Source organism: Aquarana catesbeiana, linkage group LG03 (genome assembly GCF_042186555.1).
Source record: "Aquarana catesbeiana isolate 2022-GZ linkage group LG03, ASM4218655v1, whole genome shotgun sequence".
Taxonomy (NCBI): domain Eukaryota; kingdom Metazoa; phylum Chordata; class Amphibia; order Anura; family Ranidae; genus Aquarana; species Aquarana catesbeiana.
Genome location: NC_133326.1, coordinates 107,996,697 through 108,057,246, shown reverse-complemented (window position 1 = coordinate 108,057,246; position 60,550 = coordinate 107,996,697). Strand labels below are relative to the sequence as shown.

Genomic DNA, 60,550 nt, shown 5'->3' with positions numbered 1-60,550 from the left:
AAGCCTGAGGGCTTTCACACTGGGGCGGAGCGCTTGCAGGACGTTAGAAAAAGTCCTGCAAGCAGCATTTTTGGGGTGGCTTGCGAGCGGTGTATACACTGCTCCTCCACCACCCCTGCCCATTGGAATGCAGTTTGCAGGTGCTTTGGCAGCGGCACTACACGGGTGCATTTAACCCCTTCTAGGGGGTTAAAAGCGCCCGCTGCTGCCTGAATAGCAACGGTAAAGAGCGGCTAAAACTAGCAGCGCTTTACCGCTACCGCCCCACCCGCCCCAGTGTGAAAGGGCTCTTAAAGCGGAGGTCCACCCTAAAAAAAAAAAAAAAAAAATACACAAAAAGGCTCCTAAAAATGTGAAGAAAAAAAAAAATGAAAAGAAAAAAAAATTAAAAAAAAAAAATTCTTTTACTTACCAGAAATGGCTGTTAGGCAGATCGTCCTAATCTGCCACTTCCTATTCCGTGGTAGTCTTCATTCTTCTCCTCCTCGCATTGTCTTCTGGGGAATGGGGCGCGCTGTCTTCTGGGACCTATGTGTGTCCCAGAACACAGCCGGCCATTCACAATGCGCCACACGACTCACGCATGCGCAGTAGGAGACGGGCAGTGAAGCCGCAAGGCTCCACTGCCTGTTTCCCTTAGTTCGAATGGCTGCGCCGGGACCTGATCCGATGGACGTACCTGCCTCAGGCGGCCGACATCGCAGGCACCCTGGGCAGATAAGTGTGCTTATTAAAAGTCAGCAGCTACAGTGTTTGTTGCTGCTGACTTTTAGAAAAAAAAATTTCGGCGGAAACACCGCTTTAATGAATGTTTCAACCTACATATGAAATTGAGAATGTAGTTCTCTTACTTCTATATAATTAGTAAAAAAAAAAAATAAAAAGGTACCCACATCCTAAAACAATATGTTTGTAAGCCAAAAGGCATACTGTATACAGGGAAAGGGGAGCAGAAGGATTTTTTTGGTACCATCAGCAGCAAAACATCCAGATAAAATGAAAATACTTTTATTACAATATTTTAGAAAAGACATACAAAAAGTTTTAAAACCAAAAAGGTTTAAAAATAAACCAATACAATGGCTTAGCTGTACATAGAATGTTATACTTAAGAATAATGAATATAGCAATGTATGATATTGGTGTGTACAGTTAGCCAACACTTAACATGTTTCGTGGTTAACCCGCTTCTTCAGGAGTTCAAAAATGGGAAAGGAAAAATCCTACAATAACAACAAAATAGTAGCTCAATTACTGTAGTCTGGTAAAAAATATATATACATACACACACACACACACACACACATACAATTTTTGATACATTTCTGTTTAATTGGTTGCGGTCATTCCCATAACACTCACCCCAAACGTCAAGTGGTATTTGTGGTAACACATCAGTAGGCTATGCACAATGGCAATGGATCAATACATACCACAAAATAGTGGTTATGGGCATACGCCAAGGGTCCTGTTGATTGGAGCCACCCCACACGGAACCAGGGTTTCAAATGCCACACCTCACCAACATACAAATAATCCATACAGTGTGCGATGACAGGTGTACAACACAATTGTTTCCTATGTGTCCTGTTCACACTGCAACGCAGCCTAGGGCTATGCTGCAGCGTGCTGAGATAAACTGCAGACATGCTTGAAAAGTAGTTTTGTTTTTCTAACTACAGTATCTCACAAAAGTCAGTACAGCCCTCACATTTTTGTAAATATTTTATTCTATCTTTTCATGTGACAACACTAAAGAAATGACAGTTTGCTACAATGTAAAGTAGTGAGTGTACAGCTTGTATAACAGTGTAAATTTGCTGTCCCCTCAAAATAACTCAACACACAGCCATTCATGTCTAAACAGCTGGCAACAAAAGTGAGTACACCCCTAAGTGAAAATGTCCAAATTGGGCCCAATGTCATGTGACTCGTTAGTGTTACAAGGTCTCAGGTGTGAATGGGGAGCAGGTGTGTTAAATTTGGTGTTATTGCTCTCACTCTCTCATACTGGTCACTGGAAGTTCAACATGGCACCTCATGGCAAAGAACTCTCTGAGAATCTGAAAAAAAGAATTGTTGCTCTACATAAAGATGGCTTAGGCTATAAGAAGATTGCCAAGACCCTGAACCTGAGCTGCAGCATGGTGGCAAAGACCATACAGCGGTTTAACAGGACAGGTTCCACTCAGAACAGGCCTCGCCATGGTCGACCAAAGAAGTTGAGTGCACGTGCTCAGCGTCATATCCAGAGGTTGTCTTTGGGAAAAAGGCGTATGAGTGCTGCCAGCATTGCTGCAGAAATTGAAGGGGTGAGGGGTCAGCCTGTCAGTGCTCAGACCATACGATTTGCATGGCTGTCATCTCAGAAGGAAGCATCTTCTAAAGATGATGCACAAGAAAGCCCACAAACAGTTTGCTGAAGACAAGCAGACTAAGGACATGGATTACTGGAACCATGTCCTGTGGTCTGATGAGAACACATACACTTATTTGGTTCAGAGATGTAAAGCATGTGTGGAGGCAACCGGGTGAGAAGTACAAAGACAAGTGTGTCTTGTCTACAGTCAAGCATGGTGGTGGGAGTGTCATGGTCTGGGGCTGCATGAGCGCTGCTGGCACTGGGGAGCTACAGTTCATTGAGGGAACCATGAATACCAACATGTACTGTGACATACTGAAGCAGAGCATGATCCCCTCCATTCAGAGACTGGGCTGCAGGGCAGTATTCCTACATGATAACGACCCCAAACACACCTCCAAGTTGACCACTGCTTTGCTTAAGAAGCTGAGGGTAAAGGTGATGAACTGGCCAAGCATGTCTCCCAAACTCTATTGCGCATCTGTGGGGCATCCTCAAACAGAAGGTGGAGGAGCGCAAGGTCTCTAATATCCACCAGCTCTGTGATGTCGTCATCACACAAAATATTGACACTTTGGGCCCAATTTGGACATTTTCATTTAGGGGTGTACTCACATTTGTTGCCAGAGGTTTAGACATTAATGGCTGTCTGTTGTGTTATTTTGAGGGGAAAGCAAATTTACACTGTTATACAAGCTGTACACTCACTACTTTACATTGTAGCAAAGTATAATTTCTTCATGAAAAGATATAATAAAATATTTACAAAAATGTGGAGGGGTGTACTCACTTTTGTGAGATACTGTATATCCATGGACTTTTGGATTTAGCACTTTCTTTTAGTTTGTTTTCAATGGTTGCAACATTCATAAAATACAATAGTATTTGCTCATGTTAAAGTAATATTAACCACTTCAATACTGGGTATTTTCACCCCCTTCCTGCCCAGGCCAATTTTCAGTTTTCAGCGATGTCGCACTTTGAATGACAATTGCGCCGTCATGCAACACTGTATCCAAATTTAATTTTTGTAATTTTTTTCCCCACAAATAGAGCTTTCTTTTGGTGGTATTTGATCATCTCTGTGGTTTTTATTTTTTGCGCTATAAACAAAAGAAGAGGGACAAATTTGAAAAAAAAAAAACAATATTTTTTACTTTTTGCTTTAATAAATATCCCAATTTAAAAAAAAAATTTCCTCAGTTTAGGCTGATATGTATTCTTCTACATATTTTTGGTAAAAATAAATAAATAAATAAATAAAAATCGCAATAAGTGTATATTGATTGGTTTGCGCAAAAGTTATAGTGTCTACAAAATAGCGGATAGTTTTATGGCATTTTTAGTATTATTTTTTTTTTTTTTTTTACTAGTAATGGCGGCGATCTGCGAATTTTATCGTGACTGTGACATTGCTGACGGACATATCGGACACTTTTGACACCATTTTGGAACCACTCACATTTATACAGCGATCAGTGCTATAAAAATGCATTGATTACTGTATAAATGTCACTGGCAGGGAAGGGGATAACACTAGGGGGCGATCAAGGGGTTAAGTGTGCTACCTAGGGAGTGATTCTAACTGTAGGAGGAGGGGACTCACAAGGGGAGGAGACCGATCAGTGTTCCTCTGTACTGGGAACACATGATCGGTCTCCTCTCACCTGACAGGACCTGGATCTGTGTGTTTACACACACACAGATCCACGCTCCTGCTCTGTTAACGGCAATCGCGGGTGCCCGGCGGACATCTCGGCTGCTGGGCACGCACATTGGCTCCCGAGTGACGCGGCGGGGGAGCGCACGCCCCCAAGACAGCCGGCAAGCCCAGGACGTCATATGACGCCCACCCAGGATGGAAGATACGTCCACAGAGGACGTCATATGATAATGGGTGGGATGTGAAGTGGTTAAAAGGGTAATTTTTTTTTTTTTTTTTTTAAACATGTCATACTTACCTGCTGTGTGCAGTGGTTTTGCAGAGCAGCTATGATCATCCTCTTCTAATGTCCCCTGCCTGCGCTCCTGGCTCCTCCCTGCTGAGTGCCCCATAGCAAGCGGCTTGCTGTCGGCACTCCTGCATGCTCCCTCCCAAGCAGACTCTGTGTGTCTTATGGACAAAGGGGCTCGGCCCCACCTCCTCCTGTGATTGACAGCAGCGAGAGCCAATGGCTCCTGCTGCTGTGTCTGAGCCAGAGAGGAGGAAGAGAGCCAGTAGAGCAGCTGCTCTCGTGCACATCGCTGGATCGAGATCAGGCTCAGTCAAGGTATTTGGCGGGGGGGATAGAATGTAAAAAAAAAAAAAAAAAAAAAAAAAAAAACCTTCAGCCACCAGAACCACTTTATATGCACGCTTTTTTTTTTTTTTTCAAAGACCAACAGCATATTTTTACATAAACACACTAGTACTGGGGTACAAATTGTAAAGTGGACTCTACCCCCTTTCACCAACCAAACAAATAAAATATCAGCATGCAGCTCGCAGGACTTTAAAAAAAAAAAAAAAATATGCTAAATCCCACATGGTGTAAAAATTCAGAGTGTTATTGATCTAAAAAAAATTGGTTTTCTAAAAAAATGGATAAATTTGTGTGTGTGAAATATATGTGCTGAGAATACCACCTTATTATGGGCTGCAGCTGAGACAAGGCAATCAATTGCCCTAGAATGAAATGAATATATGCACATATGGGCTTTTGTTGATATATGTTTTTGTGTATGAGAAGGCTTTGGGTAGTGAGCAGTGCTGAGTATACACTATATTACCAAAAGTATTGTGACACCTGCCTTTACACGCATATGAACTTTAGTGGCATCCCGGTCTTAGTCCGTAGGGTTCAATATTGAGTTGTCCCATCGTTTGCAAGCTATAACAGCTTCAACTCTTCTGGGAAGGCTGTCCACAAGGTTTAGGAGTGTGTCTATGGGAATGTTTGACCATTCTTCCATAAGCGCATTTGTGAGGTAAGGCACTGATGTTGGACGAGAAGGCCCGGCTCGCAGTCTCTGCTCTAATTCATCCCAAAGGTGTTCTGTCGGGTTGAGGTCAGGACTCTGTGCAGGCCAGTCAAGTTGCTCCACCCCAAACTCGCTCATCCTTGTCTTTATGGAACTTGCTTTGTGCATTGGTCCAAATCATTTGGTGGAGGGGGGGATTATGGTGTGGGGTTGTTTTTCTGGGGTTGGGCTTGGCCCCTTGGTTCCAGTGAAGGGAAGTCTTAGGGCATCAGCATACCAAGACATTTTGGACAATTTCACGCTCCCAACTTTGTGGGAACAGTTTGGGGCTGGCCCCTTCCTTTTCCAACATGACTGTGCACCAGTGCACAAAAGAAGGTCTATAAAGATATGGCTGAGCGAATTTGGGATGGAGGAACTTGACTGGCTTGCACAGAGTCCTGACCTCAACCCGATAGAACACTTTTGGGATGAATTAGAGAGGAGACTGCGAGCCAGGCCTTCTCGTCCAACATCAGTGCCAGACCTCACAAATGCGCTTCTGGAAGAATGGTTAAACATTCCCATAGACACACTCCTAAACCTTGTGGACAGCCTTCCCAGAAGAGTTGAAGCTATTATAGCTGCAAAGTGTGGGCCAACTCAGTATTGAACCCTACGGACTAAGACTGGGATGCCATTAAAGTTCGTGTGTGTAAAGCCAGGTGTCCCAATACTTTTGGTAACATATAAAAAGTATTAGCGGAGCTAATAAAAAGCAACAGTTTTTGAAGTATTAAAATAGGAAAAGATGGTAATCCCATCACCAGTTTTCATTGTGTATAGGGAAGCACACCACACCACGCGAGAATCAAATCTGCTTACAAGATATCAGCAAGTGATAGTTATTGATTAATAACGTCCCAAGGGATCACATCTGAAGTCGTCAATCACCAGTAAGTAGATGGTTAAAAAACATTGCAAAGCTTGCATCCATTCACTTGTCCCAGGCAGCAACAAAGCAGTAAACCTCTGGCAGTCAGTGGGTGTCTCACCCAATAAAGGGGATATCATCACCAAATGGAAATAAAGCAGCATATAGTGAAGCCTGTGTCACTTGTGAAAGGATTTATTGTAGTAACTTACATGTACAGTCAGAGAGAACGATCATCATAAAAATAACAGCTGCGGCATTCAGAGTGCTTGTGTGTCTCATAGCCAGCCTGACATGTTTTCATCCGAGTGGTAATATATGTACAGTGGAACCTCGGATTCCGAGCGTAATACGTTCCAGGATATGCTCGTAATCCAAAGTACTCGCAGTTTTCTAACTGAAGTCAATGGAAACGAAAATAATTTGTTCCGCATTGACTACCATGGGATGCAATACCGCATGCGGCCGGGGGGGGGGGGGGGGGGGGGGTGTGTGCCGGAGAGCCTCAGAAACGGTCGAAAAGGCCCGACGACACTTCGGCTAACCTCGGAAAGACTTCCTACCAGAGATTTGCCAAGGTCAGCCGTGCTGTCCTCGGGCCTTTCCGTGCATTTCCGAACAGCCGATCGGCGACTTTCGGCTCTGCTCGGCTCCGGCGCCCCCCCCACCTCAGGCCAAAAGCAGGACTGCACACCACTTTGGCCTGAATCATGTTAGTTTTGCGGGACAACACTCGCAAACCGAGTTACAATTTTTAAAAATACAGTGCTCGTATTGCGAAACGCTCGTTAACCGCGTTACTCGCAATTCGAGGTTCCACTGTATATTCATTCATTTGTCTTGAGAACGATGGACTGAGCTAACATTGACAATAAAAACACTGCTGTTATTGATCTTCCTCCTCTGATAATTGCCTCTAAACCAGTGTTGGATTCATTTATGTGTATATACAGTCCAATGACAGCACCAGACACCCAAGAGTCCAAAGTTTTTAATGATAAAAATTAGTTCATAGCAGAAAAAAGCCAACATGTTTTTAGGGCTCAAACAGACTCCTTTGCTGCACTTGTTATACTGTCCTAAAGTTATTGTAAAGGAAGAAGGTCTTTTATCTTCATGCATTCTATGCATGAAGATAAAAAGCCTTCTGTGTGCAGGAGCCCCCCTCGGCCCCCGACGTCCATCTAGATCCAGCAACATTGCAGGAGTGTCTTGGTTGGCCGGGACTCCCCTCCTCATTGGCTGAGACAGCAGTGCGGCGCCATTGGCTCCTGCTGCTGTTAAAGTCAGTCAGCCAATGAGAAGAGAAAGGGGGCAGGGCTGGGCCACTGCTCTATGTCTGAATGGACACAGGGAGCTGTGGTTCAGCTCGAGTGCCCCCATAGCAAGCTGCTCACTCTGGGGGCTCTTAACAGGAGGGAGGGGCCAGGAGCACCACAGAGGGACCCCAGAAGAGGAGGATCTGGGCTGCTTTGTGCAAATTCACAACACAGAGCAGGTAGTTATAACATGTTTGTTATTTTTAACTAAAAAAAAAACCCCTGAGGCTTTAGTATCACTTTAACTGCCCTTTGAAACCATTCCAAGCAGAAAACCACAAATCTATCTGGTATCTACTCGAACGTCTCTATTAAATGAACTGGTCGATAGTGTCACAAAAGCATGCAATTGCTGATCTTTTATATGTTCTTAGTGGCCAAAATCGCTATAGCCAGAGCTTGGAAAAGTTCAGTGGTAGACTTATTAGTGGCCAAACGTAAACCTGCCTGGATAATGCCTAATGAGAAAATGGTCAGTATAATGTAGGATACTCAAAAGAGCTTTGAGAAGGTTTGGACTCCCCTGGATGCATTATTTGCAAATTCCATCATAAAGTCACTGCCAGGTTGGTGGGAGAGCTGGACATAAGCGGGCAAGCTATACTTGCCTCCTCTTTTCCTTTGTCTTTCTTATACTACTTCTATTTTTTCCCGGAATTATAGGCATTGGGCGTCAATATCACATTCCTGTCTCCTTAATAAGGAAAGGCTATTGTATACTTCTAATCGTAATCTTTTTGGCTCTATACACCACAATGGATTTGAAATGAAACGAACAAGATGTGCTTTAACTGCAGACTTTCAGCTTTAATTTGAGGGTATTTACATCCAAATCAGGTGAACGGTGTAGGAATTACAACAGTTTCTATATGTGCCTCCCACTTTTAAAGGAACCAAAAGTAATGGGGCAATTGACAGCTCAGCTGTTCCATGACCAGGTGCCATGACCAGGTGTGTTATTCCCTCATTATCCCATTTACAAGGAGCAGATAAAAGGTCCAGAGTTCATTTCAAGTCTGCTATTTGCATTTGGAATCTGTTGCTGTCAACTCTAAATTTGAGATCCAAAGAGCTGTCACTATCAGTGAAGCAAGCCATAATTAGGCTGAAAAAACAAAACAAACCCATCAGAGAGATAGCAAAAACATTAGGTGTGGCCAAATCAACTGTTTGGAACATCCTTAAAAAGAAAGAATGCACTGGGGAGCTCAGCAACACCAAAAGACCCGGAAGACCACAGAAAACAACTGTGGTGGATTACCGAAGAATTCTTTCCCTGGTGAAGAAAATACCCTTTACAACGGTTGGCCAGATCAAGAACACTCTCCAGGAGGTAGGTGTATGTGTGTCAAAGTCAACAATCAAGAGAAGACTTCACTAGAGTGAATACAGAGGGTTCACCACAACATGTAAACCATTGGTGAGCTTCAAAAACAGGAAGGCCAGATTAGAGTTTGCCAAACAACATCTAAAAAAGCCTACACAGTTCTGGAACAACATTCTATGGACAGATGAGACCAAGATCAACTTGTACCAGAGTGATGGGAAGAAAGAGTATGGAGAAGGAAAGGAACTGCTCGTGATCCAAAGCATACCACCTCATCAGTGAAGCATGGTGGTGGTAGTGTCATGATGTGGGCATATATGGCTGCCAATGAAACTGGTTCTCTTGTATTTATTGATGATGTGACTGCTGACAAAAGCAGCAGGATGAATTCTGAAGTGTTTCGGGCAATATTATCTGCTCATATTCAGCAAAATGCTTCAGAACTCATTGGACGGCGCTTCACAGTGCAGATGGACAATGAACCGAAGCATACTACGAAAGCAACCAAAGAGTTTTTTAATGGAAAGAAGTGGAATGTTATGCAATGGCCAAGTCAATCATCTGACCTGAATCCGATTGAGCATGCATTTCACTTGCTGAAGACAAAACTGAAGGGAAAATGCCCCAAGAACAAGCAGGAACTGAAGATAGTTGCAGTAGAGGCCTGGCAGAGCATCACCAGGGATGAAACCCAGCGTCTGGTGATGTCTATGCGTTCAAGACTTCAGGCTGTAATTGACTGCAAAGGATTTGCAACCAAGTATTAAAAAGTGAAAGTTTGATGGATGATTGTTAATCTGTCCCATTACTTTTGGTCCCTTAAAAAGTGGGAGGCACATATACAAACTGTTGTAATTCCTACACCGTTCACCTGATTTGGATGTAAATACACTCAAATTAAAGCTGAAAGTCTGCAGTTAAAGCACACCTTGTTTGTTTTATTTCAAATCCATTGTGGTGGTGTATAGAGCCAGAAAGATTAGAATTGTGTTGATGTCCCAATATTTATGGACCTGACTGTATATTTGGCTTATCATATGTCTTGGATATCTCCCTTCCATGATTTTGGATTCTGTTTCTGCCCAGCTGGGAGGTTTGGGTGTCTCCATCCACCATTATGTGTTGCAGCACTTCCTGTTACATTCTCTAGTCTAGAAAGAAAAAAAAGAAGAAAAAAGAAAGAAGCAGGTAGAATGGGATTCCCTCATAATAGATCAAATGCACTGGCCCGGGCACTCAAGTGCAGATCTCTCATAAGTCCCCTAAAGTTATAAAACAAAATAGGTGTTTTCATTCTTCATAACTCAAAGGGTACATGCCCTTTAGAAAATAATTTGAATACTGGGCCTTTTATTCCTATTAGGGTTAAAAAAAAGGGTGGGCTGCCCTAGGTCAGTGGAGTTCAATAACCAAGCACTGCAACTGACAGCATAAGCGCTCATATGCTCTTAGTGTCCCCCTATAATGGGCTCCCACAGAGAACATGTCTCCTGCCCCACCCAGTGATGCAATTCCTGGGGCCCTAGTCCCAACAGGTGACCTGAACATTGCCAAAGGGGGGTGAAAGGAATATCTTTGTATGTGCAAAGAGTGACTTTGAGAAAGATAGTGTTTGTACATTGCTGCTGTAAACAAGGAATTAGCTGATAGCTTATGTTGTCAGGTACCAGCTGCACTACTTACAGTATATTATCACATATTCTTACAGGTTTAAAATTAAATGTTTAAATGCATCCATCAACTCATGATTTATAGATATAAATCAAGCACCCAACATTTAGGTAGCTCCTATAGTAAAAGTGTTTTATTAATTGCTGACAGTCTACCCATGCCAACAACAATCGGGGAAGCTTTGAATCACAACATAGAAAATGACCATTGTAATAAGATGAAAGTGCTGGGAATAAAATCTGATTTCTCTTACTTAGTCATACATAACACAGAAAATATAAGCTCTACAAATTCAGAAAGCTGAAGTCTCCAGCTGAACACCGATGAATCAATTTGACTTTTTTGTTAGACGTCACAACAGCGTAGAGTCAAGTTATGTTCGCCAGTCCACTGCATATATCCTGGTCCATAATGCGGCACAGTTCCAGAATGCCAATCTTCTGAAAGCATGAATAGCTTGGAGAGCTCAGTGTTTATAAAGAGCTACTTGACTTTACTGAGGATGTAATTGTCATCAGCAAAAGTCTCTTTTAATCAAAGTTCTTGTAGTCTCTTATGAAATGAAGACTTAGACAGCAGCGCTGACAAAGATCAGGAGTGTCAGTTGATGGCATTCATCATTTCGAGGGCTTGTTTTAATTCTAGAAACACAAAACAAATGCTTATTTTTAACTATGGTTAAAAAAAAAAAAAAAAAAAAAAAAAGAGAAGAGCTTTGACAGTATAATGCAAATACAAGCCATACTTGCTGACTGAATACAGATATGAAATGATGTCTCTTCAACACAAGTATATGTGAAATATTTTATTACATTCCAGAGCAATGTCTCTCAACTCCAGTCCTCAAGTACCCCCAACAGGTGATGTTTTCAGGCTCTCCATTATGTTGCACGAGTGATTTGATCAGTTTCACTACCTTAGTAATTACCACAGCCATTTCATCTGAGGGAAATTCTGAAAACATGACCCGTTAGGGGTACATGAGGACTGGAGTTGAGAAACATTGTACTAGAGAACGACTCATATCTCTCTTTTGGGAGCTCCATTAGTGTAACCATTACCATATTAGCAATAGTTGGCCTTCCATAAACAGATGCAGTTTTACAGAGCTAATGCAATGGTTATGGACACATCTAAACATTTTTTTTTTTTGTAAAATAACGATTGTCATAAACTTTAGCTTTAAAACTATACACAATGGGGTTTATTTACTAAATCTGGAGCAGCTCTGTATAGAAACCAATCAGCTTCCAGGATTTTCTTTTTTTATCAAAGCTTAATTGAACAAGCTGAAGGTTAGAAGCCTATTGGCTACCATGCACAGCTACACCAGATTGTGAGGGCTCCAGTTTTAGTAAATCTCCCCAATGAGAGATAGAGATATATATATATATATATATATATATAGTTATTTTCTTCATATAAGGCAGTGGTTCCCAACCTCAGTCAACAGGTCATGTTTCAGGATTGCTTTGCACAGGTGATTTCAATTAATGTCCATGGCTTGGTATTTAGGATGTCAATTTTATCTATGGGAAATTCCTCAAACATAGTCTTTCGGAGGTATTTGAAGAAGGGAAGTTGGAAAATAAGGAATAAAATTACAGCTATAAAGTAGTTAATCCTCAAAGATCACAACAAAGACTCTAATGTCAGGTTTCAGGAGAGCTTCAACAGTTTAGAAATTTCTGCTGTGTATTTACATTAGAGGAGTGGAAGGCTCTGCCAAGATCCTGGTGTAAGGGCTCAGTCTCACCATATAGGTGCCTCCGACCATGTGCAGTTGTTCGCACGTTCCAGCGCAGCATGTTTTCCACAACCCATTTATTTCAATGGGCTGCCCAACACACTCGAACACAAAAAAAACGGTAGGCATGACTTTAAAATCCCGCCACACCAAACCGCATGGTTCTGAGGTACCATGCATTTTGTTAGCTGCAAACGCACTAAAGTTTGCTAGGTGCTTGGGGGTGCAATTAAGAACTAATGGTACCAGCACGTCTACAGAGGGCAGCACCAGCACCGCAAGTAGTGTGAACCGGTCCCAGTACAAACCAAGAAGATTTTTTCTGTTGTGATTCAATTCTTCATATCGCCTGTAGCTCCAAAAGGAGTGTGAGAATGTAAAGTGCTTTTACTGTTTGTTCATAATATATTAGTGTGCATAGTCTGGACACATGTTAACATTAACAACTTGTACTCTTAAAACAAATTATTAATTATTGAGGTGGCTTCGTAAATTCAGAAAATAAGTATAAAGGGCTTATATACATAAGAACTGTTTATTCAGGATTTTTGCTGTCACTAAACGGAATGTTAACATTAAAGCTAAATCTGTAAAGAAGAATGTAAATACTTACCAAACCTTGACCCCCAACATATACAGGTGCATCTCAAAAAATTAGAATATCGTCAAAAAGTTAATTTCAGTAATTCAATCCTAAAAGTGAAACTCATATTTTATATAGATGCGTTACACACAGAGTGATATATTTCAAGCATTTCTTTCTTTTAATTTTGATGATTATGGCTTACAGATAGTGAAAACCCAAAATTCAGTATCTCAGAAAATTAGATTACATAAGACCAATAAAAAAAAATATAAAATAAAAAAAAGAAGGATTTTCAATAAAGAAATGTTGGCTTACTGAAAAGTATTTCCATGTACAGTATAGTAAGCACACAATACTTGGTCGGGGCTCCATTTGCATGAATTACTGCATCAATGCGGCGTGGCATGGAGGCGATCAGTCTGTGGCACTGTTAAGGTGTTAGGGAAGCCCAGGTTGCTTTGACAGTGGCCTTCAAGTGATTGTAAAGTCTCGTTTTTTTTTTCTTTAAGAATAACAAACATGTCATACAGTGGATTAGTACAGAGCAGCCCCAATCCTTCTCTTCTCTGGTCCCTCTTCTGTGCTCCTTGCCCCTCCCTCCCATTAAGTGCCCTCACAGCAAGCAGCTTGCTATGGGGGCACCTAAGCTGAGCTGCAGTTCCCTGTGCCCATTCAGACACAGAGCTGCAGTTCAGTCAATCAGGAGGGAGAGTCCTGGATGGCCGAGACACTCGTGGACATCGCTGGACAGAGATGGGGCTCAGGTAAGTATTAGGGGGGCCAAGGGAGGCTGCTGCACACAGAAGGCTTTTTATCTTAATGCACAGAATGCATTAAGAAAAAAACCTTCTGACTTTACAACCCCTTTCAGCTCATCAGCATTTTTGGGTCTGGCATCTCTCATCTTCCTCTTGACAAAACCCCACAGATTCTCTATGGGGTTTAGGTCAGGCGAGTTTGCTAGCCAATCACACACAGTGATACCATGATCAATAAAGCAGGTATTGGTATGTTTGGCAGTGTGGGCAGGTGCCAAGTCCTGCTGGAAAATGAAATCAGCATCTCCATAAAGCTGGTCAGCAGAGGGAAGCATGAAGTGCTCTAGAATTTCCTGGTAGAGGGCTGCGCTGACTTTGGACTTGATAAAATACAGTGGACCAACACCAGCAGCAGATGACATGGCTCCCCAAATCATCAGACTGTGGAAACTTCACACTGGACATCATGCAACTTGGATTCTGTGCCTCTCCACTCTTCCTCTAGACTCTGGGACCTTGATTTCCAAATGAAATGCAAAATGTATTTATTTTCATCTGAAAAAAGGACTTTGGACCACTGAGCAACAGTCCAGTCCTTTTTCTCTTTAGCCCAGGTAAGACGCGTCCGACGTTATTTCTGGTTCAGGAGTGGCATGACAAGGAATAGGACAGTTGTAGCCCTTCTCCTGGATACGTCTGTGTGGTGGCTCTTGAAGAACTGACACCAGCCATAGTCCACTCCTTGGGAATCTCCCCCAAATTCTTGAATGGCCTATGCTTCACAATCTTCTCAAGGCTGCAGTTATCCCTGTTGCTTGTGCACCATTTTCTACCACACTTTTTCCTTCCACTCAATTTTCCATTATTATGCTTGGATACAGCAGCTAGCTTCTTTAGCAACAGCCTTTTGCGACTTAAGCCTCGTACACACGATCGGATTTTCTGCAGACAAAACCTCAGACTTTTGTCCGAAGGGTGTTGGTCAGGAACTTGTCTTGCATACAAACGGCAAGTTTTGTTTGCCAACAAACACGAACTGTCGGCCAACAAGACACAAACGTAGTGGTGTACTACGTGGTTTTTCAGCTCTTTAGTTCCACCCTTTGGGCTCCTTCTGCTAATTTTGTGATAGCAGAAGTTTGGCGAGTGACGATTTGCGCTTTTCAGTTAGTTTCTGAACGAACGTTCGTCAACCAGCCATGTTGCGGAATCGGAGGAGATAACGTGTTATTTATTATTAGCTTTGTAGTTATTGCTTTGACCCAAGTCCAGTCCAGGAACGGGAGGAAGAGGATTTTCTTGGACCAAAAATTGGTTGCTTTATTAACCACTTCAGCCCCGGAAGAATTTACCCCCTTCCTGACCAAAGCACTTTTTGCGATTCGGCACTGCGTCGTTTTAACTGACAATTGCGCGGTTGTGCGATGTGGCTCCCAAACAAAACTGACGTCCTTTTTTTCCTCACAAATAGAGCTTTCTTTTGGTGGTATTTGATCACCTTTGCGGTTTTTATTTTTTGTGCTATAAACAAAAAAATAGCGACAATTTTGAAAAAAAAACGCATTATTATTTACTTTTTGCTATAATAAATATCCCCAAAAAATATATAAAAGAAAAACATTTTTTTCCTCAGCTTAGGGGGATACGTATTCTTCTACATATTTTTGGTAAAAATCGTAATAAGCGTTTATTGATTGGTTTGCGCAAAAGTTATAGCGTCTACAAAATAGGGGATAGTTTTATTGCATTTTTATTGATAATTTTTTTTTTTTTTACTAGTAATGGCAGTGATCAGTGATTTTTATCGTGACTGCGACATTATGGCAGACACAACGGACAATTCTGACACATTTTTGGGACCACTGGCATTAATACAGCGATCAATGCTATAAAATTGCATTGATTACTGTAAAAATGTCACTGGCAGTGAAGGGGTTAACCACTAGGTGGCTCTGTAGGGGTTAAGTGTGTCCTAGGGAGTGATTCTAACTGTGGAGGGGGGGCTGTGTGTGACACATCACTGATCACCGCTCCCGATTACAGGGAGCTGTGATCAGTGACAGTGTCATTAGGCAGAACAGGGAGATGCTTGTTTACATTAGCATCTCCCTGTTCTTCCTCACCGTGAAAACGATCGCGGTTATGCCCGCGATCACGGTCACGGAGCTCTCGGCGCGGGCGCGCCGCCTCTTAAAGGGCAATGTATGCCTTTGCTGCGGGAGCTCCAGGAGAATAATCCAGATGACTTTCGGAATTATCTCCGGATGACGGACCCCTGCTTTCACCAACTCTTGGAATTATTGACCCCCTATATTAAGAAGCAGGACACATGCATGAGGCTTTTAATTTTATTTTTTTGGTTGAATAAGGATTTGATTTGGTATATTTTCTATATTTTTGGATGCATAGAATGCACTTTTTGGTTAAGTTCTATTGGCAGATAGCATGTCTAATTTTATTTGTTTTCTTTTCTTAATGCACAATAAAAAAAAATTGTGGAGAATAATACTTGGCTATGTGTTTTACTTCAAATGATAGTTTGGGAGTAGGCAGTTACATTTTTAAAAAATACAATGTAAAATTGACAAGGGACACCAACATAGTTGTATCTTTGATCTTAACCACTTGCCGACTGCCTCACGCAGATATACTGCGGCAGAATGGCACGGGCAGACAAAATCAGGTACCTGGTACGTGATTGCCTTCCCGCGGGCGGGGGGTCCGATCGGAACCCCCCCGGTGCCCGAGGCGGTCGGCTTTAGTCTGGCAGCGATCAGAGATGAGGGGGAGGCCATCCATTTGTGGCCCCCTCTCGCGATCGCTCCCAGCCAATGAGAATCTTTCCCTGCCTCTGTGTAGTACACAGAGGCAGAGGAAATGATATCATCTCTCCTCGGCTCGGCAGTTTCCGTTCCGGCGCCGAGGAGAGAAGACATCTAAGTGAGTTGCACAACACAACACACACAGTAGAACATGCCAGGCACACTTTACACCCCCCTTTACCCCCCCGATCCCCCCCAAATCACCCCTCCCCCCCCCTGTCACACTGACACCAAGCAGTTTTTTTTTTTTTTCTGATTACTGCATGGTGTCAGTTTGTGACAGTTAGTGTGGTAGGGCAGTAAGTGTTAGCCCCCTTTAGGTCTAGGGTACCCCCCTAACCCCCCCTAATAAAGTTTTAACCCCTTGATCACCCCCCGTCACCAGTGTCGCTAAGCGATCATTTTTCTGATCGCTGTATTAGTGTCGCTGATGACGCTAGTTAGGGAGGTAAATATTTAGGTTCGCCGTCAGCGTTTTATAGGGACAGGGACCCCCATATACTACCTAATAAATGTTTTAACCCCTTGATTGCCCCCTAGTTAACCCTTTCACAACTGATCACCGTATAACCGTTACGGGTGACGCTGGTCAGTTCGTTTATTTTTTATAGTGTCAGGGCACCCTCCGTTTATTACCTAATAAAGGTTTAGCCCCCTGGTGAAATGCGTCGCCCCAGGCAGCGTCAGATTAGCCCCAGTACCGCTAACACCCACGCACGCAGCATACGCCTCCCTTAGTGGTATAGTATCTGAACGGATCAAAATCTGATCTGATCAGATCTATACTAGTGTCCCCAGCAGTTTAGGGTTTCCAAAAACGCAGTGTTAGCAGGATCAGCCCAGATACCTGCTAGCACCTGCGTTTTGCCCCTCCGCCCGGCCCAGCCCAGCCCACCCAAGTGCAGTATCGATCGATCACTGACACTTACAAAACACTAAACGCATAACTGCAGCGTTCGCAGAGTCAGGCCTGATCCCTGCGATCGCTAACAGTTTTTTTGGTAGCGTTTTGGTGAACTTGCAAGCACCAGCCCCAGGCAGCGTCAGGTTAGCGCCTGTACCGCTAACACCCACGCACGCACCGTACACCTCCCTTAGTGGTATAGTATCTGAACGGATCAATATCTGATCCGATCAGATCTATACTAGCGTCCCCAGCAGTTTAGGGTTCCCAAAAACGCAGTGTTAGCGGGATCAGCCCAGATACCTGCTAGCACCTGCGTTTTGCCCCTCCGCCCGGCCCAGCCCAGCCCACCCAAGTGCAGTATCGATCGATCACTGACACTTACAAAACACTAAACGCATAACTGCAGCGTTCGCAGAGTCAGGCCTGATACCTGCAATTGCTAACAGTTTTTTTGGTAGCGTTTTGGTGAACTGGCAAGCGCCAGCGGCCTAGTACACCCCGGTCGTAGTCAAACCAGCACTGCAGTAACACTTGGTGACGTGGCAAGTCCCATAAGTGCAGTTCAAGCTGGTGAGGTGGCAATCGCAAGTAGTGTCCCGCTGCCACCAAGAAGACGCACACAGGCCCGTCGTGCCCATAGTGCCCTTCCTGCTGCATTCGCCAATCCTAATTGGGAACCCACCACTTCTGCAGCACCCGTACTTCCCCCATTCACATCCCCAACCAAATGCAGTCGGCTGCATGAGAGGCATTTTCTTTATGTCCTCCCGAGTACCCCTACCCAACGAACCCCCAAAAAAGATGTCGTGTCTGCAGCAAGCGCGGATATAGGCGTGACACCCGCTATTATTGTCCCTCCTGTCCTGACAATCCTTGTCTTTGCATTGGTGAATGTTTTGAACGCTACCATGCACTAGTTATTAGCGTAGGGTACAGCATTGCACAGACTAGGCGCACTTTCACAGGGTCTCCCAAGATGCCATCGCATTTTGAGAGACCCGAACCTGGAACCGGTTACAGTTATAAAAGTTACAGTTACAAAAAAAAATATAAAATAAAAAAAAAAAATAGTTGTCGTTTTATTGTTCTCTCTCTCTCTATTGTTCTGCTCTTTTTTACTGTATTCTATTCTGCAATGTTTTATTGTTATTATGTTTTATCATGTTTGCTTTTCAGTTATGCAATTTTTTATACTTTACCGTTTACTGTGCTTTATTGTTAACCATTTTTTTGTCTTCAGGTACGCCATTCACGATTTTGAGTGGTTATACCAGAATGATGCCTGCAGGTTTAGGTATCATCTTGGCATCATTCTTTTCAGCCAGCGGTCGGCTTTCACGTAAAAGCAATCCTAGCGGCTAATTAGCCTCTAGACTGCTTTTACAAGCAGTGGGAGGGGATGCCCCCCCCCCAACCGTCTTCCATGTTTTTCTCCTGTCTCAACAGGGAACCTGAGAATGCAGCCGGTGATTCAGCCAGCTGACCATAGAGCTGATCAGAGACCAGAGTGGCTCCAAACATCTCTATGGTCTAAGAAACCGGAAGCTGCGAGCATTTTATGACTTAGATTTCGCCGGATGTAAACAGCGCCATTGGGAAATTGGGGAAGCATTTTATCACACCGATCTTGGTGTGGTCAGATGCTTTGAGGGCAGAGGAGAGATCTAGGTTCTAATAGACTCCAACTTTTTTTTTTTTTTTTTTTTTTTTTTTAATCGTTTTTATTGTTATCTCAGGGAATGTAAATATCCCCTATGATAGCAATAGTTAGTGACAGGTATTAAAAAAAAAAAAAAAAATGAAAGGAACAGTTTAAAAATAAGATAAAAAAGCAAAAAAATAATAAAGAAAAAAAAAAAAAAAAAAAAAAAAAAAACACCCCTGTCCCCCCCTGCTCTCACGCTAAGGCGAACACAAGCGTCGGTCTGGCGTCAAATGTAAACAGCAATTGCACCATGCATGTGAGGTATCACCGCGAAGGTCAGATCGAGGGCAGTAATTTTAGCAGTAGACCTCCTCTGTAAATCTAAAGTGGTAACCTATAAAAGGCTTTTAAAAATGTATTTATTTTGCTGCCACTGCACGTTTGTACGCAATTTTAAAGCATGTCCTGTTTGGTATCCATGTACTCGGCCTAAGATCATCTTTTTTTTTTATTTCATCAAACATTTGGGCAATATAGTGTGTTTTAGTGCATTCAAAATTTAAAAAAGTGTGTTTTTTCACCAAAAAATGCGTTTGAAAAATCGCTGCGCAAATACTGTGTGAAAAAAAAAAATGAAACACCCACCATTTTAATCTGTAGGGCCTTTGCTTTAAAAAAAATATATAATGTTTGGGGGTTCAAAGTAATTTTCTTGCAAAAAAAAAAAAAATTTTTCATGTAAACAAAAAGTGTCAGAAAGAGCTTTGTCTTCAAGTGGTTAGGAGAGTGGGTGATGTGTGACATAAGCTTCTAAATGTTATGCATAAAATGCCAGGACAGTTCAAAACCCCCCCCCAAATGACCCCATTTTGGAAAGTAGACACCCCAAGCTATTTGCTGAGAGGCATGTCGAGTCCATGGAATATTTTATATTGTGACACAAGTTGCGGGAAAGAGACAAATTTTTTTTTTTTTTTTTTTGCACAAAGTTGTCACTAAATGATATATTGCTCTAACATGCCATGGGAATATGTGAAATTACACCCCAAAATACATTCAGCTGCTTCTCCTGAGTACGGGGATACCACATGTGTGAGACTTTTTGGGAGCTTAGCCGCGTACGGGGCCCCGAAAACCAATCACCGCCTTCAGGCTTTCTAAGGGCGTAAATTTTTGATTTCACTCTTCACTGCCTATCACAGTTTCGGAGGCCATGGAATGCCCAGGTGGCACAAAACCCCCCCAAATGACCCCATTTTGGAAAGTAGACACCCCAAGCTATTTGATGAGAGGTATAGTGAGTATTTTGCAGACCTCAGTTTTTGTCACAAAGTTTTAAAAATTGAAAAAAGAAAAAAAATGTTTTTCTTGTCTTTCTTCATTTTCAAAAACAAATGAGAGCTGCAAAATACTATTATTATCCCATTAAAGAAGAAGAGAATTGTGCGCTGCATTTTGAGTTTTCATAATCTGCCGTGTCACGAATGTTAATTCTCCATTATGAACGCTAGTTTACAAGACCGACCACTTCTGGCTCGTCCTTGCTTCCGAGCATGCGTGTTTGTACTTTGAACTTTTGTCCGACGGACTTGTGTACACACGCTCGGAAAATGCGACAACAGACCGTTGTTCGCAGAAAATTTATAAACCTGCCATCCAACATTTGTCCATGGAAAGTTGGCCAACAATTGTCTGATGGAGCGTAAAAACGGTCTGATTTTCCGCCAACAGCCTGTCATCACACAATTCCCGTCGGAAAATCCAATCGTGTGTTCGAGGCTTAACCCTCCTTGTGGAGGGTGTCAATGACTGTCTTCTGGGCAACTGTCAAGTCAGCAGTCTTCCCCATGATTGTGTAACCTACTGAACCAGACTGAGACCATTTACAAGGCTCAGGAAACCTTTACAGTGGTTTTGAGTTAATTAGCTGATTAGAGTGTGACACCATGAGTCTATAATATTGAACTTTTTCACAATATTCTAATACACTGAATTTTGGGTTTTCACTAGCTGTAAGCCATGATCATCAAAATTAAAGAAAGAAATGCTTGAAATATATCACTCTGTGTGTAACGCATCTATATAAAATATGAGTTTCACTTTTAGGATTGAATTACTGAAATTAACTTTTTGACGATATTCTAATTTTTTGAGATGCACCTGCATATGTTGGGGGTCAAGGTTTGGTAAGTATTTACATTCTTCTTTACAGATTCAGCTTTAATGTTAACATTCCGTTTAGTGACAGCAAAAATCCTGAATAAACAGTTCTTATGTATATAAGCCCTTTATACTTATTTTCTGAATTTACGAAGCCACCTCAATAATTAATCATTTGTTTTAAGAGTACAAGTTGTTAATGTTAACATGTGTCCAGACTATATACACTAATATATTATGAACAAACAGTAAAAGCACTTTACATTCTCACACCCCTTTTGGAGCTACAGGCGATATGAAGAATTGAATCACAACAGAGGCACAAAAATCTTCTTGGCCCACAACCTCAAATCTACCCACACAGCCTCCTTCAGGTGCATGCCATTCTACTGAATGATTGCCCATACTCCACAGTCCTTGTCATACACAAGCCACTATTGCGGCTGGCTCCCCGATCTTCTTCTTTCCTAACACACAGACACAGGGAGAGGCTGGAACGCACGTTGCGCTACATCATGTCCTGGTGGTGGAACGCACGCTGACTCTGGTGTGGGTCTTGTGGTTTTCCACAGCCTCCAATGGTTATTGCGGTTTTTCTCATAGGAGGTTCATAGATTGTTTTAATCTGTTACTTGCTGTAGCCATTGAGGCTTTAATAAAACTACCTCTATGGTTTCACACTATGAGAAGTTCGTCCTCTTATTTTCTTACTCATATCACTGGTGACATACTCTTTGAAGATACGTCCTACTTTGAGGAGGAGGAGGAGATCGGAGGAATTTGGATAATAGATCCAAAGGAGGTCGGGAAGACCCCACAAGCTCTATATGATCCTTCCTGTCATAAGGCAGGGGGATCTACAACATCTGGCGAGTGTACATCTACACTTAATCTTTCATCGTATGATCCACGTAAGAGGAATCTTTTTCATTGGATTATTCTAAGGATTTTTTGGGACTTTATTCACAATTTATTCAACTTAATGCACTTGTTTGGACTTTATACAATATATATATATATATATATATATATATATATATATATATATATATATATATATTGTATAAAGTCCAAACAAGTGCATTAAGTTGAATAAAACATTAAGTGCCCAAAGAATATATATATATATATATATATATATATATATATATATATATTCTTTGGGCACTTAATGTTTTATAGCCCGGGGTCTGTTTATTTAAACAGTCCCCCTACTTTGCTTTATATTATTGTTTGTTATTGATTTGTTTGCACTAGGTACATGTAGTTCACACTTATCACTTATTTATGTGGTATTGGCAAGTGCTGTTTGCACAATTAGGTTTGTGCACGTTTGGCAATTCACTCATTAGGTTGGAACAGCAGCTGCCATCTCATTTATTTGGAATTAGTTTACTTTGGTGCGGGTGTATTGATTCACACAGGGAGAGGAGCCTTTAGCAGATTGGATTACATCTAGTGGCAAAAAAAAATTTTGAGCCATTTAATTTCAGTGGCCCACAATTAGCTACTAAATCACTTAAAGTGGAACTTCAGCCAGAAAATTAAGTCCTGCTAGACCACTTCAGGCCCATTTTGCAGGTGCATTTGTGTAAAACATTAAAATATGTGCCTATACTGTTTGAAATCCATTAATACACTGTCGCACCCTGCTCTGCACATGCTCAGTTGCTCTCTATTTTTAGGCACTGTGTTTGTAAAGGCCAATCTGCTGACAGCCTAAAAGATTTACTGCTGTTCATAGCCTCTGGGCTTCAGCAAAATGGCAGCCTCCAGCAAGCAGATACAGGAGCAATGCAGCACACAATAATTTATGGTAGCATAATTATTAATGTGGAATGTATGTTCCTAGCTATAGAAACATTATTTTTAACAAGTTGTTATTGATAAAGTTCCACTTTAAGTGACCCGTGCTCTTCATAAGTTTGAGCACCCCTGGGCTAGAGGATGAAAGCAAATGGTTAGCTGTCTTGGACAACAGATCTCATCTTTCTTTTGCCTCTGTGTTTTATATATTAGCTCTGCAATATTTTACCCATTTAAATGTAAAAATGTGCAGACTATTGGCAAAACATATAAAACTTTGGAGCCTATTTATAGATACAGGAGAAAAAAAAAATGCAGAAGTGAGAATGTGCCCACAGAGAACAATCACATCTCATATTTCAACTTTCCCAGAGAATAAAAAGGTAAACCTGTTTAGTGATGATTACTGGGTGTTGTGGAATATTGTTTAAAAGGATTACTACTATGCAGATTTTCATCACAAGGAAATGGTATTATACTGCATGCGCAATAATCTGTTTTATCTACATTACGTGTTACTAAATGCAGGTGGAAGGATAGGACAAGTAGGTGTGTAACAATATTACCTGTTAGTAACACTCTTAATTTACTGGAAGACACAGTCACAGCAACGGGACTGGAGTTTCTAGCATCTGCCACATGAAGATTGAGGTGGACCAAGGGCTCATTGACTTCCTGGAGAATACTGGAGCTAAGAGTCTGGTCTACACGCCAGCTTACTGAAGATAAGTGCGATACTGCAAAAACATAAGAACATTTAGAACTATTACTCTTTACCATTTATAGGGCTCTCTCAATTTATTAAGAAATAGTTGTTTGTACAAGAAAGAATGGCAGATACTACTGTGACTGTATCATTCATGAAAGGCTGGCAGTGGGGAGACATACCACAAGTACAGACCTTTACCAGGTACTGAAAGCAGAGAACACCACAACCGCACCTATCTGTACAGAGGGGAGTTATATTGAAGAGGGGGGGGGGGGGTTAGGAGCTCTGGGTCTTCTGACCTGTCTTTGAAGACGACAGAGGGAAAAGTTTTTTCTGTGCATTTTAAAAAAGTGTATCCTCGCATTATAAGGTTACTTTCACACTGGGGCGGGTGGGCGTCGGCGGTAAAGCGGCGCTATTTTTAGCACTGATTTACCATCGTCTTAGCGGCGTTATTCGGCCGTTAGCGGGGTGGTTTTAACCCCCGCTAGCAGCCGAAAAAGGGTTAGAAAAGGCCCGCAAAGCTCCGCTGCAGCAATGGTTTGCTGGCGCTGCCCCAATGTTTTCAATGGGCAGGAGCGCTTTAGGAGCGGTGTTTACACCGCTCCTACAGCGCTGCAAAGATGCGGCTTGCAGGACTTTTTTTTACCGTCCTGCAAGCGCACCACTCCCTTGGGCTTTCACACTGGAGAGACAAGAGAGGCTCTTTCCAGGCGCTATTTTTAGCGCCGTTGCGCCTGTAAAGCGCCTCAGTGTGAAAGTAGCCTAAGACTATTTATCGCACACTGATAAAGGACAAAGTAGACAATGACATCAACCTAATCTAGCACACAAGCACAAACCTCTAATAAATATAATGCAATGAATGTTTAATTAAACTTTTGACAATTATAACATTTTATGTGTCTTTTGTGGTATATTATTTAAAACTCATGGCCACCTTCACAAAACAGGTGGAAATAAAAAGACTGCTCTGCTTTGTTTTCTGACAAGCCACTTAAAGAAAATCTGTAGTGGGGCAGTATGGAGGGTGCCACTAAGCGCTCTTCCATAAAATAAGCTCCTCAGCTGCCATGCCCATCAAATAACTTTTGTTTTCTAAATCACTGACTGGAAAAGTGGATAAATAGTGCTGGATCCATAAGGTTATCATATTGGTATTGCTATCTCACAGTATTGCTGTTGACGCAAGCAGTCTGGTTCCCGGGCACGGTCTTCTTGGGTTGTAATGTAACGTAACAAAAAATGAAAGGAAAAAAAAAAAATTAAAAATGGCCCCCGAGAGTTTTCTGCCATAATGTACTATCGCATATCAGCACATTATGGCATACTTATCTGCCAAACAATCCCCTCCAGAACTGTGGAGTGCGCTCAGCTGTCATGGGTACTGCCATCTTCTCCCAGTCTTCCTTCTGGTCCGGTTCACTTCTACTCCACTCACATTATTTTAGATTTTTAATTCCTGATAAAGAGGGCATCTTTGGACCCCGAAACACTTTGGATTGTTTTCCTGACTTATTAGAATAAAGTCATATCTGAATTATGAAATGTGGCAATTTTGTTTAAAATATTTTTATACAGAAGATGGTCAGACACTGGGGACATGGTACAGGAGATGGTCAGAGACTGCAGACATGGTACCAAGGATGGTCAGAGACTGCAGACATGGGTACAGGGGATATCAGAGACTGCAGACATAATACAAGAGATGGTCAGAGACTGCAGTTCCTATGGACGTTAGTAGATAATGGCCAATCGACCCTCTCACCTGACCCAGCGATACCAGGACAAACCCCCCCCCCCCCCTCCATTAGTACAGACCCCCCCAGGACAAACCCCCCTCCATTAGTAAAGACCCCCCCAGGACAAACCACCCCCCTCCATTAATACAGACCCCCCTCCATTAGTACAGACCCCCCCAGGACAAACCAATCCCCCTCCATTAGTACAGACCCCCCAAGGACAAACCAATCCCCCTCCATTAGTACAGACCACCCCCCCGGCTCCCATTAGTACAGACCCCCCCCTCCATTAGTACAGACCCCCCCAGGACAAACCCCCCAATCCATTAGTACAGGACCCCCCAGGACAAACCAATCCCCCACCATTAGTACAGACCCCCCCAGGACAAACCAACCCCCCTCCATTAGTACAGACCCCCCAGGACAAACCAACCCCCCTCCATTAGTACAGACCCCCCAGGACAAACCAACCCCCCTCCATTAGTACAGACCCCCCCCCCCCCTCTATTAGTACAGACCCCCCAGGACAACCCCCCCTCCATTAGTACAGACCCCCCCATGACAAACCCCCCCTTCCGTTAGTACAGACCCCCCCAGGACAAACCAATCCCCCTCCATTAGTACAGACCCCCAGGACAACCAATCCCCCTCCATTAGTACAGACCCCCCCCAGGACAAACAACCCCCCCCCCCCCGGCTCCCTCCATTAGTACAGACTCCCCAGGACAAACCAATCCCCCTGCATTAGTACAGACCCCCCAGGACAAACCAACCCCCCTCCATTAGTACAGACCCCCCAGGACAAACCAACCCCCCTCCATTAGTACAGACCCCCCAGGACAACCCCCCCCCCCCGGCTCCCTCCATTAGTACAGACCCCTCCAGGACACCCCCCCTCCATTAGTACAGACCGCCTCCAGGACAAACCAATCCCCCTCCATTAGTACATACTCCCCAGGACAAACCACCAATCCCCCTCCATTAGTACAGAACCCCCAGGACAAACTCCCCCCTCCATTAGTACAGACCCCCCCCCAGGACAAACCAATCCCCCTCCATTAGTACAGACCCCCCCCAGGACAAACCAATCCCCCTCCATTTGTACAGACCCCCCAGGACAAACCAAACCCCCTCTATTAGTACAGACCCCCCCAGGACAAACCAATCCCCCTCCATTAATACAGACCCCCCCCAGGACAAACCCCCCTCCATTAAAACAGACCCCCCCTTCATTAGTACAGACCCCCCCAGGACAAACCAATCCCCCTCCATTAGTACAGACCACCCCCCTGGCTTCCATTAGTACAGACCCCCCCCCCTCCATTAGTACAGACCCCCCCCAGGACAAACCCCCCAATCCATTAGTACAGAACCCCCAGGACAAACCAATCCCCCACCATTAGTACAGACCCCCCCAGGACAAACCAACCCCCCTACATTAAAACAGAACCCCCAGGACAAACCAACCCCCCTCCATTAGTACAGACCCCCCCCTCCATTAGTACAGACCCCCCCAGGACAACCCCCCCTCCATTAGTACAGACCCCCCCACGACAAACCCCCCCTTCCGTTAGTACAGACCCCCCCAGGACAAACCAATCCCCCTCCATTAGTACAGACCCCCAGGACAAACCAATCCCCCTCCATTAGTACAGACCCCCCAGGACAAACAACCCCCCCCCCCCCGGCTCCCTCCATTAGTATAGACCCCCCAGGACAAACCAATCCCCCTGCATTAGTACAGACCCCCCAGACAAACCAACCCCCCTCCATCAGTACAGACCCCCCAGGACAACCCCCCCCACAGCTCCCTCCATTAGTACAGACCACTCCAGGACACCCCCCCTCCATTAGTACAGACCGCCTCCAGGACAAACCAATCCCCCTCCATTAGTACAGACTCCCCAGGACAAACCACCAATCCCCCTCCATTAGTACAGAACCCCAGGACAAACTCCCCCCTCCATTAGTACAGACCCCCCCAGGACAAACCAATACCCTCCATTAGTACAGACCCCCCCCCCCAGGACAAACCAATCCCCCTCCATTAGTACAGACCCCCCCCCCCAGGACAAACCAATCCCCCTCCATTAGTAAAGACCCGCCAGGACAAACTCCCCCCTCCATTAGTACAGACCCCCCCAGGACAAACCAATCCCCCTCCATTAGTACAGACCCCCCCAGGACAAACCAATCCCCCTCCATTTGTACAGACCCCCAGGACAAACCAAACCCCCTCTATTAGTACAGACCCCCCCAGGACAAACCCCCCCTCCATTAGTACAGGCACGGACCGCCCCCTCAGTGACATCACTGCGCGGCTAGTCTCTTTCCAGACAGAGACAGCGGCTCCGATCTCCGGCTGCTTCGCTCTCCAGCTGCTTCGCTCTCCTCCTCTGACAGGAGGAGGGAGGGGGGATGGGCTTGAGAAACACATCGGCGGCGGCGACCGGCGGGGAGAGCCGCCTCTCGACACGGACAAGGAAAGGAGGAGGATGGAGGGGAGCACTCTGGCGATTCAGCGCCCCCACCTCTGTGGCGCCCGGGTGAACTGCACCTGCCTAGGATCGGCCCTGACGACACCCCCGTAATGGGCAGCACCAGGGGCGGGGGGCCCTGCCCCATTTTCGGCCGATATGTTTCGGCGGCCGAAATTTCGGTGCATCCCTACTAACTACAACTCGTTGTGTGTAAAAGACACCTGTCCATAGAATCTCTTTCTTCCATTCAAACCTAGCCATCACGGGCAAGACCAAAGAGCTGTCAAAGGATGTCAGGGAGAAGACTGTAGACCTGCACAAGGCGGGAATGGGCTACAAGACCATCAGCAAGAAGCTTGATGACAAGGAGACAACTGTTGGAGGGATTATTCTCAATAGGAAGAAAGAAAAAATATCCGTCTATCACCCTTGGTCTGGAGCTCCATCCAAGATTTTGCCTCCTGGGGTAAGGATGATCGTGAGAAAAGTGAGGGATCAGTTCAGAACTACACGGGAGAAGCTTGTGAATGATCTCAAGGCAGTTGGGACTACAGTCACCAAACCATTGGTAACACAATACGCCAGCATGGATTGAAGTCCTGCAGCACCAGCAAGGCCCCCCTTCTCAATAAGACACATGTACAGGCCTGTTTGAACTTTACCAATGTACATCTAAATGATTCAGAGGAGGATTGGGAGAAAGTGCGGTGGTCAGATGAGACCAAAACTGAGCTCTTTGGCATTAACTCGCCTCGCTGTGTTTGGAAGAAGAAAAATGCTGACTATGACCCTAAGAACACCATGCCTACAGTCGGAGGTGAAAACATTATCCTTCGGGGCTGTTTCTCGGCTAAAGGTACAGACCAACGTTGAGGGGCCAATGGACGGGGCCATGTATTGTAAAATCTTGGATGAGAACCTTCTTTCCTCAGCCAGAACACTGAAGATGGGTCTTTCAGCATGACAGTGACCCAAAACATACAAGGCAACAAACACACCAAGGCAACAAAGAAGTGGCTCAAGAAGAAGTACATTAAGTTCATGGAGTGGCCTAGCCAGTCTCCAGACCTTAATTCTATAGAAAATTTATGAAAGAAGCTGAAACTTCGAGTTGGCAAGCGACAGCCAAGAAACTTTAAGGATTCAGAGAAGATCTGTAAAGAAGAGTGGACCAAAATCCCTCCTGAGTGTGCAAACCTGGTCACTAACTACATGAAACGTCTTACCTCTGTGCTTGCAACAAGGGTTTTTCCACCAAGTACTAAGTCATGTTTTGCACAGGATCAAATACTTTTTTTACTCACTGAACTGCAGCTCAATTTATAACATTTGTATCATGTGTTTTTTCTGGGTGTTTGGTTGATATTCTGTCTCTACAATTTAAAATAAACCTACGATAAAAATTATAGAGCCTTCATTTCTTTGTAAGTGGAAAAACTTACAAAATGTGCAGGGGATCAAATAATTATTTTCCCCACTGTAAGTGCATTCCATGGATTTGCTACATTTACTAATCATTGTGTAATCAATTAAAAAAGTGCAATCATTATTTTTAGTGTTTAGACAATATTTTGTTGGCACTGTTATTTTAAAAGAAATCAGTCAAGAAACCATCACGATTTTCTGGCTTCTAAATTACTGACCTGAACCAAAGAAGCCGCGTGTAAAAGGCAGAACACCTTATCTGCATCCTTTTTCCAAGTCAGAAACTAAAAACCATAGGGTCAGCATTCCACTGCTAAGAGGTTTGCTTTCTTTAAGGGGTCGCTCACATTGAATTAGGCGGGTAGGAAATGGAAGACTATTTTTATTTCCATTGAAAAGCTGCCAAGGTTGCTCTTTCATTCGTCCATAAAGAATCAGTAGTCATGCCTGCACACTGCAGCACAGGCACCTGGGTAAAAACAGAAGTAAAAGTAAACATTTTCCAGCTGAGCAGAGGGCTGGGCAGTAAGGAAAGTGTCTCTTGTTTCTGAAGTTAAAAGAGAGAGGGGAACCCATATATTTTTTTTTTTTCTCCCAAATATGAGATAGTATTTTAATATATCCTTAGTCTCACTGAAGAGGGAGATTTGGGAATGTACTCACAGCGAAGGCTACTCTCTCTCAATGTCTCTTGTAAAGCGGTCTGCTTTTCTTCGTAAGAGCGGCACAAAGAGACTGCATGTTCTGGAAATGTAATAAAATTGTTTAATGTAAGATCATATACCCATATCTTACCCAGCAAAAAATTCTCAGAATCAATATTCTTGCTGTTAAAAAACAAAGCACTAAAAAGTTGATAAAAAGCTTAAAGCAATATGCAGTTAAAATCAAAGAGCCAAACTACATCAATCATATTAAATCGTGTAATTGCTTCATACAAGTTTGTTTTCAACAGTATCGCCTGTCCGAAATGTCTTAAAGCCCACATGAACTTTAAAGAGGATTTTCATCATGTAAACAAAAATGTAAAAGTTAGTAGTTACAAAACAACTTACAGCCTGAGCAGAAGTCTGTCCCCTGCCAACAGCTGCAGACTGGGACCCTTCCTCTCTGTGTAAAAGCAGTGATCTCATGGCACAGGTAAGACACACCTCCTATTGAGTCAGACCTATAGCTTTGCAATCAGCAAAGCTCATGCTCTGGCTCTGACTCAGCAGGGGGTGTGTTAGACCTCTACAGAAAGACCACTGCTTCCCCACAGAGAGCAAGGGTCCCACTCTGCAGTATAATGCCTGATTATTTAAAGAAGACCAGCTGGAACAATTTAAGTTTTGATGAACCTGGTATATAGCTGATTTACACAAAGTTCAATTGGGCCTTAAAGTGTATCTCCGGCCAAAAAACATTTTTTTTTTTTTTTTTGGATAAAGTGGGGAAGGATTAGAAATTCCCATCCTGCTGACAACAGCTTCACCTGGCATGAAGGAAGAGGTCTGCATAGAATGCATGAAGGTAAAAAACCTTGAGGCTTTAGAACCACTTTAAGCTTCACTATTTTACAATTCTTCGGATACCAATTTTAAACTATTGAAGCCCCGAAATTATCTAAGAATTACCAGAATGCTAACAATACTTTTAAAGGAAACATGTAATGAGAGAAATACATGACTCCCACTGCTGATCTCTTTCTGAAAATGTCAGACCCCCAGATTTCTCTCTTGACTGACTGTTTGAAACCACACAGGGTCTACAAAAGCCTGACTACCTAGGAAGCATTACGTTTTAGAAATTATGGGTTCCTCCATTCTTACCTTTGGGAAGCCCCAGTTGCTGAAGCTCACTGGACAGACTGTCACTGCTAACATTGTGCTTGGCTGCACTTGAAAGAATAAAACAAAGTACAGCAATGGTCGCTTTAATGTCACCGGACTCTACAGGAAGAGAGAGCGAGAGAGACAAAAGCAAAATTAAATTATATTCAATCAAAAATCATTTTAATTTAATTTATATACATTTTCCTAAATAGTCATATGTAACTGTATTTTAGAGACGGCATACAGTAGTAAGCAAAATGGCTTGACAGGTACAGTAAAACCTTGGATTGCGAGCAAAATTTGTTCCGCAAACATGCTTGTAATCCAAAGCACTTGTATATCAAAGCAAATTACCCATAAGAAATAATGGAAACTCAGATGATTTGTTCCACAACCATTTATTCAGAGGTCTTTCAGTTTATAGTCCATATAAAAAGATTATTGTAATGTGATAGGTTGTGTAACCATAAAATGTCCATCCACAAATGGAAGTCTCCACAAGGGGATTAGAAGCAAAATCCAGTAGGAGCTACAGAGTATTAAAGAGAAGAGGGGCGCCTCCAAGTGTAGCAATATGGTTACATTTAATGAAGGTATAGCATTTAGCAACTCACATGGTTGATGACTAAAAGAGGCACATCTAAGTATGCAAGCACCCAGGGTAAAGCTGTCCACATAGACCGTCCTCCGCACCGCCGGCCCTTACCTCTGTCAGTCTGCAATCGTGACCTGGAAGACTACCCTGCAGTAGAGTGACCTGAAAGCGAGGCTTGAAGTGCTCATGGAGCGCAGCGTGGAAGGTATGACGTCAATGGTGGTGTGGAGGATGGTCTGTGTGGACAGCTTTACCCCGGATGTCTGCATACTATGATGTGCCTCTTTTAATCAACAACCATGCGAGTTGCTAAATGTTGTACCTTCATTAAATGCAACCATATTGCTACACTTAGAGGCGCCTCTGTTCTGTTTTATACTCAGTTGTGACATGACGCTACTTGTATATCAAGTCAAAATTTATTTTAAAATTTTACTTGTCTTGCAAAATGCTTTCAAACCAAGTTACTCTCAAACCAAGGTTTTACTGTATCTAAATCAAAGATTTAAAAAAAAAAAAAAAAAAAAAAAGTGTATGGACTGCCTTAGTTTGCAACAGCACTTCTTTTCTCACTATACAAGCCAACTGTAATGCAAAAGCAGCTCAAAGAAACTTAAAGCAGCTTAGGAGGAGGTCATTTGCATTTGTAAAAGAACTCAAGAATCTCAAAAGTGTCTAAAAACGGAGCTGAAACACACACTGGGTGCACCTGAAACCATTCTGCATTTGCCCACCAATAGAAGCCCAAACAGTGGTGGCACAGCATGCACAGTTCTGCCTCAGGAACTCCAGTCACCTTCTCAGCAGGTAGTGTGGTAACCAAGCCTAGAAACAAATTTACACAACTAATGTACTATACACAAATTATAACATTCTTACCAAAACGAGCATCAGATGTTAGCTTCAAAATTTTTTCATACTGTTTGAAAAAAACAAAACAAAAAGAAAACAGAATAAAAAAAAAACACACACACAATTGAGGCATGAGCTGTAAACTTTTTCTTAAAGCTGAAGTTTAATTGCGTTTTCAAATTAATCAGGATAAGCAATTTCATTACAGGAGGAGAACCTGTACAACTGTGCAAGACTGAAGGCAAGGCCGGAGTACAGCTTGATCATTTTCAACCAAAATTTAACTTACATCAATGGCTTCTCCCAGCTGTTCTTTTAGCACTTGGGCACAGATCAACTTTAGCTTAACAGAGGACTGAAAATAGAAAAGGATAAAATGAAAGTGTGAAAAGAAAAAAAAAAAAAAAAAAAGTATGATGTTAAAAGGATAAGTTCACCTTTGGGAACACGTTACATGTTCCACCTGTTTTTAGGGTGTAACACGTTCCGCCCACATCAGTCATTCACACAGCTCTGTGTGTGAATGAACTACAAGCCCGGCATCCTTTGCAGTTGTCGGCTTGTAGTTCTCAATGAATTACCATGGCTTTGTGGAGCGCCATAGTAGTTCATCGATTTCTTCCTGTCATTGTATCTGCTTGCCTGTATGGGATGTACAGGCACACAGATATACTGACAGATCTGAAGAAGACCTGCATGCTTTACAGGCTCCAAAAGAAAAAAAAAAATGCACATGCTTTTTTTTACCTGCAAAAAAATGTGCATTTATTATTTTTTTCTAAAAGGTGAACTTATCCTTTAGGCTGCATTCACACCTGAGCGTTTCAAAGTCGGCATTTTTACCGCATTTTTTTAGTGTTTTTGCCATGCTTTTGTTCAGGTCACCAATGTAAAAGGCAGAAAACGCATGTAATCTGCCCCAAAGAAGCTTACGTTCTTTTTTGAGCTTAGGGCATTTTTCAGGCGACAAAACGCTCAGATGTGAACAGGTGCCATTGAAATGAATCAGATTTTGCATGTTGGGTTTTTTCAGGTGTTTTTTAGGGAATTTTACAAGCTGAAAATGCTCAGGTGTGAATGCAGCCTGAAAAGGAGACCTTTCCTGACATAAACATGGAGGCTGTCAACACATTCTCCAGGGTAATTAGAACAGAGTGTTTTCACGATTTCGTTATCAACCAGACAAATGCATTATGATTTTATATAGAACATGTTAAAACATTCTACTTAACTATTTTAGCCAATGTGCTGATCTCTGCCAGAACCCAATCAGGGCAATCCAAGTCACCGCAGAAACGGAACCTCTAAAGTGAAATAAAGAATTACATGTTATTTGATAAAAATAAAATATCATATTACCATATCAGGAAGCAAAGATGATGTGCTAGGGGATAGGCTTAGTAGACAAACAGCTTTATAAATTGGAATGTGCATCTTCTGATGACCAAGAGCAACAATATAAAAACATTTAAAGCCCATCTCTGTAATAAAGTTCACTCCCCTCCCCTGATCACTGGAATGCAAAATGAATAAAAAATAAAATCTAAAACGCCCTTTTACTTACCTGAAGCTGTGGTCTTGTGGCACTCCAGTTTTGAGCTTTCTTTCCCCTTCTGTTTACTTTCTGCAGGGTCCTTCTTTGGGTGTCCACACCATTGCCTGCGTGAGGTGCACACTTCCTAATGGCTGTCCAGTAGTGGTTTACTCCGATGATTCAGGGCTGGGGGTCATATTTCGCTTGGAATGGGGCTTTAAAGTGTACATACAGCCAAAACAATGCATGTTACCCCTATCAGTTTCTTTTTTGCTGTTGTGGGAGATTTCTCTTCACAGACAGCTGTCACCCTAACCAGTATTCTCATTAGGTGATATACTCTAACCTCTTGTTCTGTGACAACTGTAATATTTAGCGTTTTCCATCACTTTCTTTCTCTGTCTGTGGTCACCTGGAGAAAAATGTGCCCAGCTGGGATGCAGACTGCAATAATAACTAGACAAGCATTCTAGTCCTTGCCCACTCGATCCAATAAATAAATAAATAAATAAAAGTTTGGGCTATATAGTATATACTCTATGCTTTCATTTGCCAGGCAGACTACAGAGCTGCAGATAGCAGTTGACTTTCCTGTAGCTTGATGAATCATAGATTATAAAAAGGGCCCACAGAAGAGTTTTCAGCAAAGTTTATACAATGGGAATTCACCAGCTAATGCATTGGTTACAGAAGGATTTCTAAACTTCGAAATGTTCCAGTGAGCATTGTTGGGGCCATAATCCGGAAGTGGAAAGAACATCACTTCACCATAAACCGGCCACGACCAGGTGACACACGTAAGGAGCTTGCCAGAAATTGTTTTAGTTGTCTAAGCAGCTCACATGCATTCTCCTCAAACTTCAACTCCTCCATCTCTGGTCTTTCATCGTTACCAATTTTATCATCAAGGTGCTTTTCCCACCCTTATGCTGAATTTTTCTTTTCTAAAACACCAAAGGTAAAAGAGAAGGGGCCGTTGGAGTGTTTGTTTGGGAGCATCAAACAGGAACTGCAAGTTAAATAACCAAATAGAGATTCAGCATCAGGCACACACAAGGTGTGAGAACAGATAGATGCAATGTCCTTGGCTGTGGTATGTTTCTCCTCTGTCATGCTTAATGGGGCAATATGGCACATCAGGAAGATAGGATTCCTTTACTTAGACAACCATTGGGAGCCTAACTGGTTTCCACAGAATGTTGGTACAACTAATGCCACGTACACACGAGCGGACTTTATGGCAGACTTTGTCCAGCGGACTTTTCGACGGACTTTCCGAATGAACGGACTTGCCTACACACGATCAACCAAAGTTTGATGGATTCGTACATGATGACGTACGACTGGACTAAAACAAGGAAGTTCATAGCCAGTAGCCAATAGCTGCCCTAGCGTGGGTTTTTGTCCGTCGGACTAGCATACAGACGAGCAGACTTTTCGACCGGACTCGAGTCCGTTGGAAAGATTTGAAACATGTTTCATTTCTAGGTCCACCGAACTTTTGGGGAAAAAAAGTCCACTGGAGCCCACACACGATCGAATTGTCCGACGGACTCCGGTCCGCCGGACCAAGTATGCTGTAAAGTCCGGTCGTGTGTACGCGGCATTAGTGGCACGGGGGCCAGGGAACAAGTCTTCCCTGCACATTGGGTCCTACTTTAACCACCGCCACCACATCACGCAGAAAGAAAAATATGAAGAATTTCAGTACGTTTTTTATTATAATACTATGTTAAATATTCGATATGTTATAGTCAGAGCTATAATGGTTTACGATTTTATTTTGTATTTCAGATATAGTGCTGTCAATTGTACGCAGCACTTTACCATAAATTTCACATTTACATCAGTCCCTGCCCCCAAGGAGCTTACAATCTAAGGTCCCTAACTCACATTCATATGCTGGGGCTAGAGCTGCAGGATTCTGGCTAAAATGAGACTCACAATTTTTTTGCTTAGAAAAAAATTTTGCTTAAAGATCAAAATTTTCATGGCGTAACATCATCTTTCACATTATACAAAAAAAATTGGGCTAACTTTACTGTTTCATTTTTTAAATTGCTTAAAGTGTATTTTTTCCCAAAAAATTGCATTTGAAAGACCGCTGCGCAAATACAGCGTGACATAAAATATTGCAACAACCGCCATTTTATTCTCCAGGGTCTCTGCTAAAAATATATAAAATGTTTGGGGGTTCCAAGTTATTTTCTACCAAAAAATACTGATTTTAACTTTTAAGCAACAAGTGTCAGAAAAAGGTTTAGTCTTTAACCGCTTCAGCCCCAGAAGATTTTACCCCCTTCCTGACCAGAGCACTTTTTGCGATTCGGCACTGCGTCGCTTTAGCTGACAATTGCGCAGCCGCGTGATGTTGCACCCAAACAAAATTGACGTCCTTTTTTTCCCACAAATATAGCTTTCTTTTGGTGGTATTTGATCACCTCTGCGGTTTTTATTTTTTGTGCTATAAACAAAAAGAGCGACAATTTTTGAAAAAAAAAAAAAAAAAAAAAAAAAAAAAAAAAAAAAAACGCAATATTTTTTACTTTTTGCTATTTTAAATATTCCCCAGAAATATATGAAAAAAACTATTTTTTTCCTCAGTTCAGGCTGATATGTATTCTTCTACATATTTTTGGTAAAAATAAAAAAAACGCTATAAGCATATATTGATTGATTTGCGCAAAAGTTATAGCGTCTACAAAATAGGGCATAGTTTTATGGCATTTTTAATTATTATTATTATTTTTTTTTTACTAGTAATGGCGGCGATCTACAATTTTTAACGGGACTGCGACATTATGGCGGACACGTCGGACAATTTTGACACATTTTTGGGACCGTTGGCATTTTTACAGCGATCAGTGCTATGATAATGCATTGATTACTGTAAAAATGTCACTGGCAGGGATGGGGTTAACCACTAGGGGGCAATCAAGGGGTTAATATGCTCCTCAGTGTGTGTTCTAACAGAAGGGGGGAGGGGACTGTGTAGAGGAAGAGATCGCTGTTCATACTCTTTATGTACAGATGATCTGTCACTTCTCCCCTCAGAGAACCGGAAACTTTACACACACAGATCCGGTTCTCCGCGTACCCCAGAGCGATCGCGGGAGCATCGGCTCCGTGGGCGAGCAGGGGGCACGCTCGCCTCTGGTGGCGTGCACGCACCCCCTAGTGGCCACGGGGCGAAGCGACGTTACATAATGTTGTTTCGCCCAGGCATGCCATTCTGCCGCAGTACAACTGCGGCGTCTGGTCGACAAGTGGTTAAACTGACCTCATTTACAGACTGAGGTTCATTCCTTTGATCTAAAAAGAACTACATGTTACAATGTTTCTCTTTAATCTCTGCCTAAATGTTGTGATCAAAAATCCAGGCAGCCTGCCAAGTTTTATTTATTTTGTCAGCTGTCAGAAGTGAGCAGAGAACTCTCTGCACTTATTACATAGAAATCGGTAAAAAGCCATTTTAAGATCGTCAGGAGATTCTTCAATGATTATTCATGCAGCTCTAGCTAGGGCCAATTTAAAAAAGGAGCAAATTAACCTACCAGCATGTCTTTAAAGTGTGGGGGAGAAACCGGGGTATCCGGAGGAAACCCACGTAGGCACAGGGAGAACATGTAGACTCCAGACAGGTAGTGCCGTGGTTGGGATTTGAACCGACAACTCTAGTGCTGCTAGGTGGAAGTGCTAATCACTTAGCCACTGTGCTGCTCATTTATCTATTTTTTTTTTTTTAATTTCTAGGCTATTTTTCCATCAGGTTTATTCTTTATATAGAAATCTCACTTTACAAATCAACATTGATTCCTGGGGGGGTGAAAAAAAGTATTTGATCCCCTACTGATTTTGTACGTTTGCCTGCTGACAAAGAAATGATCAGTCTATAATTTTAATGGTGCTTGGTTAAAAAAAAAGCGAGAGACAAACAACAAAAAAAAAATCCAGAAAAACGCATTTCAAAAAAGTTATACATTTATTTGCATTTTAATGAGTGAAATAAGTATAGGACTCCTTCGCAAAACATGACTTAGTACTTGGTGGCAAAACAATTGTTGGCAATCACAGAGGTCAGACATTTCTTGTAGTTGACCACCAGGTTTGCACATATCTCAGGAGGGATTTTGTCTCACTCCACTTTGCAGATCCTCTCAAAGTCAAATTAAGGTTTCGAGGCTGACGTTTGGTAATTCGAACCTTCAGCTCCCTTCACATATTTTCTATGGGATTAAGGTCTGGAGACTGGCTAGGTCACTCCAGGACCTTAATGTGCTTCTTCACGAGCCACTCCTTTGTTGTCTTGGCCATGTGTTTTGGGTTATTGTAATGCTGGAATACCCATCCACGACCCATTTTCAATTTCCTGGCTGAGGGAAGGAAGTTCTCACCCAAGATTCAACGGTACATGGCCCCGTCCATCGTCACTGAGGCGGTGGAGTTGTCCTGTCCCCTTAGCAGAAAAACAACCCCAAAGCATAATGTTCCCACCTCCATGTTTGACGGTAGGCATGGTGTTCTTGGGGTCATAGGCAGCATTCCTCCTCCTCCAAACACAGGAAGTTGAGTTGATGCCAAAGAGCTTGATTTTGGTCTCATCTGACCACAACACTTTCACCCAGTTCACCTCTGAATCATTCAGATGTTCATTAGCAAAGTTCAGACGGGCCTGTACATGTGCTTTCTTGAGCAGGGGGAACCTGTGGCGCTGCAGGATTTCAGTCCTTCACAGCGTAGTGTGTTACCAATTGTTTTCTTGGTGACTACGGTCCCAGCTGCCTTGAGATCATTGACAAGATTCTCCCGTGTAGTTCTGGGCTGATTCCTCACCGTTCTCATAATCATCAAAACTCCATTAGGTGAGATCTTGCATGGAGCCCCAGACCGAGGGAGATTGACAGTTATTTTATGTTTCTTCCATTTGCGAATAATCTCACAACTGTTGTTACCCTCTCACCAAGCTGATTGGTGATGGTTTTGTAGCCCATTTCAGCCTTGTTTAGGTCTACAATCTTGTCCCTGACATCCTTGGACAGCTCTTTGGTCTTGGCCATGGCGGAGAGATTGGAATCTGATTGATTGCTTCTGTGGACATGTTTCTTTTGTACAGCTAACATGCTGAGATTAGGAGCACTCCATTTAAGAGAGTGCTCCTAATCTCAGCTTGTTACCTGTATAGAAGACACCTGGGAGCTAGAAATCTTGCTGATTGATAGCGGATCAAATACTTATTTCACTCATTAAAATGCAAATCAATTTATAACTTTTTTGAAATGCGTTTTTCTGGATATTTTTGTTGTTATTCTGTCTCTCACTGTTAAAATAAACCTACTATTAAAATTATAGACTGATTGTTTCTTTGTCAGTGGGCAAACGTACAAAATCAGCAGGGGATCAAATATTTTTTCCCTCACTGTATGACATTTAGTTTACAAAGTATTTTGCCATTTCCTACTAATAAACTCAGTCCTACCTGTATGACTTCCCTAGTTAGGATGTTGTCGTTTCCGCTAGGGTAGAAGCAAGTTGTGTCTGTCTGCTAAAAAGCAATGGCCCCCTGCAGGTTTAACTCATAAGGTACTAGTATGCATCACATACTAGCACATTATGACAGACTTGCCTGTACACAGAGCCCTCCAGTGAAGTACTGTCACAGCTCATCAACGCTTCCATCTTCACCTGGTCTTACTTCCGGATTCGCGGGCTCTGGCTGTAGCCGCGATGACGTCACTCCCAGCACCAGAGCCCCCGGCTCCAGCACGGAGCTCTATGTATGCCGTCCCTTCAGAGCGCATGCAGCGCTGACATCACCAACTGCATGTTATGTGAATATCTCCTATACAGTGCAAGTTTAGAAGATATTCACTGTACCTACAGGTAAGGCTTATTATAGACTTACATATAGATAAAAGTTCAAAAGTGGCGTGAAATTGCACTTTAACCGGTTCAATACAGGGCATTTTCACCCCCTTCCTTCTCAGACCAATTTTTAGTTTTCAGCGCTGTCACACTTTAAAGACAATTGCGCGGTCGTGCGACGCTGTACCCAAACAAAATTGACGTCCTTTTTTGCCCGCAAATAGAGCTTTCTTTTGGTGGTATTTGATCACCTCTGCAGTTTTTATTTTTTGCGCTATAAACAAAAGAAGAGCGACAATTTTGAAAAAAAACACAATATTTTATACTTTTTGCTATAATAAATATCCCCATTTTTTTAAAAAAAAAAACTATTTTTTCCCTCAGTTTAGGCCAATATGTATTCTTCTACACATGTTTGGTAAAAAAAAAAAAATCGCAATAAGCGTATATTGATTGGTTTGCGTAAAAGTTATAGCGTCTACAATATACGGGATAGATTTATGGCATTTTTAAAAAAAAGTTTTATTTTATTTTTTTTACTAGTAATGGCGGCGATCTGCGATTTTTTTTCGTGACTGCGACATTATGGCGGACACATCGGACACTTGACACATTTTTGGGACCATTCACATTTATACAGCGATCAATGCTAAAAAATTGCATTGATTACTGTATAAATGTGACAGGCAGGGAAGGGGTTAACCACTAGGGGGACACGAGGGGTTAAATGTGTTTCCTAGGGGAGTGATTCTAACTGTGGGGGGTGGGGACTCACAAGGGGAGGAGACCAATTGGTGTTCCTCTGTACTGAGAGCACAGATCGGTCTCCTCTCAACTGACAGGACGTGGGTCTGTGTGTTTACACACACAGATCCACGGTCCTGCTCGGTTAACGGGCAATCGCGGGTGCCCGGCGGACATCACGGCCGCCGGGCACACGCACCGGGTCACGAGCAACGCAGCGGGTACGCACGCGCCCCCTAGACGGTCGTGAAGCCCAGGACGTCATATGACGGCCACCCAGGATGGGAGATCCCATCTGCGGCAGTCATTTGACAATACACCGGTATTGAAGTGGTTAAAGGATAGGTCCACCTTCTAAAAAAAAAAAAAAAAAAAAAAAAGTGCATCTTTTTGCAGGTAAAAAAAATGTGCACTTGTATTTTTTTATTAGGAGCCTGTAAAGCATTGCACCTGCAATCAGCAGATCACAGGTGCAATGCAAGGTTCCTGTAGACCATCAGTGCAGCTGTCTGCCCGTAACTCGTACAAGCAGGCAGTTACACACTGACAGGAAGCATCAATGAATTACCTATCAGAGCCCTAGTATTTCAATGAAAACTACAAGCAGACGGCAGTTGTTGTTCTCCCATTCACAGAACTCTGTGAACGAATGGCAAGGCCGGGTAGGCAGAGCAGGTGTCTTTTAACCACTTACGGACCATCCGCCGTCATTTTACGTTGCTACTTTGAAGAGGAATATCGCCGTTATGGCAGCAGCTAGCTGCCATAACCCCGGTATCCTCTTTTTCAGCGGGCGGTCCGCTTACAGATAAAAGTGGTCTCTGGGCTGGATTCGGCGCAAGATCACTTTTATTGGTGGCGGGAGAGGCCCCCCCTCCCGCCGCCCTCCACAGATTATCTCCGCTATCGTTAGAGCGAGAGCAATAATTCTAGCCCTAGACCTCCTCTGTAACTCAAAACATGCAACCTGTACAATTTTTTAAACGTTGCCTATGGAGATTTTTATGGGTAAAAGTTTGTCGCCATTTCACGAGCGGGCGCAATTTTGAAGCGTGACATGTTGGGTATCAATTTACGGAGTAACATTATCTTTCACAATATTAAAAAAAAAAAAAAAAAAAACTGTTTTTAAACACCAAATCTCAAAAATAGGCTCAGTCCTAAAAGATGGAGTTCCGTCTAAAAAAAAAAAAAAATTAAAAGTCAGCAGCTACAAATACTGCAGCTTCTGACTTTTAATAATTACACTTACCTGTCCCAGGGTTCAGTGATGCGGGGGAACGAAACTCCGCTCGTCTCCCCCTCCTCTCTGCGGCACCAGCATTGTCACTGTGGGCGCCCGGTACGCACTGCGCAAGCCACGCTGTGACTAGCCGGGGAGAGGTGAACTTACTTCCGGTGCCGCGGTGACCTAGGAGGAAGTGGGAGCTGGAACCCTCTAAAAAGAGGGTCCCCCCCCCCCCCCCCAGAAAAAATGACATACCAAACGTGGCACGTCAGGGGGTCACCTTCCATTAAAGCAGAAGTTCGATTTTTGGGTGGAACTCCGCTTTAAGTGGTTAAATTGTGACAGCGAGTGCGGGGAGAAGATACCTGGCTCGCCATCACAACGGGATAAGCTGAACTTATCCTTTAAAATAACTATCACATGCGAGGAAAGATCACCCTGTTTCATAAGCGCAGACACTGCAGTCTACACTTTTCCCTATTAAACGTATATTGCAGTTGTCAAGTAAATAAAGGCGAAGGTCAGGGCACTCTCAGGTATTTTAAAGAGCATAAATAATCCAAGGTTTATCTACCAAGTCTCTATGGTCAAAGTTTAAACAGCATACATTAATCTCCACATTGTAGGCAGCAAGGTACCATGGGATATCTAGTTCTTAGCGGAGGAAACATGAAAGGAGATTTTTCAAGTAAGCGTATATTGGATTGTCAAACATAACCATTACTGGGTTGTTATTACAATGCTGATGTTATAAGACGAATTTGTATGCTGTGACCAGAGAACTCATTTAACAACATGGAACATTTGTGAGTATCTGCATGGTGTCAGCATCTTCCATAGGACTAAACGTCACACAGACTTATTATTACTCCTCCTGGCAGCTTCCAGACAAATCTTGTTATTACACGTCACATCAATACAGACATGACAGTGATCAGTGTGGTGGTGTATCAGTGTATGGGGGGGGGGGGGGGAGACACTTTCCATCACTGACCAGGAGGAAGAAGATAAAGATCTCACATGTACACTACAACTCAGTACAGAACTGTAATCCCCATCACCTCCCTGACAAATGTCAGAGTGAAGCCGCCATTGTCTGTCACCGCAATCAAACATGACTGAACAGCCCCAGCACTGCACACACTCACCATATTGTCAGCAACACGAGCTCTTCCTGTCAGCTGACCACACACCGGTCATGTGACTTCACCACCTTCAACAACTTTATTAGAACAGAGCACTGAGCCTATCCTCCCCTGATGGGGCTCTGTGCTGTTCAGTGCTGACCTTTCCAGGCTGAGTTGTTATCATCTATTCTATAAAGACTCCAGTTCTCTATTTCTTACACGAGACTTCTGAAGAAAGTGAGAAGGACAGAGAGTGTGTGCTTTATTATCATATAGAGAGGGTAGGTTACCCTCTCTACAAGTACTGCATGAGAAGTAAGTATGTATATATATACACACATTACATAGCTCCCAACTGTCCCTGATTTGGAGCAATGTCCCACTTTCCTCCTCATTTGTCCCTCATTTTGGTCTGATCTGTATAGTTGTATATAAAATACACTTTTTATCTATAAAAAAGATTTCCAGCGCTAAACCTTTCATCTGATTTCTAAATTGCTGCATTTGTAAGTTCCAAAAGCCAATATAAAGTAATAATAGTGGTAAGAAAAGCACTTGTGGGTTTAACTAATCTTATTTTTTTGTACAATTCTCCTTTAAGGGGGCGTGGCAAGGGGTGTGGCCTATGCCTGCATACTTTTGCTGATAGGTGTCCCTCATTGCCATCTCAAAAAGTTGGGAGGTATGACATTATATATCTCCCAACATTTTGAGATTAGAATAAGGGACACCTACTAGCAAATGTATGTAGGCATACACCCCCTTAAAGGAGAAATAACCCACCAAAAAAGGTTAATGAAATCCACAAGTGCTTTTTTTACCACTACTATTCCTTTATATTGGCTATTAAAATGTAAAAATGCAGCAATTTCGAAATTTGATGAAATGTTTAGCACAGGGGAAACACTTTTTGAAAGATAATTTATATACAACTATATAGATCAGACCAAAATGAGGAGAAATGAGGGACGGAGGGACATTGCTCCAAATCAGGGACAGCCCCTCGAAATCAGGGACAGTTGGGAGGTATGCTACCTAGCTCCTGACTAGGGATGAGCCGAACACCCCCCTGTTCGGTTCGCACCAGAACATGCGAACAGGCAAAAAATTTGTGCAAACACCGTTAAAGTCTATGGGACACGAACATGAATAATCAAAAGTGCTAATTTTAAAGGCTTATATGCAAGTTATTGTCATAAAAAGTGTTTGGAGGCCTAGGTCCTGCCCCAGGGGGACATGGATCAATGCAAAAAAAAAGTTTTAAAAACGGCCATTTTTTCGGGAGCAGTGATTTTAATAATGCTTAAAGTGAAATAATAAAAGTGTAATATCCCTTTAAATTTCATACCTGGGGGGTGTCTATAGTATGCCTGTAAAGGGGCGCATGTTTCCCGTGTTTAGAACAGTCTGACAGCAAAATGACATTGCAAAGGAAAAAAAGTCATTTAAAACTACTCGCGGCTATTAATGAATTGCCGGTCCGACAATACACATGGGAACCCCGAACCAAAATAAAAAAAAAAAAAATGACGTGGGGGGGTCCCCCTAAATTCCATACCAGGCCCTTCAGGTCTGGTATGGATATTAAGGGGAACCCCGCTCCAAAATAAAAAAAAAAACGTCGTGGGGTCCCCCCAAGAATCCATACCAGACCCTTATCCGAGTACGCAACCTGGCAGGCCGCAGGAAAAGAGGGGGGGACGAGAGAGCGCCCCCCCCTTGAACCGTACCAGGCCACCTGCCCTCAACATTGGGAGGGTGTCAAAAATTGGGAGGGTGTCACCGGGTGGCCCCGCCCCCCCCAACCGTCAGAAGAGGAGAAGCGTCACACAGCGGGAGCCTCCCTCCATGCCATCATGGATGCGGAGCGGCCCGAAAAGAAGATGAAGACAAGAAGATGAAGAGAAGAGAGGGATCCTCCCTCCATGCCATCATGGATGCGGAGCGGTCCGAGGAGAAGAAGGGAAGAAGACGCCGCGGAGGAGATGCTGGACGAGAACACCGGAGGAAGAACCAGAAGAAGAAGAAAATGAAGGAAGATAGAAGAAAGAAGAAGCATTTAAATAAAGGAATTGTCAAAAACTGTCTCTTGTCATTTTTAACATTTTTGACAGTTTTTGACCCTCCCACTGTTGAGAGCATGTGGCCTGGTACGGTTCAGGAGGGGGGGGGCGGCGCTCTCTCGTCCCCCCTCTTTTCCTGCGGCCTGCCAGGTTGCGTGCTCGGATAAGGGTCTGCTATGGATTTTTGGGGGGACCCCGCGCCGTTTTTCTTTTTTTTTTGCGCGGGGTTCCCCTTAATATCCATACCAGACCTGAAGGGCCTAGTATGGAATTTCGGGGGACCCCCCACGTCATTTTTTTTTTAAATTTTGGTTTGGGGTTCCCCTGTGGGAAATTCTCATGCCGTTTTTATCAATGAACTTCTATGTGTATTGTCGGACCGGCAATGCATTAATAGCCGCGAGTAGTTTTAAATGACTTTTTTTCCTTTGAAATGTCATTTTGCTGTCAGACTGTTCTAAACACGGGAAACATGCGCCCCTTTACAGGCATACTATAGACATCCCCCAGGTACGAAATTTAAAGGGATATTACACTTTTATTGTTTCACTTTAAGCATTATTAAAATCACTGCTCCCGAAAAAACTGCCATTTTTAAAACTTTTTTTTGCATTGATCCATGACCCCTGGGGCAGGACCCAGGTCCCCAAACACTTTTTATGACAATACCATGAATATAAGCCTTTAAAATTAGCACTTTTGATTTCTCCCATAGACTTTTAAAGGGTGTTCCGCGGCATTCGAATTTGCCGCAAACACCCCAAATTGTTTGCTGTTCGGCGAACTTGCGAACAGCCCATATTCGAGTCGAACATGAGTTCGACTCGAACTCGAAGCTCATCCCTACTTCTGACTGTCCCTGATTTGGATTCTGTCCCTTTTTTTCCATCATGTGTCCCTCATTTTGGTCTGATCTATATAGTTGTATATAAAATGCATGGTTTATCTTTTAAAAAGTGTTTCCCAGTGTTAAACCTTTCATCCAATTTCTAAATGGTTGCATTTGTAAATCTCAAAAGCCAATATAAAGGACTAGCAGTGATAAAAAAATAAGCTCTTGTGGGTTTAAAGTGGAAGACCATGCAAAATCTAAAATCTCCGCATCTATAGACACCAGGAATATAACGCTAACCTCTCTATCCCTGTAAAGAAAAGACGAGTATACATACCTTGTACCTTTCTGGATACTGATCTGACCCGCTCTGACCGGATTCCACGCAGCCGCGGCTTATCTATGTAGGCGGGTGCAGAGGAGACGGAGCACAAAGGAAGCCCCAAAGTAACTCTATGGGTGACATCACTTCCCATTCATTTCACAGCCCTTGTCGGCCATGTCCTCTGCAGAGTTTCCGGCGCTGGAGATCGGGTCAGATCAGCTTCCAAAAAGGTATGTGTACTCATCTTTTCTTTACAGGGGTAGAGAGGTTAGTGTTAGATCCCTGGTGTCTATAGATTTTGTATGGACTTCCACTTTAAGGGGTAACTCCACTTTTGTGGAGAAAAAATAGCAAATAAAGAAAAAATAATATAGTGCATATAATTGCGACACTAATCATATTGTACTTGAATGTTATTAAAAATTACCTTTCCTTTTCAATCTACAGTAGGGTTGCCACCTTTTCTTCAAGCCAAACCCAAACACTTTCACGGCGCAAGGCAATTTTTTTGTAGCACATGCTATGACTACTTTCACACTGGGGCGGGCGGTCGTCCACGGTAAAGCGGCGCTATTTTTAATGCCATTTTACCGTCATTTTAGCGGCGCTATTCGGCCACTAAAATGACAGTTTTAACCCCCACTAGTGGCCGAAAAAGGGTTAAAAACGCCCGCAAAGCACTACTCTACTATGTACCTGCTTATTTATGCCATCATGTATCTATGTGATATGAAATAATTTTTTAAATTTATGTATGTCAGCTTTCTATGGCATTTGTTTTTTATGATCGCATCATGTATTTTGAGAATATTTTTTCTTGTCTGTATAATAAATCAATTTCTACTTCATATATTCTTTTTGTACCTTTACCTGATTTAGTGACTCACCTCACTCAAAATCCCATGACCACTGTTCTTTGCATACTTATGTATATACCGGGATGGAAGCCTGTCACTGGTGCTGTGTCAGTTCATATCTTTCTTGCATAGGCAAACTAGGAAGTCACCTAGGGTGCAGCCACGGCCGCTGGTTTCCCTGGCTGTCCAGGGTTTTTGGCATCAGCTACAGAAGGGGCAGATGACCGCATTTGCCTCCTCTAGTGCTGACTGCAGCCCTGTCACAGAAGAGTAATCTGTCCTCTTCCTCTCCACGCGCTGTGCCAGTGCGTGCTGGGAGCCTGACTGGCTCCTGCCTGCTGTGGAGGAGGTGGAGGAGGGGAGAGCCAGACCGGGCTCAACTGAGCCAATTCAGGTGAGACCACATACAGGGGACACACACCGAACGGGCACCTTAACCCGTAAACTGTTGTAGGGAGCACAATGTTCCTGCACTACTGTCACTGCACTCTGAACTGATTTCTGATTTACTATCCCAGGGGCTTTCCATTCAAATTTTACCCTACAATGGGAGGGGCCCCTAGATTGGAAGTAGCAGTTTTTCTATGGAGGGGCCCCTAGTAGTCTCTCTATAGAGGGGCCCTCGGCCAGTGAATTGGAGGTGTAAGTCACCTTATGCAGAGGCCTCTGGACTGGAGGTAGCAGTCTCTCTATAAAAAGCCTCCTTAGAGAGACCGCTACCTTCTGTCCAGGGCCCCCTTCATAGTTTTTGCCACCTCCAGTCCAGGGGCACCTCTGTAGAGACATTGCAACCTCCAGCCCAGGGGCCCCTCCATAGAGAGATTCCCACCTTAACCTCTAGCAACCAATCAGTGAATGGTATTAATGTTCAGTAACCTCTTGCAACCAATTAGTGAGCAGTAAAGATGTGCAGTAACCTCTAGCAGCCAATCAGCAAGCAGAACCTGTAACCTCTGGCAACCAATTGCAATCGCTGCCTGATCTGCTGCAGTGAACTCTAAGCTAGCTGCTATTTATTGTCGGTCCCAGAGCAGGTGAAGAGTGAAATTGCATGGGGGGAGCCCAAGAAAATGGCACTATTGGAGCCTTATAAGTGGATCCTGGAGGCGGGCTCTGAATATCATGGCACTACAGCACCAAACATTCTCAGTTAAAATACATTCAAAATTCATATATTTATACAAAGATGATATATAAATAAATATATACAAATTTAAATATATGAATTTTGAATGTATTTGAACATGCTCGGAAGTTTCTTTTTTTTGGGGGGGAGGGGGGGGTGGAAGTAGTTAGTCTTGCCTAGGGTGCAAAATAATCTTGCACCGGCCCTGGGTGGAGGAGTATAATGTACTTGGGGAAAAAGGAAAAATTGGAACAGGGAACAAAGGAAAAAAAATGGAAATATGGCAGAACGTGGCATGCTGCCAGGGCCGCCATCAGGGGGGTACAGCCCATACACCTGTAAGGGGCCCAGACGTCCCTAGGGGCCCAAGCGGGGGCCACTTCTTTGGGCACTTTCCCCGCGTATCCTCTGAGGACCGGTGCCGCAATGGAGCTCTCTGTGACAGGTGTCGGCTGCTTATCACAACAGCACACCTAGCCGATGGAGTCTAGGCTCCTCCTCCATTCTGAACAGGGACGGACTGAGGGCCCAGGGTAAGTGGGGGGGGGTATACTTGCCACTGTGGGGACAGCAGCAGTGCCATTGCTTCTACATACATACACTGTGCCAGCGGTGCATGTTTTTAGAATCTCCAATGCTCCTTTCTGTCCCCCGTCCCCCCCCTCCCTCTCCTGCACTGTGAGAGATCTCTGACTCAACCCCCCCTTTCCTCCGATCATCAGTGTGGTGTGCTGAGGGGGCGGAGCACACTGTAGCTACTGCTGGCCTGGACAGCTGCTGACACTACAGGGAGGAGGTGAGATTCGTTTTTTATTTTTTTTGGACTAAAGTCTCCTTGGAAGAAAAGCTACCAAAGTTTCTGTAGGATTTGTTTTGTACTTATTGCAGTGATAAGGAGACACGGAAAATGAAGAGACAGCGAGAGTGACAGATATCTCCCAAGTTAACACACAGCCCTTGTTTCGTCACATTCGGCGACCCATCACATTTGGCTATGGAAGTGACGTTCTGCTGAGAAATTTCGCACTGCGCATGTGTAACTTGCAATATGCGTTCCAAAAGTTTTGCGACAATACGGAGCAGTGAAACTGTCAGATAATGTAACGGAATTGACGTTACAGACAATACAAACACTACACTATGCGTTCCAAGACTAATACTTCCTTAACAACAATCTTGCACGGTACAGACTGGGCATGTGTAAAAGTGGCGGGAGCGTGCACAGCTACAGTTGAATTAAATGATGTCAAATCAACATTAGTAACGACAAAATCATATATCATCTACAGAACACATACAATCAGGGGCGTTGCTAGGGGGTGGCTTTTGGGGCTATAGCCCCGAATCTGGGGTCAATAGCCCCGAGTCTTTGCAAGGGTCCCCAAGGGAAGGGGAGGCTCTCTGGGGACCCTTATGTAAGTGGGGGGCTCTCTGGGGACCCTGATGCAAGGAAGAGGCTCTCTGGGGACCCTGATTTTAAGGCAGAGGCTCTCTAGGGACCTAGATTTAAGGGGGAGGCTCTCTGAGAACCCTGATGTAAGTGGGGGGGGCCCTCTGGGTACCCTGATGAAAGTGGGAGGCTCTCTGGGGACCCTGATGTAAGGGGGGGCTCTCTGGGGACCCTGATGTAAGGGGGGCTCTCTGGGGACCCTGATGTAAGGGGGCTCTCTGGGGACCCTGATGTAAGTGGGGGGCTCTCTGGGGATATATATACACACACACACATATATTACTGTATATACATGTGTATGCCCGCCCAAGCGTATGACTTTCTTTACTACGCTGCTATGGGCTCTAGCCCCAGATCTTTTGTAGACCTAGCAACGCCCCTGCATACAATGAATGCTAATTTATACGTTCAGGTTGAGGGGGGGTGCTATTTATTAGATATGAATCGCGTCCAACACTGTGAACAAACTGAGCAGCAAGTCCAACACACTGAAACAGCACATCCAACAAACTGAGAAGTTTTGTGTAATTTGACGATCGGATGGTCTCTTTAATAGGCATGGAATGGGATGGGCTGTTTACTAGAGGACCTGTATCATTGGTTAACATTTGCAGCAGCATGGGGTGGGATGGGCTGTTTACTAGAGTATAATTGGTTGACGTTTGTGGCATAGATTCTATAATTGGTTGAGGCTGGGCACGCTCCCGCAATGCAACAATACAAGTGGAACGCATTTTAATGTGTTTGACGTCACTTCCGTCACACTATCTGACGGTTTTAGCGTGCTGTTTTGTCGTAAAAGTTTTGGAACGCATATGGCGGCGTCGCGCATGCGCACTTCAGCGGGTAACCAGATGTGATGGGTTGCCATATGTGACGAAACACCCTATCAAAATAAGCATCCCTCAATTACTCTGTTCAGATAATGTGAATGTAATTTATGACCATTCATGTAACCCTACATGTGATGAGTTTACACTTCTGATGGTGCAGACTCAGAGCCTGGATAACACAGGGTTATATGAATTGTCATAATTTAATTTCACATTATCTGGACATACACACAGTGCTAGGGGCTGGGTTATATAGATATATATTTAAATCTTTTAACAGGAGGATGTTTTCTTTGAGTACCAATTTTGTATTATATATTGTTGTATATATTAGTAGATGAGCACAATAGTTTTTTTTTTTCATTATAAACATCACTATCTGACCACATCTCAGCCACCTAGTCCCCCCAGCTTACATCACCCCCAGACCACTTCATATCTGACAGACATCACTCAGACCCTTATCTACCCAACATCACTCCCTAGTCACCACTCAGACTGCCATTAAAATAAGTCTTTCCCCATTCTCCACTGTCATACCCTCCATACTCCTCTCCTCTACATACTGGAGTGGATCTAGGCTGTACTGAGGGCACAGAAGGGAAAGAAGGACTACAGAGGACGAATGTTGCCAGAGAGATCCAACATAGAGGGGAGATGAGACTGGAGAAGGATGACATGGGATGGAGAAGGAGGACCTAGAATAGAGGAAAAGGAGGACATGGGATGGTGAAAATGGGACTGCAAAAGGAGGATGATGTGGGATGGAGGAGATGGGACTGGAGGAGGAAGAGGACATGAGATGGGGACAAGGAACTGGAAGAAGAGCACATGGGATGGAGAAGGAGGAAGACATGTGATGGAAGATATGGGAGTGGAAGAGGAAGAGGACATGGGATGAAGGAGATGGAACTGGAGAAGGAAGAGGACATGGGATGGAGGAGATGGGACTGGAGGAGGAAGAGGACATGGGATGGAGGAGATGGGACTGGAGGAGGAAGAGGACATGAGATGGGGACAAGGAACTTGAAGAGGAGCACATGGGATGGAGAAGGAGGAAGACATGGAGGAGATGGGACTGGAGAAGGAAGAGGACATGGGATGGAGGAGATGGGACTGGAGAAGGAAGAGGACACGGGATGGAGGAGATGGGACTAGAGAAGGAAGAGGGCATGGGATGGAGGAGGTGGACATGGGATGGGGGAGAAGGGACTGGAAAAGGAGCACATGGAATGGAGGAGGACATGGGATGAAGGATATGGGAATGAAGGAGGAAGAGGACATGGGATGGAGGGGGCCCCAAAATTTCTGATGGCTGCCCTGCATGCTGCTGTGACAAATTTCCACCATATAAGTGGCACATCTGCGCGTTCCGGTAATGCACACAGAAATGCACGTTTCCACGCAATCCTGGAACATGCAAAAATATGTGCCTCACGCTTGTAGTGCCATTTATTGTAAATGTCACCCCAAAATGTGAGACGCCAATACAACAAATGTGGCAAAATACATGGTAAATAAAACAAACCGGAACACGCCATGGACTACTTGCCACGCTTGTTGCTCATAGGGCAGGGCACTGAAATCAATGGGCTGCTCTATGCTTGTTGGGTGTTTGCCATCCAGGTATATGTCAGAGGTGTGACTGGGGCCTTCATCATTTCACAAACTATGGAATGCTGGGAGAGCAGAAATCAGCAATTAGCACATGTGCAAAAATGAAAAAAAAATGTCCAAACAGTGAAAGGGTTAGAACCTCAAAATGACTATCTGAGCGCTCACCCCCCCCCCCCCCCCCCTGCCTGTTTGTGAGCTTTGTAAATTCAGCCTGTAGGCTCAGTATACAGATCTAATAGGGATACGGCTCCTGTAATAACATGTTTTTCTTGAAGTGACGGTTATTGTGAATGAGATTTAACCTTTTCACTACCAACTGTCAAACCAAGTAACCCCCCCCTTCCCCCTACACACACACAAACACACACACACACACACAAACACACACACACACTTTAACCCTTTCACTGCCAGATCATTTGTTTTTCATTTCTCGCCAATATGTTCAATAAATAAATAAAGGAAAACATTTTTATTGTTGGTGTTGGATAGAGTGGAGAGGAATTAGAACCCCTGTCACTTTTTATTGCTGTCTGCGCCCCCTCTATGGAGAGTCACCCTCCCTGTTTTTCATGTTTACCATTACCAACAAAAGTGAAAGAAAATTCCAGATTTTGGGTTGTCACTAGAACAGGAATTAGAGGGGAAATCTTCCAATGGGGACACCCAGGGATTACAGTATATAGATGTCAGAATGGATATGGAAACCCCACTATAATTCTTCTTGCTAGCTGCCAATAGTCACATTAGAGATGCAAATGAATGAAACCTATTTTGTATATTATATTTGTGTGGTAGCCTATATGTCATCTGAGAAGTAATGCAGTCATCACATCTAAGCATTGGTAGGCTGCAATATAATAAATGTTTGCTTTTGGGATCGATACCACTTTAACCACATGACCTCCGGAAGATTTTACCCCCTTTATGACCAGGGCATTTTTTGCTATTCAGCACTGCGCTACTTTAACTGGCAATTGTTGGATCATGCAACACTGAATGCATTTTTAGCTTTTTTCACACAAATTGAGCTTTCTTTTGGTGGTATTTGATCACCACTGGGGTTTTTATTTTTCGTGATATAAATGAAAAAAGACTGAAGATTTTGAAAAAAAACAAAAAAAAAAACAATATTTTTTATTTTCTGCTAAAAAACATCCAATCAAAAATTAAAAAATTTAATTTCTTCATGAATTTAGGCCAAAATGTATTCTGCTACGTCTGTGGTAAAAATAAATCCCAAATAAATCCCAATAACTGTATATTATTAGGTTTGCGTGAAAGTTACAGTGTCTGATATAGATACTGGATTTTTTTAATACTAGTAATGGCGGTCATCAGCAAATTATAGTGGGACTGTGATAGTACGGCGGGCAATCTGATACTAGCTGATGCTGGCATGGGGGTATTCTGACTGACACTGTCAATAGTGACACTAATACAGTGATCAGTGCTAATACTATACACTGTCACTGTACTAATGACACTGGCTAGGAAGGGGTTAACGTCTGGGGGCAATCAAGGGGTTAAATGTGTGCCTAACAATGTTTACTGTGTGTGTTATGTGGTGCTTTTACTAAGTGACCTTGCAGTTCTTTTTCCTGTTTTGCAGGGAATAATAAAACAGCAAGATTGCCTGTCAGTATCCGGAGCTCTGTGTTGTTTACAACACTTAGCTTCCTTCCCTGAATGACAGAGCCGATCAGCGGGTGCTAGCAATCAATCAGTGGCCAGCACCCGCTGATCAGCAAATCACAGCAAAGCCATGGGCAGCGGGCGCACGTGCGCCCCCTACAGCGAAGCGCTGATCATGTGTCAGATACGTGATCCAGCACTTTTGGTGCTAAATATGAAAAATGGAGAGGCGGAATTTCCCCAGAGGGGGCACAGACAGCAATAAAAAACTGTCAGGTGTTCTAATCCCTCTCCACTCTATCCAAAACTCAAAAAATAAAAATAAAATGTTTGGCAGTGAATGGGTTAACCGCTTGCCGACCACTGCATGTACTTACACATCAGCAGAATGGCACGGCTGGGCAAATGGGCGTACCTGTACGTCCCTTTGAAATTGCCGCCGTGCCATCGCACGTGCACTCCCGCCGCGAGCTCCATGAGTAGGATCGCGGGTCCCGCGGACTCGATGTCCGTGGGAATACCCGCGATCGTCTCATGGAGAGGAAGAACGGGGAGATGCTAATGTAAACAAGCATCTCCCCATTCTGCCTAGTGACAGTGTCACTGATCACAGCTCCCTGTGATCGGGAGCTATGATCAGTGATGTGTCACACACAGCCCCTCCCCCCCACAGTTAGAACACATCCCTAGGACACACTTAACCCCTCCCTAGCCCCTTAGTGGTTAACCCCTTCACTGCCAGTGTCATTTTTACAGTAATCAGTGCAATTTTATAGCACTGATCGCTGTAAAAATGACAATGGTCCAAAAATGTGTCAAAATTGTCCGATGTGTCCGCCATAATGTCGCAGTCATAAAAACCACAGATTGCTGCCATTACTAGTTAAAAAAAAATTATTATTAAAAATGCCATAAAACCATCCCCTATTTTGTAGACGCTATAACTTTTTTTTTTACCAAAAATATGTAGAAGAATACGTTTTTTTATATATTTTTTGGGGATATTTATTATAGCAAAAAGTAAAGAATAATGCTTGTTTTTCAAAATTGTCGCTCTATTTTTGTTTATAGCGCAAAAAATAAAAACCACAGAGGTGATCAAATACCACCAAAAGAAAGCTCTATTTGTGGGAAAAAAAGGACGTCAATTTTGTTTGGTTGATTTTGTTTGTTTGTCTTGCCGAAAGTTCCCCAGCCCCGTACTGCGCAAGCGATGCGCCTGCGCAGTACAGGGGGTCCTTACTTGCCGAGGGGAACTTTCTCGGCAGAACACCGGCCGCTCCTGCACTGAGCGGGGGGGGACTGCACTGAGGGGGGGCTGCATTGAGGGGGGGTCTGCACTAATAGAGGGGGGGCTGCACTGAGGGGGGCTGCACTAATTGAGGGGGGCTGCACTGAGGGGGGGGCTGCACTAATAGAGGGGGGGCTGCACTGAGGGGGGGGTCTGCACTAATAGAGGGGGGGGGGGCTGCACTGAGGGGGGTCTGCACTAATAGAGGGGGGGCTGCACTGAGGGGGGGGTCTGCACTAATAGAGGGGGCTGCACTGAGGGGGGTCTGCACTGATGTAGGTGATCTGCACTGATGGTGGTGATCTGCACTGATGGAGGGGGTCTGCGCTGATGGAGGGGGTCTGCACTGATGGAGGGGGTCTGCACTGATGGAGGGGGTCTGCACTGAGGGGGTCTATACAGACTCTGCCGGGGGCACCTGATGCAAGGACAGACTCTGTGGGGGGCACCTGATGCAAGGACAGACTCTGCCGGGGGCACCTGATGCAAGGACAGACTCTGCTGGGGACACCTGATGCAAGGACAGACTCTGCCGGGGGCACCTGATGCAAGGACAGACTCTGCCGGGGGCACCTGATGCAAGGACAGACTCTGCTGGTGGCACCTGATGCCAGGACAGACTCTGCCGGGGGCACCTGATGCAAGGACAGGCTTTTCCGGGGGCACCTGATGCCAGGACAGACTCTGCTGGGGGCACTTGATGCAAGGACAGACTCTGCCGGGGGCACCTGATGCAAGGACAGACTCTGCTGGTGGCACCTGATGCAAGGACAGACTCTGCCGGGGGCACCTGATGCAAGACAGACTCTGCCGGGGGCACCTGATGCAAGGACAGACTCTGCCGGTGGCACCTGATGCAAGGACAGACTCTGCCAGTGGCACCTGATGCAAGGACAGACTCTGCCGGTGGCACCTGATGCAAGGACAGACTCTGCCGGTGGCACCTGATGCAAGGACAGATTCTGCCGGGGGCACCTGATGCAAGGACAGACTCTGCAGGAGGCACCTGATGCAAGGACAGACTCTGCTGGTGGCACCTGATGCAAGGACAGACTCTGCCGGGGACACCTGATGCAAGGACAGACTCTGCCGGGGACACCTGATGCAAGGACAGACTCTGCCAGGGGCACCTGATGCAAGGACAGACTCTGCCAGGGGCACCTGATGCAAGGACAGACTCTGCTGGTGGCACCTGATGCAAGGACAGACTCTGCCGGGGGCACCTGATACAAGGACAGGCTTTTCCGGGGGCACTTGATGCAAGGACAGACTCTGCTGGGAGCACTTAATGCAAGGACAGACTCTGCCGAGGGCACCTGATGCAAGGACAGACTCTGCTGGTGGCACCTGATGCAAGGACAGACTCTGCCGGGGGCACCTGATGCAAGGACAGGCTTTTCCGGGGGCACCTGATGCAAGGACAGACTCTGCTGGGGGCACTTGATGCAAGGACAGACTCTGCTGGGGGCACTTGATGCAAGGACAGACTCTGCCGGGGGCACCTGATGCAAGGACAGACTCTGCTGGTAGCACCTGATGCAAGGACAGACTCTGCCGGGGGCACCTGATGCAAGGACAGACTCTGCCGGGGGCACCTGATGCAAGGACAGACTCTGCCGGTGGCACCTGATGCAAGGACAGACTCTGCCGGTGGCACCTGATGCAAGGACAGACTCTGCCGGTGGCACCTGATGCAAAGACAGACTCTGCCGGTGGCACCTGATGCAAGGACAGACTCTGCCGGGGGCACCTGATGCAAGGACAGACTCTGCAGGAGGCACCTGATGCAAGGACAGACTCTGCCGGGGGCACCTGATGCAAGGACAGACTCTGCTGGTGGCACCTGATGCAAGGACAGACTCTGCTGGTGGCACCTGATGCAAGGACAGACTCTGCTGGTGGCACCTGATGCAAGGACAGACTCTGCTGGTGGCACCTGATGCAAGGACAGACTCTGCCGGGGGCACCTGATGCAAGGACAGACTCTGCCGGGGGCACCTGATGCAAGGACAGACTCTGCCGGGGGCACCTGATGCAAGGACAGACTCTGCTGGTGGCAGGCGACGTGGCAGGTGACACGCTCAGGGATCCCACTGATTCGGCATTATGGTGAGTTGAATGATTTAATTTTATATTACAATGTATAGAAATAATGCGCTTAAATCATCCTGACACCATAACAACCATGGTGCCGGGATGATTGAAGTGTTAACACCAGGCGTTTAGAGTATCTTTATCTGCTGATTGTTAAACTTTCTAGAATACACATATTTCTATTGTGTAGGATCTGGGGCTGCTGTCCCGTCATTCCTCTCTCCCCCTTTCCTTCTCCCCCTTTCCTGCTCCACCCCTCATTCATCTCAGACTCTAACCACACCCTCTTGAGCCACGCCCATTTAAGCCACGCCCACTTTTCATATAAGCCACACCCATTCTTCGCCGCGGCGCGCCTAGCGCGCCGCATTTGTCATTTTTCTAAGCCACACCTACAAATGAATGCCCCCGCCCCCTTATTATTGTACGGCTCCGCCTACAGCCAAAAAGTGTCCCACATATTTTTTTTGCAATGTTGGCAACTATGCTGCTTGCGAGCACAGAGGTGTCCCCACTGAAGACTTTTAGACCTTTTTCCCTTCCCTGTGGCTTGTGGACTTGCCTTTTTGGAACTGATGATTGTTTGAGCACTTTGTACTACAAGGTGGTGGGACTGTTCACCATTTATTTATTTACTTGGAGTCACTAATAAGAATTTGCTGAGTTACCACATATGTGCTAGTATGATACTAGCCCTTTTGCACTGAGATTTTTTCTTTTCTTTTGTTTCAGTATTTACAATATTTTTTATGTGCTAGTATGATACTAGCCCTCATGCACATGGACTTTTTTTGATTTACATATTTTTATTTGGTTCAATATTTTCTTTGTACCCACACTGCATTTGTCACTCATTTTATAGTTTTTTATATGTTTTGGGCAATTTTGTTTCTTCAGTTTTTTCGGATTTAGTGCTCATGAGACTGCACTTTATTACATTTCATTATACTTTTATATTTTGTATACATTTTTTCATTTTAACTTTTTGGAACTGATGACTCATTCTTTGAGCACTTTGTACTACAAGGAGGTGGGACTGTTCACCATTTATTTATTTACTTGGAGTAACCAATAAGTATTTGCTGAGTTACCACATATGTGCTAGTATGATACTAGCCCCTTTACACTGAGATTTTTCTTTTCTTTTGTTTCAGTATTTACAATATTTTTTATGTGCTAGTATGATACTAGCCCTCATGCTCATTATACCTTTATATTTTGTATAGTTTTTTCATTTTTCATTCACCTCTCTATACATTTGAGCTAGCCCCTTCCCCTTCCTCTTCCCCCCTTCCCTTTTTATCACAGCGCAGTCACCACTCACTTTATTCATAAATAAAATGTGTTTTGGCCGTGAAAGGGTTACCAAATGAGGCGAACTGCTTTGGCAGTAAAAAGGTTAAGAATTGGAAAAACATCCAAAACTGAAAAAAAAAAAAAGTTTTGCAGTGAAAGGCTTAAAAAGGAAAAAAAGAAAATGGACCGGCAGTGAAAGGGTTAAAAAAAAATAGTTTTTTTTTTTTAACTTTTTTTGGCAGTTAAAGGGTTAAATAATAACAATCATAAATAACATTTGTTTTGGCAGTGAAAGGGTTAAACATTGGAAAAACATTTGGTTTGGCAGTGAAAGGGGCAAAAAAAAATTTAAGGGAGAGGAAGGTTTGGCAGTGAAAGGGTTGAAAAAAAAAAAGAGATGTCATGACCTGCCCCTATATAAAGCCATGCAAGGCAGCTCTGGCATCAGTAACTGAGTGTTCATTGTGTTTTTTGCGGTTTCATTGGATTCGATTTTATCCGATTCAGTTTTATTGCAATTTGATTCTCGCAGGCTTAAAGCGTGTTTTATTATTCTTCATAATGAAACAATTTAAATGTAAACAGATTGTTTCGCAAAACAATAACATTGAGAAACCAACCACAGCCCAGCTATGGAAGGAGGTATCAATCAACAGCTTGTAGATCCCCCAAGCAAGAAGCCCACCAAAAGGGCACGGGCGTTTTTACGGGGTGGCTTCAGAGTCGTTATCGGATGTTTTGGTGCCGGCTGAAAAGCCAATGGACCACGCCGGAACACAGAACACGGGGCTGGTAAGTATTGTGGATATTAATAGATACAAAACACTTTCATTGGATTCTTTTTCCCCCATTGATGACAGTCACATCCCCCATATGTACACATGTATAAGGATGGCCATAGACATTGCTGGCTTTTGTTTGTAAACACCATTCTGAAGATTTAAATCTAGAGAAGCAAGCAGCTATTTTTAGATCTGTTTACCCTGAGCCAATCCCCCCCCCCTTTTTCCAACTGTCACCACCTAACTGACTTTTTTTTTTATAACAAGCCTTGCATGCCTCTTATTACAGGCTGGTCTGATAATCTCAGTGCCAAGCAACAAGATGGGGATACCAACATGGAAAGACAAGAAAACCCCACATACATTTTTAACCGCTTGCTACCCACATAACACATATGCATAGTTACTAAAATTTTCCAGGGAAACGTTTTTTTGCAGCGCATGTAGCAAGACATTATAGGTGGAGAATGTATTTTAATTTACAATAGGAGTCGTTCTACAAGACGCACATCATTAAACCAATGCCATACGTTACAGTGATGGTAAAGCTTGTTTGTTTATTTTTTACCTGCTCTGTGCAATGCTGAGAAAGAAAAAAAAAACATGCTTTACAATCACTTTAACTTCTTCTGAACCGAGCCTATTTTTGACACTTGTTTACAAGTTAAAATCAGTATTTTTTGCTAGAAAATTACTTAGAGCCCCCAAACATTATATATATATTTTTAGCAAAGACTCTGGAGAATAAAATGAAGTCACACAGTATCTGAGCAGCGGTCTTTCAAACGCAATTTTTTTGGAAAAAATACACTTTTCTAAAATTTTAAAATAAGAAAACAGTAAATGTAGCCCAATCTATTTGCATATTGTGAAAGATAATGTTAGGTCGAGTAAATAGATATCACGCTTTAAAATTGCAAGCACCCGTGGAATGGCGACAAACGTCTGTACTTAAAAATCTCCATAGACGACGTCTACATTTTTTTAACGTTTACCAGTTTAGAGTTACAGAGGAGGTCTTTTGCTAGAATTATTGCTCTCGCTCAAACGATTTTGGTTATACCTCACATGTGTGATTTGAACATCGTTTACATTTGCGGCCGCGACTTACGTATGCGCTTTCTTTGGTGCACGTGGGGATGGGGGCGCTGTAAAAAAAAAAAATGTAACACTGTTCCTTTATAGAAACCTTCTTTGCTGTCACAAGGAATGCAAACATCCCTTTTGGCAGTAATAGGCAGTGACAGGTACCA

General features: G+C 43.7%; 1 protein-coding gene across 1 annotated transcript; it reads right to left on the bottom strand.

The window, feature by feature from the left end:
- Window positions 1-10,668: 10,668 nt before the first annotated feature.
- COMMD4 (COMM domain containing 4) lies at window positions 10,669-43,199 on the bottom strand. The gene is made up of 8 exons (XM_073618924.1): window positions 43,118-43,199; window positions 33,834-33,905; window positions 32,891-32,956; window positions 32,629-32,668; window positions 31,152-31,271; window positions 30,004-30,084; window positions 23,551-23,721; window positions 10,669-11,194 (listed from the first exon to the last, which is right to left on the bottom strand). Exons 1-8 carry the CDS (start codon window positions 43,118-43,120, stop codon window positions 11,154-11,156), a joined length of 594 nt encoding a protein of 197 aa, XP_073475025.1. The 5' UTR covers window positions 43,121-43,199; the 3' UTR covers window positions 10,669-11,153.
- Between the last annotated feature and the right edge of the window lie 17,351 nt (window positions 43,200-60,550).

Coding starts and splice junctions, on each gene's coding strand:
- COMMD4 (XM_073618924.1), bottom strand. Junction 32,957..33,833: donor TCAGCACATTGGCTAAAATA/GTTAAGTAGAAT, acceptor TTCTATTTTCAG/TCCTCTGTTAAGCTAAAGTT. Junction 32,669..32,890: donor AGCTGGGAGAAGCCATTGAT/GTAAGTTAAATT, acceptor TTTTTCAAACAG/TATGAAAAAATTTTGAAGCT.